General features: G+C 35.1%; 2 protein-coding genes, 1 long non-coding RNA gene and 1 pseudogene across 3 annotated transcripts; 2 read left to right on the forward strand and 2 right to left on the reverse strand.

Moving 5' to 3' along the window:
• Positions 1-7,828: 7,828 nt before the first annotated feature.
• On the reverse strand, positions 7,829-9,022 carry LOC141719827 (F-box/kelch-repeat protein At3g23880-like). The gene has a single exon (XM_074522197.1). It carries the CDS (start codon positions 9,020-9,022, stop codon positions 7,829-7,831), a length of 1,194 nt encoding a protein of 397 aa, XP_074378298.1.
• Positions 9,023-19,012: 9,990 nt separating this feature from the next.
• LOC141719828 (elongation factor 2-like) lies at positions 19,013-19,596 on the reverse strand (annotated as a pseudogene).
• Positions 19,597-29,718: 10,122 nt separating this feature from the next.
• LOC141717216 (uncharacterized) lies at positions 29,719-32,023 on the forward strand. The gene is made up of 4 exons (XR_012573558.1): positions 29,719-29,813; positions 29,949-30,160; positions 30,910-31,041; positions 31,818-32,023. It is a non-coding gene; the product is annotated as an uncharacterized LOC141717216 (long non-coding RNA).
• A 4,938-nt stretch (positions 32,024-36,961) lies between these two features.
• LOC141717217 (uncharacterized) lies at positions 36,962-39,189 on the forward strand. The gene is made up of 4 exons (XM_074519310.1): positions 36,962-37,000; positions 37,136-37,335; positions 38,085-38,216; positions 39,004-39,189. Exons 2-4 carry the CDS (start codon positions 37,186-37,188, stop codon positions 39,028-39,030), a joined length of 309 nt encoding a protein of 102 aa, XP_074375411.1. The 5' UTR covers positions 36,962-37,000; positions 37,136-37,185; the 3' UTR covers positions 39,031-39,189.
• The last annotated feature ends 32,900 nt before the right edge of the window (positions 39,190-72,089 follow it).

Here is a 72,089-nt window from a genome sequence, read left to right on the forward strand (position 1 = left end):
TGCTTCCAGTGCGCACAGGTCAGGCATAATAATCAGCCCACCCCAGTTCCTAATGGTCGAGCCTCGTGGACCCCAAAACTTGAATGTGTGCCACTTTGATGGAGCCATACTTATTGTTGGTCAGGTGGTCAGGTCAATTGGTCCAACCCACTATCTAAATTGACTTTATTTTTGAGTTCATTTTTTCGAGAATCGAATATAAAATCACACCAGAAATTTATTATCGATTTTTGTTTACTCTTATATATATGACACGAAACTAAAATATATGAAATAATTAAATATAAAAATACTTGTATTAAAATTACACAAAATATAATACAAAACGTATACAAACATAAACATACATCTTCTCCTTTCAAGACTTTTAATTCTCATAATTAATCACCATCCATACATGTTTTAATGTATAAATATGTGTATGTTGGATTCGTTTAAGTGATTTCTATAGATCGATACAAACATAAATATACATAAAGTCGTACAATTTTGTTATTCTATGTAAGTAGGGGAAGATGACTTTTAACCTCTGCGGTTTAGAATTCCTTTTGCATAATACCCATATGAGATTAGCGTATTCAAAATGGTAGAATTAGCCTTTGAAACTCAAATCCGTTATTTTGGTAAAAAAATTGTAAAAAAACTGTTATTTTTGGCATTTTTCTCAATTTTCCAAATAATTTACACAAAAGCCGTTCTCATATGAACATGTTATCTTAAAAGAATTGGCGGAAGATGAATGTTTTGTTTAATAATATTCCATCGGATTAATTAAAATTAGAATTCTACCAGTATGATATTTCTTAAATAAAATACAATATTTTTTAAGTAACATTTTCACTTAGATGATTTGCAATTTAAAAATTTTTTGTGATAATGCTTGTAATCTGTTTATTGATTTAAGTTATCTTTTCATAATTAAATAAAAAAATAGTTTTGGAACAGGAAAAAAAAATTAAATTTGATGATGTCCGCGATCTCAAACTTAACGGTGCAAAACATAAGAATCAAATTGGTTAGTGGCGAATCTTTGGTCCAGTGGAGCAGAACACAAGTGTTAAAGGGGAAAAGGACCAGAGGGTTGGTTGTTTGTTAGGGTTGTCTAGCTCATGACCCGGACCACTGACAACAGTAATCTTTAACGCAATCTAGCAATCGCATTCGCCACGTTTGTCATAGAGACTTCGTCAAATTCTTTGCTCCAATGATGTGTCTTTAGTGGGTGGATAAAATTAAAAGATAATTAAATTTGTGTTATAATTAACTAAAATTTTAAATTTATTTTTTATTCTATATTCTTTATATATCAACCTAAATGTACATTAAAGTTTAGTTCTATAAATCATAAAATTCTAGTGTTCATTTAGCAACAAAAAAAAAATCTAGTGTTCGATGAATTTTTTTTAAAAAATTTACGATATTAATTACCATTTTCTTTATTTTTCCCTTAATCCCACTCACCTTTTTACATATTTTTCCCTCATAGTACGCATTTTAAGGTTACTATCAAGTGTAGTTCTATAATTCATTATTATATTTTTCTTTTTCTCTATTTTTATTTAAATATTACTCCCTTCATCCCGTGTAGATGTATACATTTGATTTGGGCATAATTTTAAGAAAAAATGGAATGTTGTGAGAAAAATTAAGAAAAGGGGATAAAGTGTTGGGATCAAATAATATTTAATGTATAAAATTAATGTAATGGAAGAAAGTGGTGGGTGTTGTTAATTTTTATATTATAAAATTTTTATTATATTTGGTTAATTTTGAAATGTATAAAAAGAAATGGGATATTCTAAAAAGAAAAGCATAAAAAAATGAATGGGACAGTCGGACAGAGAAAACGTATTTTTATTTTAAAGAAAAAAAATTAATTTATATATGAATAGATTTATATGCTAATAAGTTTGTGATGTTCTGAAACTTGTTATGTTGCACTGAATTGCGGTGTGGGGGGCTAAATTAAAGTAAAATAATATTTAGTTAAAATTAACGTAGGAAAATAATATGTTAAAGTGAAATTTTAGTGGTGGAGATTTTTATTCATCAAAATTATTTTAAAAATGAGATACATATACATTTGAAATTGAAAAAAGTTCAATATTTCAATTTCTAAAAAAATTAAGTTTAGATTTTTAATATCGGACATAAATTATAAATTTGTTGTGAGTTTATTAAACTAAATGTACATATAAAAATAGAAAATTAAGATAGAAATAAAAAATTACAAAGATTAATATTAAGTGTAAACTATTACTATGAGGCTAATTATTTTTATTTTAGTGGGACTTTGGTTAGTATTATAAATTTTAAAAAAAAAGAGAATGTACTACATAAAATGGTCCGGTCCTAACAATGAGCTAATCAAAGGGTCTAAGATGATTGCGGCTACAGTGACATAGGTCCGGCCTCATTTATCATTTCCCTTTCATTTAGTATCGTGTTAGTCACTTCTTGATTTCCTAATTTCAGACTGTCGGCTGACCAAATATCCAATGCTTGGCAACCAAAAGTAGTTTAATGTGGGAAACACAGAGATTGATATGTCTTTTTACGTCTTCCAGTTTTCAACTCTCACTTCATTCACCTCAAAAACAAACACTCATTTCACTGATTCAGCTGATAACTACTGCTTGGCGTTATTTTCATAAATTAATTATTTCGGTTTGGATCCAACACAAGTCAATTTCCATAGTTACCATGCTCACTACAACTGGTCCCTGTTAATTTAATTTCGTATCAATGGGTGCGTCACGCATGCATATATTTACATGTCTCAATAAAAATTATTTTATTATTTTACGTATTTTAAAATATAAAATAGGTTCAATTTCTATTTTGAAATAGAATCTTCAATTCAGTTTCATTAATATACATTTTCGTTAATGCATAAATTCATATATGTTGGGTTTGGGTTCAAGTAATATATTTCTAGATAAGTAACACAATTGTGATGTATAAGATGATAATTTCGATATTTTCTTGTAAAATTAATATATTTGAGATATGTGTTAATTACAGTTAAATTTTCTTTAAATAATAGGGTCGGTATCAAAAAAAATTACTTTAGCGAGTAATATATTTTATCGGGAGTAAAAATACACCGGATCTATTATTTTGAAATCGAAAAAAAATATTATTTTAAGAAAATTATTACTTTATTAATTATTAGTTCACCGAGATTTAACGGAAGAGAAAAAAAAAGGTTATGCTTGTATGCACACATGATATGGGATACAAATAATGTCAAAATAGTAGCCCTTTAAAGGACTAGAGTACAACTCGAGTCCACCTCCTTCAAGTCTCTTTTATTTTAGTCTTAACGTCTGCCATTTTTCTTTTCTCATTGGATTCGATTTTTTCCATTTTATAAGGAGTTCAGGACCATTACCTTGGAACTTCGAGTTCTGGACCATCTCTAATATGGTTAATTGTTGTTGAGAAAAGCTACTTTCATAATAGTTATTTTTCCGAAGTAAAAATATGGTGGAAAGATAAAATTGTTTCACTGGATCACAAACAGTCCTAGGAAAAAAAATTGATTAACTTAATCAATAATATTGATTGTAACTTTCGGTAAGTAGAGATGACAATCGGATCGATCGCAACGGGTTTAGCAAAAATCGTACCCGATTTTCTTTATCAAACCCGAATTCGAATCCGAGAAAACCCGAATCACTAAACCCGAACCTATTGAATTTAATCGTGTTCGGTTCGAGTTCGGGTTTATAAATCTCTCTACCAAATTGTATTTTGATTTCCACAAATTCTAGCAAAGGGATACTATAATTTGACTCGATGAAGGGAGTCATATGAATTAAGATATTGAAATTATTGGGGGTTGATTACATGTTCAGAGAAGGAAATGGATTAAGAATGGAATTCTGGTGAAACAAGATAACAATTTTTGGCTTGTAGTCTATTTATTTCGAAACCTATTGCTCAAAACATATTTAATGATAATAATTAAGTAATGTAAGACTTTAATATAATAGTTCGTACAAAATATAATCATCTTTAGTACTAATATAAGTAATATATTATGTTATATATTTTACTAATATAAATATTATTTATATATTAATCCAGGTTTCCACTCGGGTTTAGTTCGGAACATAATAAATTTCGGGTTTTCGTGTCGGATTCGAAACAGTATGATTTAAATCCAAACCCGACCCGAAAATAGTTCGGATTTAAAAATCAAACCCAAACCCGAAATATTCGGGTTGGGTAAAACTCGATCGGATCGATACGAATCAAATATCTATCATATATTTTAGAATATTTTAGAAATTTTAGAATAATATTCTAAAATTTCTATAGAATGAAGCATGTGTTTTTAGTTAATTAAGAATCAGGCATTTGATCTTTATGAATTATTACAAGACAATACAATATTTTAGTATTTAGATCCCAATATAATCGATTAATACAATACATTTGAAACTCGATTAATTAATAATCAACAAAATAAAGTCTCATTAAATATTTTTTAGCTCTCAATATAATAATTAAAGATTGTGTGTTTTTATTTTGTGATAAAATAACAAATCCGAGAAAGTAATTTTTATTATTATTTCAAGACTATTACTCTAGAGAAGTTTGACTCTAGTAATAGAGCCATTGATATCACCTTGTTACTAGATATGTCTAGTTTGATATTAACTATTTTTTATAGTTGCGTTTAGATTTTTTAGACTCTTCGGCATCCGATAATTGCATTTAGATTCTTTAAATTCTTCAACATTCAGAACTTCTACGTTTAAAACTCCAAAAATAACTAAGATATTACTATGTCAGTTAGAGAGTGATGCACGGACAATAATTTAGTACGAATCTGAATAATTATATACTCCATAACTCCATCCATAAATTAAACAAGTACTAAGATGTAACTGAGCTAGAGATAGAGATGCACAAAAGACCCAACGGACCGGGTTTTGACCGTGCCTTAAAAAACCTGAGCTTTGACCGAGCTGGTCTTTTCGGGTTTTGACTTTGACAAGGCTGGGCCGGGCCGGGCTTTTCGAAAATGTCAGAGCCCATTTGGACCCTCGAGGCGGGCCTAACAGGGCTTTTTTTCGGGCCGGATCGGATCGGGCCGGACTTTTTTCTAATTTAAATCGGATCGAGTTTTATTAGAGATCTCGAAAACTACATATGTTAGCTACTATATCATCGTAAAAATGTATTAGTTTACATGGAATATATTATGAAAACATTACTTCGTTGAAAATATTTAATTTCGGCAAAAAATAAACATGTTTATAGAATAATATAATTTATCATTGTTATCCAAATATATATAGTGTATTTACCATATTTTCTTTCATTATTTATGCAATGAAGTGTATAAATAATATTATTAATCACAAATATGTAAATATATACGTGTTTAAAGTATTATTTATATTTATAGTATATGTGAATTCATAAATATATAAGAAAATATATTAGGATAATCAGATTTTAACCTTGTTTTTTCGGGCTTATAATCGGGCCAGGCCGTAGCCCGGATTTTTAACCGGGCCGGGCCGGGCCGGGTTTTGCCTAAAAATATAGGACCCGTCGAGACCCGAAGTCCGGATCTGAACCGGGCCGGGTTTTGACCGGATCGGGCTGGACCAGATTTTCGGGCACAGACTTTATTAGACTTTATTGTATCTCTAAATTGAGCAGTCAGTTTTTTGAATTGGCACTTTGGTCTAAAAAAATACTATTACTCCCCCCCTTCTTACAACAAAAAAACTCAAAGATTTAAAGTCAGAAAAAACAAACATAAAAGATGATTTACTCAAAAATTCAAAAAAACTTGTCCAATATATAAGCAACCTGTTTCTTGCGAATCACATCCAGCAGATGTCCTGGTAAATTTGACTTATGTCATGAATGTTGAAAAAGACTTGGTATCTCTTTACATATATCTAAGCATCAGAATAAAGTGAAAGAAACAAAGAAAGGTAAAAAAGGAAAGATACACAAATCCTTTACGCTTTTTATTTTCTAATCATGCAATTGTGGTGCCCGTTTGAAATTTTTTAAAATAAGTAACTTATGACTTAAAATAATTAAGTGGGAAATAAGTGATAAGTTGATAAATACTTATAAGTTCTATAAGTATTTGGATAAATTTATTTACAAGTCAGAAGTTTTTTTACTTAAATGAATTAAAATAAATAATTATTAAATACAATTATCTTAGTTCATGAATTTTAAATTAGAAAATATTTAAAAATTTATATTTTAAAATCAAAACTTTAGAAAAAAGTGAAAAAATGAAAATAAGTTGGAAAAAATACGTCACTGTCAACTTTCCACTTATAAGCTTATAAGTTATAAATTCAACTTATAAGTTAGGTCGAGTTGGGTCGACAAACACTGATCAATAAGTTGTTACGAGCTTATACGTCATAAGTAGCTTATAAGCTGGTAGCCAAACAGACCCCTAATATAAGGCTCTGTACATTTCGAACTTAAGTATCTGCAAATCTACAATCTGTGTACCAAATTCTCCCTTTTTTCTCTCTTCTCCACTTCAACGCCTTCCTCTTTATTTTGCATTCAAGCCTCATACATGATTTAAGGAAATGTTGTTAATAATTAAAAAGGTTACTGATTTTTCAATAATATGCTAGGTATAAAAGGTTGCCATTGATGTTTGATTGTGGAGAAAATTTAGGACCAATGCTAGCTGTTGCAACCACAACTGAGGTCTTTTCTACAAGACAGCTGAATACATATGAAGATATGCATTGGTTATTGAAAGTTTTCGAGGAAGACCTATTTGTAACTTGATTTGTTTAAATTTCTGTAAAGGACCATTTTCACAAGCACATGATACTGATAAGCATGTATAATAACAGAATACTATCACAAAGCAATAAAATTTGAATTAGAACTCTGAATTTAAAGAGTAAGCCGGAAGCTTTAGTAAATTCCTCATTAAATTTACTTCTTAACGACAGTCCAGTTCTATGAGTACTTATTCTAAACGATGTAAACTTGTTAGAAATACAGTCCTAACTCCTATGTCTCTACAATGTGATCCATAAGATAACAGATCAATAACAACAAAACTTACTTCTTATTACACATCAGTGAAAGGGTTGTAGGCTTGTAGCCTCGCAGGGAAGAGAGAGAGCCAGAGGTGAGCTTACGAGGAATGAAGTATGAATTATGTTAAAATATTCATCATACCATAACCAATAAAGTCCTATATTACTTTGGGAACAAGGCTACCTTATAAACTTGGCATTCGTAATAACAAATTTCCAGGGGAAAAGATAATTGCATTATGATAAATTAAAGAGTGGACAACCAGCTTAAATGCATATTGATAAATTAAAGAGTGGACAACAAGCTTACCAATCGGTACAGCATTTTGCCAAAGGCAACTATAAGAATCAGCACTAATTCTGCTATAGGAACAGAAGCGACCCAGTCCACCAAGAAAGAATCAGTAAAATCACGAACCCCCCTTGGATATATAGAGCTGCTCTATTTTTAGGGCCCTTGGGAGAAATCATATTATATTTCTAATAATTTTGATTGTTTGAAGGAGATTCTCATAAAGATATACGTAAATCAAAGAAACGTAGATGATACTAAAAGCAATCTAAAATCTTCCTAACACCATATATCATTACCCAATTGCAAGTTGAAGCTTTTGAATAATAATATATTATGCATTAGATTAAAAATTTATTCGAATAGTTCACTACTAGCAATATTCATATAAACAAAATCCTTGTTAAGGAAACACCAGAATCGGAATAAATTATTCAAAACTTCAAAAATGCTACGTTGCTATGGACTTACCTGGAAATCAGATGAACTGCACCTTCTTCTTCATCTCCGGAAGGAAAACTAAAGTAGGCGTATAATTAAAACAATCTGCTGTGAAAAACCCGCTACAACCAAGAAAGCTAGTAATCACCTTTGTTTCGAGATCATAGCAGAAAAGTTTACCTTGATCATTAAACACTATCTCACCACCACATACATATCCCTTTACCACCTGCACACTTGGAACATCAACTGCATTTATCGGTTCAACATCTATTGGTTCCATGGTGTACATCTTAATCCAAATGCCAGATACCTCGTCCAGAGAATGTACATCCACGGAACTAACTACAGTCTCTGTTTTGTTATACACCATGACAGCAAGACAATCCTTTATATTCACAAAATCAAAATCTTTTCCATCTACCGACTCATGATCAAATACAGGCATCTCCTTAAACTCATTACTTTCAAACTCAAACTTAACCAAAGCATTAGAATTACGGCCCGTTTGTGCAACATTATATGTATATCTCCAGTAAGGGCAATTATTGACAATTGTAGTAGGAGTTAGTACTGTAACCCCATCTTGATATATATTACTACGAAACACAGCATTAGGTATAACCATTCGAGTCCAAGAACCCGAGGAAGACGAGTAAACAGCGCCTCTTTTTTCCCTAGGGGAAATATAGCAAGCTACAATCTTATAATCGTTCCTAACATGATCCCAACCAAATCCTAGAATTCGAGCGTAATTATCATCATCATATACATGTTTATCGTAAAGACTCGATGCAAGATACGTACCCGTAACTTTACCAAGAGCAATATTACATATCAAAAACTTGTTAAATTTCGAAACACAGACTAAACCATTAACGGAGCCAAGAAGATAATACACGGACATAGGAAGAACACGTGTGTTCGTATCTTTGTAAGTTTGATTGGACGGGGAGAGAATTCTGAGTGCATTTGAATGCAAAGCTACGAGATGATCATCAGCGGGGTAGTTAGGGTTTTGCGTCATTTTGCTTTTAGGGTTTTGTGACATGTTGCGGCTAACGTGTGCTTTCAAGAAATCGGGGTCGTATAAATAAGATTCCCATAGTTTACAAACGGATTGAAATCGTACCAGAGATTTCACGGGGAGTCGTGTTAGTATCTCCTCCCTTGTCATTTCTTCCGGGAGAAGCACCACTACTCTTTTTCCTTTATCAATGCTCTTATCCATACTGAACCAATTCTAGGCGTCGAACAAACCCTCTCGTCTATTATTTATAGGCAACGTCATTTTATACTTGGGAAAGTTATTATTATTTCGTATTAGTTTTTCCATTAATTGTAAAAGCATTTCCCTTTCAAAAAAAATAAATTGTAAAAGCATTTTATTTATTATCTGAATAAGCATGAAGTTATTAACTTCTTTTGTCGTTTTAATAAACAAAAGCTCTGTAATCCCTACGATGTGCGAGCATGATCTATTATTAACTATCATAAAATTTATATACATATTCGTGAAATGAAATTTTTTCTTGTTGTGAGAAGTTATTTTCATCTATGTATTGTGACAATTATTTTAAGAATAAGTTTCTTTGATTTATATATTTTATAATCGGTGCGATGCACATATATTATATTATTTGTGAGATGCGCTTTCTTTCAGCTTTGTATTGGACAACTGATGCATGATCTTTGTAAAAGTTATATTTAAAGTTTTCTCGTATTAACAAACAAATTTCTTCCCTAAAAAACAAACAAATTTCTAGTAATTCTCCGGCTTAACTTTACCATTATATTATTTATTATTTAAGTATCACAAGAGGTTAATTTTTTTTGAATTTTACCCACAAAGAGTTTTCTGCATTACATATTGGGTGATAAATTTGGAAAAAATCATGTACAAATTACCTGATAACTCCGGTATGCGGGGCTTCTCCCTCCGTCGCTGCGCCTGAACCTTCGTTGAACCTTCATTGCGGTTGCGGTGTAGCTGATGTGGGGTATCTGCAAAATAACACCAGAGGAGGGTTTGATCCTCGTGGCACCTCCGGTGTGAGAGTAAGAACTCGCTTGGGGCAGATGAAAATAGATAGGATTGGAAGGTGGTTGTGTGTGTATATGAGTATGTAGGAGAGCGTAACTCCTAAACCCTTTTCCGTTGGGTATTTAAAGCCCAAAGGTAGGGTTTAGGGGTTGGTACCTTACATCAAGGACGCTCGTTGTTGGAGGCGGAGGACGCCTACCTCGGATGGATTCCATAAATGTGTCTAGGTAAGGACCACCTTTAGGATGCACCAAATGTGTGATGTCGCGTGTCATGCTTGTCTCAGTTATAGGTTGTTGATAGCTGTCATTGTCACGTGCCCACATGCCCTCTCTTGGTGGGCTGTGGGGTATGCTTGTATTTGGGGGACCCCCTCGAGCCCGGATCTACTGAAAGCTGGGCTGGACTCTAGCTGGGAGGTGATCCTGCTCCTAGGTTGGGATTGGGCCCGACTATCAACCTGAGCCTGGCTCTCTTCATTTGCTTGTTTCGGGTCAGGGGGTCTTGGCCCTCTAACTGAGTTTGTCCTACCCTAGAGCTGGGTTAGGTGCTAGTCGGGTTGCTCATACCCTATCATTTCCCCCACTTCCTTATGCAGATTTTCTGGATGAGGGATTAGAGTTGGGACATAGATTTGTTGTTGCCAAAGAAAATTTTTACTGCTTTCTTTACCCCAAATCCTAGTATGATGTTATAGAGACCAATTCAGATTTAAGTGGAAGAAATTGGTTGTCTCAGAAAAATTTTGCTGCTTTCTTGCCCCCCAATCCGGGTATGGTATTGTATGGACCCATCCTGATTTAAGTGGAAGAAGTTGGTTGCCTTAAAAAAATTTTGCTGCTTTCTTGCCCCCCAATCCGGGTATGGTGTTGTAGAGAACAATCCGTATTCGAGTGAAAGAAATTGGTTGTCTTAGAAAAGTTTTCCTGCTTTCTTGCCCCCAATCCAGGTGTGGTGTTGTAGAGACCAATCTGGATTCGAGTGTAAGAAATTAGTTGCCTTAGAAATATTTTGCTACTTTCTTACCCCCAATCCGGGTATGATGTGTTAGTGTAGGTGCCCTAGAGGCAATACATTATTATTTTATAATCTTTATGTCAGTTGATCATTCAATAAATGTATTTATTATGACCTTAATTACTGCGATATTTTGTTAGCATAATAAATGTCCTTAGAATCATAATACAAATTGTATAGTTTAAGTACATGACTTGAACTTGAGATTATATAATATATCATATTCTTAAAGGTCCCTAGTCGAGTATTATTATATAGGACAATAATAATACATAGATAGACTAGTATGTTGTTTGACAAGATAACCACATCTCATTGGTTATAAGTATGGGAATACTAAAGTCAATACATAGGTACATGTGAGAGTACATGGTACTGGACAGACCCACAATGAGATTCTTCATGTTTAATAAAGTCATAAGAAAGACTCACAGTGATAACGGTGTAACGATCCTTTAACTTGAAATCATTATATTTCTATACAAGGATTAATATACTTTGACTATATTAAAAGTTACTTTTGATCGGGTGATGATAAAAGTGGACATCGGGTATATCATGAGTCGTATGAGAAATATGAATGATAGATAAATGATTTAACCCTCCTGATAATTAGGAGAGATATTATTGGCCTCTTGATTGAGTGAGATTATAAAAGCATGGCCATGCTCAAATAATGATTTGTCTCGATAATCTACTCATGGATCAAGTAAACCCGGATTAAATGTTGAAGAGGATGACTAAATACATGCCTCGAGTTTAATCTATAATATGTATGGTTAAAGGGATTATATTACACAAAAAACATTAATCACGAAAGGTTTTATCTAATCACGATTTAATTATTGTTTAATTGGGTAACAATGATGTATTACTATATACCGCTCATTGTTTATAATTTTATTAGAGAATAAAATTATTGCCAATTAAATAATAGCCTATAGGGTCGCACAAAAAGAGCACTTAATGGAATAGTTAATTTAAATTATGGATTTAAATTAATTGATGATTATTTGAATTTTATTATAATTAAGTAAGACTTAATTGAGATAATATAAATTCGAATTAAAAGGAATGTTTTTGCTCATAATAATTAAGTATGACTTAGTTATTAATTAAATAATAGAAATTCGTTTTTATTATTTAATCCAATACCTACTAGGGTTGGGCTTTGCTGTTATGGGCCTTTTTAATCAGCCATTATAAATACATAATGATAGGTTAAAGAGGCTTGTATGTTTTTGAGAAAACCCTAGCAGCAAAGAGAGGCAGAGGCAATTCAGATCGTCAAGAAGGAGGCTAGTACATCCATTCCGTAGTCAAGTTCGTGAGAAGTTCTTGAAGGTGCTCGTGTGGATACCATAGAGGTGTTTCTCCGAGAGGTAGACACAAAGCGTGATAGCTAGGATCTCCGTTGAGTTCGTGAAAGTTAAGCTCTTGAAAGGTATGATTCGTTATCTCCATAATCTGCCCATAATTATACATGGATCCTGTTTTTGGGTTTCAAAATTTTTGTTTTATTTACGTTTATCCGCTGCGTTTTATGCCTTCGAAACCCATCATGATGTTGTAGGTTTGGACCCGGGTAGGAGGCTTGGGCGAGTAGATGACCTTAGATTCCGAAAACTTGGGGAAGTTGTAACATTTTCTTAGTTTTCTCCCCCCCCTCAATTTGAATCGTGTGCAGTTAATTCTCCTCAAAAGGCGCTCCACAATTGTCTCCATAATTATTTGAAATAATTACTATGCATGTATATATATGTGTATGTATTGTAACTAAATTCTTATCCAATCGATTTATGCCACGTGGCAGGGTCGGTTCTTCTCCTTAATCGCCTATAAAAGGCTGTACCCCTCCACTTTTTTACTCAACTGAACGCCATATATCAAACCCAACAATAAACACTATAAAATAAATACTATGAATTCATAACTTTTCATTTGGTTGTAATAAGATTTTAAAAAAATGTTTAGAACTCCATAAAATAAATTTTAGTTCTCGAGCACATATTTTGAGGTATTTGTTTGATATTTATTATTACTTTAGTGATCCAAATGATACCCCGTTAAGTTTGATGATTAAACTGATATATGACCTTCAGTTGAGTGACCACTTTGATATTTAACCCCTTTTTTTATTTACTCTTACCAAAAAACCCAACAATAAACACTATGTTGTTCTCTCAATTTTTCGGTGAGGTCGAAGGCTGTAGGTTTTCCCGTTTCACTCCTACCGTGATTGTTCTTCGTTTCACCTCTTTATTCGATTTGACTTGTAAGCTTCCTTTCTTTTTTTTTGTTGTCTTTATTGCACATCCAAGTTTTGCATGCTTTTCTTTGTTTTTCATTCATAAATTTGAACTAAAGTATGGTTTATTTTTGTTATTTTTGGCTAAGTATTTGTGCTTTGTGTTTTATTTCAAGTTCTTGTTTAGATATATAAGGAAATGGCTTTGTTTGTTTTGATTTTTGTCTCAATTTTGGTTTGGAATTTTCCGGGTTTGTATGTGTGTTCTTGGTTAAAATATATGTGAGTATGTGTAAAAAGAACATATTTTGGTTGTTTGATTCTTGATGGAACTATTATTGGTTTGGGGTTTTGGTTTATAGCCGTGCAGGGGTTTATACTCGGGTATGGTTATTGTATTGAGTCTGTGTATTTTGTGTTCTTGGGATAGGGTTGTTGTTATACCCGGGTTAGGGTTTATACCTGGGTATGGATGATTGTTTTTGTGGATTTGCTTTTTTATTTTTGATAAGTAGGAATATCATGTTTAGGATAATGCCATCCCGGACTAGTGATGTATGTCCGCGTTGGACTTGCATTGCCGATCCGGATTGGCAGGTTATGGTAAGACTAACATAACGTGCCGGGTCCACACCACTTAGTGAAAAAATAAAACTTGAAAAAATAAAACTGAGATTATTAGCAGATTCCGGTATAAGAAGCTCCCGGATCGATCTATACCCTTCACTCTGGAAGGAACTGGATTGATGTCAAATACCACTTTGTGATGAGGGCCCGGGATATTGAAAATTATGTTTATTATTGTAAGTTCAAGTACGAGAAGCATCCAAATGATCATCTGGGGCTTACAATCAGGTGACATTGGATCATATTTTTGCGGACACGACAATAAGCAAGGAGCACTAAGCCTTGAAGCATTCTTTTGCTGATGCGGACCCGGTTGAGATGGATAAAGCGGTCCATGCCGCATTTCAATTGACCCCGGACATTGAGTGGAGATGGCCTAAACCTCACGAAAGAATCTACCACCGGCTGACTAATAGGTTTGTCCCAGTTTGGATGGAGCATCTCAGGTCTGGGTGGAATCCCCGGTGCTACATATTTATTAAGCAACTTTATAAGCATGTTCATAAGATATTCCCCATGTAGATTACTCCCAATGGGATCAAGTCTATGACCTGGTTCATAGCTTATTGCAATAAGGCCGGATTACAACCTACCCTGAAGTTATTCCATCAACTCTTCTACTTGTCAAAATCAAGTCAGAAACCATTTTATGATATCTGGTTCCGGGCTGCTGAGTGTGGGTATGGTCCGGGTAGGTCAAAGCCGGTTATGCACCAGACTTCATTGAAGTACTGGAATGGCGAGATAATTTTGCTGAACGGAATGGATTTGGCTTACCTCCCATATTTTACTCTAGTTGAAATTCAAATAAAGTTTCACCCGGTTGTTCTTGAGGGTGAAGTTGTTGACCAGATTAGAGCTTTTTGTGATTGTCTCGGGTTTCAACATACGTTCTTGAATTAAAAGACCCTATTTGAGTTTGGGTGTAAGTTTCTTGGTACTTGCTTTAGTTGTTATTTATTTTCTGCATACCAGGCTATAGTTATTATTTTATACCCGGATAATTTATTTCGTGCTTACCCAGATCTTTTGTAATGCTTTATCTGGATCTGCTCTATTGTTTTGACTTGGTTTTCCTTATTTTCTTCCAGGTTTTCCTCACTACAACCCGGATTACGCTGCTATCATGTCTTCTTCTGCATATGTTGCAGCCTTCAATAGCTTGGGACCTTCTTTCAAAATTAAAGGCATTGCAGGTGCTAGGTCTGGGTCTGCTGATACCGAAGGAGGAGCCGAGTCATCTGCTCCTCAGAATGTGGTGGATCCTGGTAGCGAGTCCTTGAACGTTAAACCCCTAGTTCAGGATGTTCCTGATGATGATGAGCCCCCCTTCCCCGCAAAAGGAAGAAGAGGATCCCGACTTCCAAGCCTCCCCGAGGTAAAATTGTTGTTGCTGACTGGGTTTTCTGTGATTCTGAGGGGAAGGGTCCGGATGGGGAGCTCGTGAAGGTCGGGACCAAGACCTCGGTAGACCTTGCTAACTTCATGTCCGATACTCCGGCTGATGATAATTGGGATGATATAAAGGGATCCGGGATGGTTGTAGCCTTCAAGAAGGTTACCAGGTACTGGGGACAGGTACTTTTATATTTTACTTCTTTTTTAATACTCGGGTAGGATTTATTGACTTAGTCGTTTTTCTTAATTTCTTTGAGGTTGAGAGTGCTATTGTTGTTTGATTTAATATAGCCTTCAACGAGGTCCGGGAGGCCAACAAGAAGACCGATTTTGAGAAGGAGAGGGCAGATAAACTTGAAGGATGAGTTGGATGAGGCCCAGGAGGGATTCAAGACTGTTAAATCCGGGATGAACAAACAGCCTGAGGAGGAGAAGGACCGGGATGATGGGTTGGAGAAAGAAGTTGAGAAGCTCAAACCTGAATTGGCGGCCAAGGAAAATCTTGATAAGGATGTTATCATAGCCTAGTACAAGGCCAGTGAAGAGTATGACATGGCTGTTGCTAAGGCCGAGGTGCCCGATGTACGAAGGGCCTGGATTGTCGCTGAAAGACATGTGAAGACAGAGCACGGGGCCACCTGGCAGAGCTTCATTCAGGAATTTCTTGCTGCCAAGACTGCTATTGAAGAGGGGAAGGGAGAGCTGGAGCTTTTTGATGGTCCCAACCCTAGTTTTCTTTAGATCTTTCTCAGCTATGTAAAGCTGTTTGGGCTATGCCCGTGTAATTATCTACTTCCAGTGAATTAAGTCCTCAAGTCTGTAGGTGAACAATGTTACTTAATCCTTTGACATATGTTACTTTGAGAGATCTCTGTGACGATAGAACCACTATTTACTTGTTACATCCTTATTTGAGTTGAGTTAAATCCTCGAATAAACAAATAGGCTATGACATATGCCTTTCAATCTCCCTCTATTTGTTTGTTAGACAATAACAACAAATACCTAGAGGATAACTCAACTAACAAATAAGAAAAAGATATAAACAGTAATGCAAAGTAAATAGCAGAAAAGTTCTGGATTATATTTAACATTTTCCAGATTCCAAAAGAAATTTACAAGTGAATACAAGATAGATGTTCCTCTAGACTGAACATATAACTACTTTAGTTTATCTTGATTCATAAAGCTCTAATCATATTACATTAAGTTTTGAGCTAATTGAATTTAGTTGTCTTCCCTTCCGAATTCACCTTCTTCCAAATCTTGAAGCAATTCCTTGTCAAAGACACGATCCTTTTCAGAAGTGAAGTTGGCTGGTCTGACTGGTTGAACTCCAACTAACTTTAGTTTATTCTTGAACTGATTGTACCTTTTAATATTCTTTTCACAAAAACTTGAATCAGATCAGCTGCTTGAGTTTTTAACATGGATGAATATCCAGCATTTCTTAAGTGATGTTCCATCCAGACAAGATGCTTAGCTGAGTAGTCTTTAAGAGATTGTGAATCGAGCTGGCAGATTTGAAGACAGTCAGACTTAAAGAATCTTACCTGATGAGGATTATTGACCACTTGAGGACTAGCCCTGCTGGCAAACTCTTTGAGCCTTTCTCGAAGAACTTCATTCAATTCTGAGCTTCTTTTGACTTTGTTGAGAAGAACCCAAATCTCTGATAAAGAACGATTCTCAAACAGATGAAGTGATACCTTGAAAGATCCTTTGCTCTGACAATATACAAATATGTTCATTTCATTTAGAGATCTGTCAAAGGCAGTTGTGATCCTTGAGACTTCAGTCTTTATAGCATTCATGTACACGTCATTGTTTGGATTAGAGATCTCCAGCTTGTCCAGAAGATGTAGAAACTGCCTATCATTGTTTGTGCTCAGCTGAGGCATATCAAGTACTCTCCTAGCTTCATCCCATCTTTCACCAATCTTCAGTCTGACATCTCTTCTCCTTTCTTTAGCTTTAATGTCATGAAGACGTTGCTTTTCAAGAGTTTCTGTTCGTTCAATGTTTTTCATCATATCAATGATCTGGGATACCTTTTTGAGTTCAGCTTCTTTTCTTTTCAACTCTGACCGCTGCTGCTGAAACTCTTTCTCAAAAACAGGATCCACTTGAGCTTCCTCTTCCCATTCTCCAAAATCACTTTCCTCCTCAGCTTCAAAGACACCATCTTTATCTTCCAAGACTGGTTCAGTGGGAATGTCAAAAATATGAAAGTCATCCTGTTCTCCACTATAGTAGACATCATCAGCCTTGCCTGTGCCTCCAGCAGAAGATTTTTTTCTTTTCCCTTTCCACTTCTCCCTTTCTTCTCTCCCTTAGTTGAGGAATCCTCTACAGACTTTCCCTTAGATCCTCCATGACCTCCATCACCTCCAGAGCCTGAGCCTCCACCAGACGGCCCTTCAAAGAAAGTCCTTTGTTCTTCATTAGGGCAGTGAGAATTTTTTTATCATGAAGTACAAGTGCTTCATCCCTTCATTGAGATGTTCCATGCCCATCTCTATCTTTAGAAATCTGGAGGAATCCAGTGAATGATTCATTTCAACCAAGTCTTCAAGAGAAGTCATTCTTGTATGGAGAGAGCAGAAGTTTAAAATGTCTTCAGCTGATAAAGTTGGAGATGCCTGGATTGAGTTAAGCTTTGGTACAACAGAGGTCTTCAAATCTGATATTTCAATCCTGATGAGAGCCAGCTGATTATTGACAGAGGTGGAAGAAGAAGACCGTTCAAGCACTTGTGCTTTGAATGATTGAGCCTCAGCCTGACTTTTTGCAAGTTATTCTTTCAGTTCAGCAATTTGAGCTAACAGATTTTCAGTGTTTGTGTCTGTGTGTACGCTCACCTGAATATCTCTCCTGTTTGATTCACTCAACTCACGTGCTTGTGTATCTCTCAATATTATTGCTGGTGAGGAGTCTTCCTGATGCTGATCTTCTGTACCTGCATTTGAAATCACCCTAGCCTCTTCAAGAGAGGTCAGTGGTGGTGCAATGGGAATTTGCGAGTCCCGATCCTCAGTCAAACCTATCTTTTCATGTGAAATAGATGTCTGAATTGCTTCAGGGATAGATTGACCGAGTTACCCTCCACTTTCTCCAGATAAATCTGCGAGTGGAGAATCCCGTGAGGGAGCCAAAGGTGTTGGATCTGGGAGGGGAGAAAATGACTCTATTAAAGGTGGCTGGGAGTCAGATTTTCCTTCAGAAGCATGTGACTGCTCTTCTGCCGTAACTATGGCAGTCACTGTAACCGACTCAATATGCACTCCTCGCTCCGTGTCCTGAGTATCATCTATTGGTCTGTATGCTTCCATTATGAGTAATGGAAGTGTGCTTGACTCAGTACAGGATGCCATGACCCTATGGCGAATTTCAATAGATTCATCCTGTTGATAGAATGTCTCTAGTAACTGTTCACTGGCCATATCAAAGTCCATTTCCTGTTGGGAGGACAAGGATGGGCTTTCAGATGCCTTTGTAAATGTTCTTCTTTTCTTGGGAGGAGGCAGAGCTTTCAGATGTTTAACGAGGTATACAGATGGCTTCCGGAGCCTGTTGCCCAAACCTGAATCCAGACCCAAATGGGACCTTCTCTCATTGAACACGTACAAGTTCAAGTGCTTTCATTAATTTCATTAAGGTATTGTACTCCCTTACGCATATCAACCACCATATTGGGCCCAGTAGTCTCAGGACCAAAACACCAGATTTTCTTTGCAAAATATTTTTCCCAGCCAATATCTTCAGACAAAATTTTGGATCTGATCTTAGGGTCATCCCTCGGACCAACACGACCGTCATCAATAGCCTCAACAAGTCCTTCTTTTAATGGTCGAGCTTCCATTGCGAATATCAGTTACAAGAGTTGATTACAAGAGTTGATCAAAGACACTTTGTGGGAAGGCTTGGCCTGAAGTAGCGGCTCGTAGTTGGGCTGAGAATCCAAAGGACTCAACAACAGGAAGGTATGCCTTAATGTTGTACAGAGGGGTACCAGGCCTCTGCATTTCTTCAAACACATGCCCACGCTTCTGATTAAGAACACTGTAAATACCACCAAGTGCACCTTCTGGCGCTTGGATTACTGTGAAGCATAGATAACCTGGCCACCACCTCTGTGAATAGCATCAGCATGGAGAACAACATCACAGACCTCAAAACAGATTCCTCGCATGTTTTCCTCACATAAAGCACCTTCCTTTGACGTCCACTGGAAACCAGCAATAACAGAATCCTTAATTTCATTAAGGTATTGTACTCCCTTACACATATCAACCACCATATTGGGCCCAGTAGTCTCAGGACCAAAACACTAGATTTTCTTTGCAAGATATTTGTCCCAGCCAATCTCTTCAGAAAAATTTTTGGATCGGATCTTAGGGTCATCCCTCGGACCAACACGACCGTCATCAATAGCCTCAGCAAGTCCTTCTTTTAATGGTCGAGCTTCCATTGCGAATATCAGTTACAAGAGTTGATTACAAGAGTTGATCAAAGACACTTTGTGGGAAGGTTTGGCCTGAAGTAGCAGCTCGTAGTTGGGCTGAGAATCCAAAGGACTCAACAACAGGAAGGTATGCATTAATGTTGTACAGAGGGGTACCAGGCCTCTGCATTTCTTCAAACACATGCCCACACTTCTGATTAAGAACACTGTAAATACCACCAAGTGCACCTTCTGGCACTTGGATTACTGTGAAACATAGATAACCTGGCCACCACCTCTGTGAATAGCATCAGCATGGAGAACAACATCACAGACCTCAAAACAGATTCCTCGCATGTTTTCCTCACATAAAGCACCTTCCTTTGACGTCCACTGAAAACCAGCAACAACAGAATCCTTAATTTCATTAAGGTATTGTACTCCCTTACACATATCAACCACCATATTGGGCCCAGTAGTCTCAGGACCAAAACACCAGATTTTCTTTGCAAGATCTTTGTCCTAGCCAATCTCTTCAGATAAAATTTTGGATCGGATCTTAGGGTCATCCCTCGGACCAACACGACCGTCATCAATAGCCTCAACAAGTCCTTCTTCTAATGGTCGATAATAGCTGGTAACATAAGTTCCATAATAACAATCAACATAAGGACCATAATAACTCGAAGCATAAGTACCATACTTAGCATGGAGAACAATATCACAAACCTCAAAACAGATTCCTCACATATCAACTTGTTGAACATCCTAAATTTAACAAGAAGTCCAACTTGTTATTATTTTTTTTAGAAATTTGTATAATGCTCTTATATTTTGGAGGGCACTCTTTTTTCCTATTTTGAGTTTTTTCCCAATGGATTTTGCTCTTGAGGGGTTTTTTACGAGTCTCTTATTTTGTGGGGTTTCTCTTCAGACATAGAATCATATACAAGTATCTTTGCTAGTTTCACCCCGCAAATTAGTCAAGGTCAGCACTTCATTTCTACTAAAACATAGCCAGATAAATTACTAGTCTAAAATTTCAATATTTTCTGATAAGAAGTGAACCTAGATCTAATTTTAAACTCTACATTTAACAATAATTAGTTTTTTTAAGAACAAAAATGAAATTTGGCTCAGAATTAACACAAAAATGGACTTAAACATAAGTACATAACAGATCACATCAACACTGGCTTAATCACATTTTATACTAGATATTACAACTTTGATTTTTTAAAATGTATACGAGATTTTACATTAGAATCAATATGTTAAATTTTATCGTGCCTAAATTTTTTTATATTAAAAGAAAACAAGAATGGAAATATAGCATGGATAAACAGATGAAGGATGAGTATTGAGTACCAAAGATAGTGTTGACAGGATTCAGGGCAGCTTGTTTTCTGGCAGCTTCACCAAGGAGGCGCCCATCATCAGTGAAAGCAACATACGATGGGGTAGTTCTGTTAGACAAATCATTTGCGATAATCTCGACTCGATCGTTTTGATATATCCCAACACATGAGAATGTAGTGCCTAGATCGATCCCAACAGCTACTTCTTCCTCAGTTTGGCCCATTTTTGCATGCAAACTCGTACTACAAAATATCAGAAGTTGGAAGACAAAGTTAATGTTCTGCAGGTAGGTTGTGAAAGTGTGCCCAGGAAGATGCTTTACATGAAATGCATTTTGACTTGTAGCTTCTAGAGAAGTGCAACAGGGCTTCTTAAATATTGCCTTGATGTACTACTCTATAGCTTTGCGGTCTTTGAGCAAAGTTGCATTGGAAATGATAAAAATAGGAGGATAAATTTGAAATTTTATTCATAAATTTACACCTGACCTCGACCGCCTTAAACCAATTCTTTCCTAACTGAAAGCACAAACAAATCAAGGAGAACATTAAGTACAGAAGTGAAATTAGATGTAAAGTATAGATTTTAAATTTGTGTGTGTGTGTGTGAGAGAGAGAGAGAGAGAAGGAAAAAAATGTACCAATTCTATTTCTTGAATCTTGAATCTTTTTAGATCTTGTTTAAGAAACAGTTTCATAAAATACATAACAAACAGACCACAATCGTAAGCGTTCGTTTGTTGAGGAACCTGATGGGGGAATCATTGAACATAATATAGCAGTTAAAATATAGAGAAAATAATAGTTTTAGCTATCAAACAAGAAAGAAAACATCAAATCTAAGACAAAAGAGATTACCTCAACTGCTTTTGTGTCAAAATTTGGAAAATTTGAACTTTGTCCTTTTACATTTTTCCAATTTTGTTTCAACAACCTACAAACAGATTTACTTATTTCTATGTTAGAAATTAAATTTTGTTAAGAAAGAAAATTAGTGAAAATTACAATTAGTTGGCGAGGGGAATCACTTTTCTTACCATTTAATTTTTTCAGAAATATCTGTAGTCACGTGCATTGCCATCGAATCCAAATGAAGCAATGTTGGACTCGCGTCTTCTCCCTCGGCAGGAAAGCAGATAATAACCAAGCTCCAATGCTTTCTGTATAATATAAAAACAAAAAAATTGAAAAAATTTAACACTTCCTTTTCTTGGGTATGGAGAAAACAATAGAACTTCTAGTTAAGATTAAAATTTTCTTAAGTTGCATAAATATATTGAAAATTAGCTTTAAAAACTTACCGCTCGAAGATTGGAATGAGTATGTATGATGAGTTCTCAAACAAGTTTCTCTCCCACAATCTCTTAAACGACTTGGCTAATGTTTTCTCAGACCCCTGCTACAAATCAAATAAGCCAAGTTATTCTTTAAATATAATATAATATAGGTAAAAGGTATCTAAAGGTAACTTTGGGTAATTTCCTAAAGTAATTTTTATAAAACTACGTAGTTTGGTTTAGTATTAGGTGTAGAGGAAATTTGATGATAACTTGGATTATTCTGAAGTCTTGACAAACAATTTCAGATTGAAACAATTTGGTGGTTATCCAAATTTTCCAACCGGATAAAATCAGAATGTTTGATGTAATTGAGAATCATAATTTGTGTGAATTCTACAACCATAAATAATATGACCAATAGACATGTCTAAAGGCATGTCCAATAGACATGTCTAAAGACATTTCCAATAGACATAACTAAAGATATGTCCAAAAGACATGTCCAAAGTCCAAAGAGCACACTCTCCCAAAAACAAAACAGAGGAAACTTTCACTATACTAACAGAATTCCAACATTTAAACATTAGAGAGAGAGAGAGAGACCACTTTCATTCCACCATCCAACTTAATTTTGTTCATTTCTCGAACCAGCTTTGTGTAGAAAAATGAGTCCAGAAGAAGAATATTTTTTGAAGATATTTTCCTATTCAAATATTTATCAAATAAGAAACCGGGAATTAGTGAAAATAAATGGCAATCTCACAGTATCCCAAAGCTGAAAGCATGCCCTGGACACCACATAAACTATCTGAACATAACTTGAATTTACCTTGTGTATAGATAGATCACATCATCAACAATTATTAGAGAACTTCATCAAGAAGTGTAATTTACATACTCAAAGAGTTGCGCCTAACATATCTCAATACATACCAACATCAGGTCAAATATCACACACAGAATATCACAACCCTTGAATACAAAACCATTAATTAATAGTTAAAAAGTAATAAATACCAAACAATAAAACAATAAGTACCAAAACAAACATATAGAATCAAATCTACAACACCATTTTAAACAGACTCACAAAAATTACCCAAAAATAAAATTCAAACATACCGACGCTGCAGAAGCCGATGCACAAGAAGATGCACAAGAAGATGAAACTTGAGCGATCTCTAATTTTAGGCCGTTCATTTGCTCTTTAATTTCGGTTAAAATTGAAGACCACGTCCCGCTGGAAACAGCCGTGTTTTCAACAGTTTTTTCCAGATCTTTCATTTTTGTTTTTAACTCCTCAACCTCGCTCTCGTTCTTCTGAACTCTTCCGACTAAAAGAGACACAACATTGTTGAGATTTGTAATTTGCTTTTGAAGTTCAGGAGTAGCCATTAGCTTTAGAGATAATAAAGAGGATAATAAAGAAAGTGATAAGTGATAGTAATAAAGAGGAGGAGAACGATTACCAAGGAACCGAAAAGTAGACCGGCCGCAGAAATTGTCGCCTCTCCTCTCCTCTCCTCTCCGACTTGACTACCCACTGACTTTTTTGACCTAGACGGTACTTTTGCAAATCTTTGTAAATCTTTGACCCTGTGTTTACCTGTGTTTATAAGTTTAATGATTTTTTATTTGGTAAACAATTAATGATGTAGTGGTTAATACTAGTGCTGTCCAAAAAATTCAAAAAATTCGATATCCGTCCGAAATATCTGTATTTGTATTCGAAAAAAACGGATATTATCCGTATCCGAAATAAAACGGATATTATCCGTATCTGAATCCGGAATATCCGAATCCGAAATAAAATATATATAATTTTTAAATTATATATATATATATAGTTAAGTTCTATGGAGACCACCTTTTTTGTGGAGACCACATTTGTTCTGCAATCTAAATTTGGCAAAATAAATCATATTTTGTAATCAAAAATTTGCAAAACGTACTGTTTTGCTACATTAAAATAATGTTATTTTATAAATAAATGTTACCGTTGCATATTTACATTAAAATAAATTTGTTAAGTTACTGATAATTGTTATTTGTTGGATATTGATAATGATAAATAACAAAATCTTTAAAACTAATTATCTTTTCTTAATAGGACCAAAAAAACTTATAATAATCGGAAAATTTTTTAAGTCTAGCATTCTCGCGGATTGTAAGTACTCTATTTTGTTCAGGATGAATAATAATCTATTCATGTATAGCGGACCCGACATTGACCATTTTTCCTTTTGGTGCTCCCGTGATCGAGTATATCGGGAAGTTGAGGAGGACATCAGATGTTGATATCGATCTCTAGAACAATTACATATTTGATATAGACTGCCTACAAACAATGAAATGTTTAGATGACTGAGAGATACGGATGAGAAAAATTATAATATATTATAAATATATGATAATATATTTATAATATATTATCATATTTTGAAAAAAATTGAAAAACTTGAAATATATATATATATATATATATATATTTCAAGTTTTTCAAATTTTTTCAAAATATGATAATATATTATAAATATATATATCAGGTTCAAAAGGAACTCTAAGTATAAGTTCAAGGATGATGAGTATGCCAGATAAACAAGCATATTTTATGTGTTTTTTTTAATATGTTATGTAATTTGAACTTCATTTTTTTTGGATTATCTTGATTTTGAAAACTACCCGGTGTTCCTTGGTAAGAGTATTGAACGAAGCAATGACACCGTTGTAATACCTACAAATAGAACATGTTAGACAATTTAAAAATGTACAAAAAATCGATCTTTTAAACTAAACACTTACTTCTTATCAATTTTCCACCAAACTTTGATCCTGGAACCAACAAGATTATCTTTATAACCTGTTCTAGATAGATTATAAAGATTATAATGTACATCTTTCCTGCTCCTGAACTGGTCACCCGCTGTTTTTAAATTGCTTCGGAGCTTCATAGACATATTCGTCAAAGGATCCGGCTCCCTACGGCGTTTTCTTTTATTCTTCCCAGGAACATTTTTTTCCCCCGGACAATGTTAATACCTATATCAATGGACTACTAGCAGCATAAGTAGAAAGACTAGGAAGCAGAGTATTATTAAGGTATTACAAAACTTGGAGAAATTTCTATTCTTAAATTCTGGTCAGTATACTTGACCTCTGCCGTGTTCTTCTTTGCAACATGAATTAATCTGGGAAACATACTGATCAAGGGCTGTTCTTCCTCTTCCTCATGTGACGGTGACTCATTTTCATCCTCCTTGCTTCTTTTAGCTTTCTTACTAGCACATCTCTTTTCATTCTCTCCCTCGCATTCGGCACCTGAAACTCATAATAGAATTTATCAAAATTTTCATAAATAAATGCATAATGGACCTCTGGCGTGTTCTTCTTCTTTACAACATGAGTTAATCTGGGAAACATACTGATCAAGGGCAAGGGTTGTTCTTCCTCTTCCTCATGTGACAGTGACTCACTTTCATCCTCCTTGCTCCTTATCTCTCCCTCGCATTCTGCACCTGAAACTCATAATAGAATTTATCAAAATTTTCATAAATAAATGCATAATGGACATCTTAAAATAATAAAAAATATTCACATTAATTCTTACTTGGAGAGTTTGGAGACGAGGATATTTGGGGTGTAGTTTTCGTTTCCGTCGCCACATTGTCTACATCTTTTGTGGACATTGGAGTCGGATCTTCATTCATTAGAGATGTGGATATCAGATCTTCATTCAATGTAAGGTTTGGAGACGAGGAATTTTGGCTTGTTCCATCTGATAGGAATGATATATATATATATATATATATAAATAAGTCTTTGACATCCACATAATATAAAGGAATAATTGACAATAAAATATTTTTTAAAAAGGCAAGTGTCTTCTCTTCACAACTTCTATATCTCTCCATCTCTTTATTAATTACATCTCGAATTCCAGACCTCGAGGCAGATGCCTCTTCCTCCTTAAACCAATTCTTTCCTAACTGAAAGCACAAACAAATCAAGGAGAACATTAAGTACAGAAGTGAAATCAGATGTAAAGTATAGATTTTAAATTTGTGTGTGTGTGTGTGTGAGAGAGAGAGAGAGAAGGAAAAAAATGTACCAATTCTATTTCTTGAATCTTGAATCTTTTTAGATCTTGTTCAAGAAACAGTTTCATAAAATACATAACAAACAGACCACAATCGTAAGCGTTCGTTTGTTGAGGAACCTGATGGGGGAATCATTGAACATAATATAACAGTTAAAATATAGAGAAAATAATAGTTTTAGCTATCAAACAAGAAAGAAAAGATCAAATCTAAGACAAAAGAGATCACCTCAACTGCTTTTGTGTCAAAATTTGGAAAATTTGAACTTTGTCCTTTTATATTTTTCCAATTTTGTTTCAACAACCTACAAACAGATTTACTTATTTCTATGTTAGAAATTAAATTTTGTTAAGAAAGAAAATTAGTGAAAATTACAATTAGTTGGCGAGGGGAATCACTTTTCTTACCATTTAATTTTTTCAGAAATATCTGTAGTCACGTGCATTGCCATCGAATCCAAATGAAGCAATGTTGGACTCGCGCCTTCTCCCTCGGCAGGAAAGCAGATAATAACCAAGCTCCAATGCTTTCTGTATAATATAAAAACAAAAAAAATGGAAAAATGTAACACTTCCTTTTCTTGGGTATGGAGAAAAACAATAGAGCTTCTAGTTAAGATTAAAATTTTCTTAAGTTGCATAAATATATTGAAAATTAGCTTTAAAAACTTACCGCTCGAAGATTGGAATGAGTATGTATGATGAGTTCTCAAACAAGTTTCTCTCCCACAATCTCTTAAACGACTTGGCTAATGTTTTCTCAGACCCCTGCTACAAATCAAATAAGCCAAGTTATTCTTTAAATATAATATAATATGGGTAAAAGGTATCTAAAGGTAACTTTGGGTAATTTCCTAAAGTAATTTTTATAAAAACTACGTAGTTTGGTTTAGTATTAGGTGTAGAGGAAATTTGATGATAACTTGGATTATTCTGAAGTCTTGACAAACAATTTCAGATTGAAACAATTTGGTGGTTATCTAAATTTTCCAACCGAATAAAATCAGAATGTTTGATGTAATTGAGAATCATAATTTGTGTGAATTCTACAACCATAAATAATGAAGCCCATCAAGTTCAACTTGAATTCATGTACCGAAAGGACCACCTGCATAGAATAAATGAGCACATTCAAACCATATGATTGATCATTCAATGGGAAGATGATGCCTTATGGGAGACAATCTATATATATTATAATGGCAGGAGACTGAAAACGCACCAGGAACGTTTAAAATATTTTTCTTGAATTTTTACTTTTTTACTTTTATTATTAAATTTTATTTCTTGCATTAAATAGCATCTTAATGACATCTTAATTAGTCATTAATTACACTTATTAAATATGTATTTAATTTACTTCATATTATTTATATAAAAAATTAAAAAAACTTTATTTAAGCATTGTAATTATTATTTCAATTTAAAATATTAATTATATGTATACAATTAAGATTATTTTTATATAAATTGATTACTTAAAATTGTTTTTATTACATCAATTTTCATTGTATATTCAAGATCGTTGCAATTTCTTTTCGGACGATTTTAGGACAAACGATCTTAACTTCTTAAGCAATTTTTTTATCAGTAAATACAGAAATCGTTATAAGTTATGAAATTATATAGATCTTTCGGTTAAAATTTAGAATTTGTATACAAACAATACTAACATATTTTTTACTTTTGCACATAATAAACTCAACCATTTTATCGGCCAATTAAATCGATAAAAAAGTTATGCATATTATGTTGAAATAAATTAATATTCTAATTATATAAATTCTTATACTATTACTGAGCATTTATGTTATGAGAGGGGTATCGGCTTTAAAAAACCTTATTTAGTTATATTTAATATTTATAATTTTTCGTCGTAAAAATTACGTTCGTATTGTAATTGCTATTTTTCATGTTTACGATATTTTTAAAATAATCAAAATTCTTACTATACAATGAGAGCATTATTCCAACTAATAATTCATGCAAATTATTTCAAATCATATTTTTTAGAAAATTCTTAAAATACCTATTAATTTTTATAAATAACAAAAATTATTTAATTTATTTTGAGTATCTAAAAATAAAAATTTATTAACCGCGCTAAGCGCGACTAAGTTGCCTAGTTATGTCTAATGTGAAGCTGCCGGTAAGGTTATAGTTTCTTAACCTCTAATTTCTCGCAAATGATTGTTAAGAGAATTACTCCCTTCGTTTCTTAATCTTAACCTCTAATTTATGAATTTTTATTTCCAATATTAAACAAACGCCTCCGTTCTGACCTGAACGCGTCCGTTCTGATTTGTATTTCTAATATTAAACAAACGGCTCCGTTCTGACCTGAACGGCTCCGTTCTGACCTGAACGGCTCCGTTCTTATATGAACGGCTCCGTAATCATACTTATCACTATGTACAAGCCCGTCCAGCCACAACATGCATTGTGGCAACTTACCTGCGCCATGTTTAGTTTGCAGAACTTGAAAAAATGATATAAATACCACTTTTTTTAGACTAGGTGACAAGAATACCATTTTTTAATTTTTTTGGCCAAAAATACCATTTTATTACGCATTTTAAAATTGGGTAACACTATTACGCATTTGAGAAATTGGTTCGAAAACATGTGTTACCCATTTCTCAAATGCGTAATAGTGTTACCCATTTTATAAATGCATAATAGATCGATATTTTTGGCCAACATGACGCATTTTGGAAATGCGTAACACCTTGATTAAACAGCTGTTACGCATTTCCAAAATGCGTAACACTTTTTTCAAATTTTTTTTTTGCAAATTTTTTCGAAAAAACATGTGTTACCCATTTCTCAAATGCGTAATAGTGTTACCTATTTTATAAATGCGTAATAGATCGATATTTTTGGCCAACATGTACGAAAATGGTTATTCTTGTCACCAGTTTTAAAAAAAATGGTAATTTTGGCCATAACCCGCAGAATTTACATGTTTTTCAATGAAAAAATGATTTTCATAGAATATACTTTGCAAAACAGTACGTTTTGCAAATTTTTGATTACAAAATATGATTTATTTTGCCAAATTTAGATTACAGAACAAATGTGGTCTCCAGGTCTCCACAAAAAAGGTGGTCTCCATAGAACTTAACTCTCCCTGTCTCTATATATAATTTAAATATTATATATATTTTATTTCGGATTCGGATATTCCGGATTCAAATACTGATAATATCCGTTTTAATTCGGATACGGATAATATCCGTTTTTTTCGAATACAAATACAGATATTTCGGACGGATATCGAATTTTTCGAATTTTTTGGACAGCACTAGTATTAACCACTACATCATAATTGTTTACCAAATAAAAAATCATTAAACTTATAAACACAGGTAAACACAGGGTCAAAGATTTACAAAGATTTGCAAAAGTACCGTCTAGGTCAAAAAAGTCAGTGGGTAGTCAAGTCGGAGAGGAGAGGAGAGGAGAGGAGAGGCGACAATTTCTGCGGCCGGTCTACTTTTCGGTTCCTTGGTAATCGTTCTCCTCCTTTTTATTACTATCACTTATCACTTTCTTTATTATCCTCTTTATTATCTCTAAAGCTAATGGCTACTCCTGAACTTCAAAAGCAAATTACAAATCTCAACAACGTTGTGTCTCTTTTAGTCGGAAGAGTTCAGAAGAACGAGAGCGAGGTTGAGGAGTTAAAAACAAAAATGAAAGATCTGGAAAAAACTGTTGAAAACACGGATGTTTCCAGCGGGACGTGGTCTTTAATTTTAACCGAAATTAAAGAGCAAATGAACGGCCTAAAATCAGAGATCGCTCAAGTTTCATCTTCTTGTGCATTTTCTTGTGCATCGGCTTCTGCAGCGTCGGTATGTTTGAATTTTGTTTTTGGGTAATTTTTGTGAGTCTGCTTAAAATGGTGTTGTAGATTTGATTCTATATGTTTGTTTTGGTACTTATTGTTTTATTGTTTGGTATTTATTACTTTTTAACTATTAATTAATGGTTTTGTATTCAAGGGTTGTGATATTCTGTGTGTGATATTTGACCTGATATTGGTATGTATTGAGATATGTTAGGCGCAACTCTTTGAGTATGTAAATTACACTTCTTGATGAAGTTCTCTAATAATTGTTACCGCTATCTCATTGTTACTTCTTTTTTTGGTTTTATTAATAGTGTTCAAAGATAATTTGTTGTATTATATGCTCCTATCTTTATGTTTGTTAACTTCTCTTCGTATAGATATTGTGCAGCAACACTTAGTCAAGTGGATATCTTTACTCTGGGTAACAAGTGCTCTAGGAAAAAAATTGAGTGCAACAATTTCAATAATATGTGGTGATTGATAGTTTACGGTGTGTAACTTGTGTATAGAAACCTTATTTATATAGAGAGAGTAACAAAATTCCATTTTAGTAGATATCAGTTTTCTTATTGACTGATTGACTCACGGGTTTTATAAATTCTTATCTATCTGCTATAATTGAAGCTCATGTCTACTTGATGAGAAAAATATTGAGAAATTTAATAGTATGTATGTGTTAATCACTTGCGTGGTCTCCTTGTCTTTTGCTTCTCTTGAATCTTCTTGATCCCAACTTGCTCCTGTATATAGGCCGATCTGCTCCTCAAAAAAATCAACCTCATGTTTGATGAGGTTTTCAAGCGGCTTCCAGCGGGTTCGCAAAGCAATGTAGGGGATACACAAGGGCATCCGACCCAAAGCAGATCGCACCATAACTATTAGGTATATTATCTTATTTAGGCACACCAAAACTTCATTGCTATATCTCTATTTTCAGATTGATTAATCCTGCACTCGGAATTTTAACTATTGTTTTCAGATTGCTATATACAAAAATAGTGTTTTGTTAATTTTACGGATTAACTGATGCTCTTTGTTGTCTGTGTATATGTATATGTGTGTGAAATTGTGTTTGTAGTATCTTTGAATTTCCAACTTCTTTTGAACTTTTAAAAAAAAAAGGGTTCAGTCCTTGACATTCCTTTATGTTTATGATTCAACAGCTCTGCACCCTGAGTAGTCCTATCTGAGTCTAAACTAGGTGAAATAAAAGCGAAACCAAAATTTTGAACACCCCCTTCCCCCCACCTCACCAAATGTATGTGCTATGTACTAAGATGCCTTTTTTCCTGCTTGTTGGACGATGTCTTAAAAAATTGTTGTTATCATGTATGAACCACACATACTGGCAGTGTATGGAGGCTGTGTCGAGTCTGACCTAGAACTGCTTTTAGTGTCACAATACTCTTTGTATGCACCACGACACACACAAACCCTTAACTTTCTCGTTTCTCAAAGAGCTTGATTAATGCCCAAGCACATATTACATATAACTGTTTTGTTTTCTGTGTAGGCTCTTTTACACAAAGGTGTTTGTTTGATTAGTCATTTGATCCTTGAGAAGTTGGATAAGATCAATGGTTAAGTTATTTATTAGAAAATTTGTTGCATTGAACTATGATAATTGAACTATGATGATTTACGGTTTTTTACCTCAGAAACTAGGGGAGATCGAGGGAGATTGATAACTGAACTCCGAAGCACAGCAGCAGCAATTTAATTTGTGTTCGGAATTTGAACTATGAAAATTTGTTTTATTGTAATGCCTGAATTTGTTGTATTTTTTTTCTGGTTGTGATACATTCGTGGTTGTGTGCCGTGAGTAGTGTTGTTATTTGTCCTAAATCGGCAGCATCGTGGCTGTGTGCCGTGAGTACTTGGTACTTGAACTTTTAATCTTACTGTTGTTACTAAGGTATTTGTTATGTGTGGCTGTAGTGTTGTATTTGTTGTTACTGGGTGGCTACTGGGTACATTTTACTGTTTGTTGCCACATGGGCACGTTTAGCTAACAGCCCATATACGTTGGAGTTGCTCTAAATATCATAAATAATCCGGTAGTTGTGCTATTTGGGGCCTTTATTAATAATGATAATATCCGGAAAAATATATTATACTCCTCTGACTTCTCTAAATATTATCTATTATATATGTGATAATATCATTATTACAAAGTAAAATATTTTACTAAAAATATAAACATTATAGCAGAAAGTAGATGCACTTCCACGAAGAAAATGTACAAATGTACATTCTTACTCCTTACATGATATTAGGGTACTTACATTAAAAAAATATAAATGGAAATAATAGAGATAAAAATTCTAATCCGGGTTTCGAATCGTGTCCAAAACACGATAAATATGTAGCAGTTTTAAATGATAAGAACACATTAAAAAAAACTCTAAAATTTATTCGGGTCTAAAAATAAATCCCAAATCCAGATCCAGATCCAAAATTTCGGGTTCGATTAGACTCAACCGGAACGGATCGGGTATGACGTTTGGAAACTACAAAGTTAAGCGTTGGAGCAATACTACAATGAGTGACCCCCGGGAAGTCCCATTTTTCGATTCAATCCGAATTTTTTTTACAATTTTTGCTCATAATTATGAACTAATTATTTTCTAGAAAAGGCAAAAGGAGGAAAAATTATCTTTCTAAAATTTTAAATTAGTTTTTTGGTGCCAAATATGATTTTATCATTTTTTTCAAATTTTAAACTAAATATTCGGGGAAAAAAATTAGTCCATGGTGATGAACTAATTGTCACTACCACGCATTTGGGTCTAAGACTGATTGGCGTGTGAGAGCAATTTCTGCGACAAATCTTTATCTTCGAGTGAATCATATATACGTTAATTCAGATGACATAAAGGTATCAAAGGCCATTGACAATTATCCGCCCTTGATCAACCACCGCTGCACCAACAATTTTTTTACGTCATCGGTAGGCATTGCCCGAAAATAGCTCCTTTTATTACTATCGTCACAGAGCAAAATGACGGCATCTACAAGGTATGTGTTGCTCAAATTGAGTTTCGACAACTCTTCAGTCAATTGTTTGGCTTCTCGATATTTGAGTTCTTGATCTGCTTGCTCTAGCATAGACACGCTTCTCTTGCCAACGGACGAAATACTACGACTTGACGAAATAATACGACTTGAGTATTATTTATAAATCTGGGTTTCGGATCGTGTCCAAAACACAAGCAAGTAACTGGGCTTTGCTCAAGGCTTTGGTTTCCCCGTCTTTGGATAGACACAATATTGTGCAAGAGTAGGAGGATGAGGATAATTATATTATGTCTCCTCCTCGAGGATCAGACTCGGAGATGAATCTGGTTTTAGTAAAAAAAAACAATTAAAGCTTGAATTTGTTATATCAGAAATTGTTCATAGCTTTCTCTGAAGTGAGTTTTAAGTGCAAATGTCTTATATTACTATATAACCATACTTGTACAAATTGCAAACTTGATAGAACAAGACTTAATAATGTTGGTCCTGCTCTTTATTCTTTTGATCCCTAAATTTGTTAAGATTAGTCCTCAGTTGTCCGACACTTGATCACAAACGTAGTAATATTTTAGGTTGGATTCTGACATGTACATTGCTTGGCTATTCATTTGTAGGTTACTGTGGAGTTAATTCGGAAGCGACTGGCTGAAGTTGATGAAGAACATTTTGACAGGGGATGCAAACAGACACCGAAGTTTAGCGTGGAATCAAGTCCATCTGTCTTGTACATAGAATGTTCTAGCTGTGATACATTTGAGGATTTAAGTCTCCCGGGGGGAAATGTTATGACTAGTGTTAATTTTTTTCTATATATATGTTCTGTATTTGTGGCCTTGCTGAATATCTCAATCAAATCAATGATATTGCATCTGCATGTGGTGACATTTCAAATACATAATTATGATATTAAATAAATTATATTTAGCTCACTAGCTTCTCGCAAGAACTCCGACCGTAACTTTGTCAAATAGGGCTATTAAGAATGCATTTAATTACATTGGAAAGGACATGTGATCTGACTGAATAATTTCAGCACCACCCATGAAGTCGTCCTGCAAATCCTTAATTAAAATGTTGACAAGATATTAGTATTTAAATGCAGTGGCTTATATTTAATTACATATTAATGCAAAACTGCACGGCTCTTTTTGAATTTTAGTGTAGCCAATAAGTTTTTCATTTAAAATGGACAAGAACTTATTTCCAACACATCCTATATTTCCACAAATATTGCCAATTGGCCCACTTCTTGCAGACCACCAACTCAAAACATCACTGGCCTAGTTCCAAGAATTGGCTCTTGGGCTTGAGGTCACCAAAAGGCCATTCTTGTGGGTTGTCCAGATGAGAAGTCTGACATGTTGAAATTAGTAATGGGTCGAATAGGCAAGCCTGGGAGAATGGATGGACTCATCAATCGGCCGTGTTAAATCATCCTTCAATAGGCTGTTTCATTAGTCATTGCGGTTGGAATTCTACAAAGGTATAAGCAATGGTGTGCTGGCCTTTGCTGATCAGTTTCTTAACGAAACCTACATTTGTGATGTTTGGAAGGTTGGGCTGGGCCTTGATAAAGATGACACTAGGATCATCACTGGAGGAGAAATCAGGAGTAAGATGACCAATTGGCATTCAAAGAGAGAGCCTTAATCCATCAAGAAATGGTTAAAAGTGGTTCAAATCCTTAAAATCGACATGCAAAAGGGGAAAAGTCTTCTACAAAGCATAATCAACCCCAGTTCACTTCATAGCATTAACAAAATGCTAGTATAATTATAAAAAAAAATGTTGAACTGTTTAACGGAGTGGTTTTACCCTTTAACGGGGTGGTTATACGGTTTTCCATATATCTTTAATATTAGTTTCATTTAGATTTTAAAGATGAAATTTCGAAGTACTCTTTACTCAATTTTGACCAATTAACAGAAAAAATTAAATTTTTATAGTAAAATTTTGTACGATTTTTGATCAAAATTTTTTAGTAAAATATGCAAAAATCGTACAAAATTTTATAGTAAAATATGTCGCGGGCTTTCCTAATTTATTTTAATTATTAAATTTTAAAATAATCACAACATAAAATGTTAACTATTATATTTTGGCAAAGAACGAGGTTGGTCCTTCTAGGAACGACTCTGTTAGTAACACACGTGTCCATTCTGTAAGCAGCACACAAACCTGGTTCGTTAGAAACGCACGTTTTGAACGTATATGATTCCTACAACCTCCGTGTTGGCGTTCCATATCATTTTCCTTCAAAAAATACATATTGTATCATGTCTTAATTCTATTACAAGTCTTATAACGAATTCAAACTTTTTAATTTAATATTTAATTTAACAGGATACAGTATGCATTTTTTATATTCAAATTATTAATTTATAATTTAACATAATCAACAAGTAAGAATCGTAATTAATTGAAAAATCTAGTTGTTGAGCTTCAGTAATTGTGAGGAGACATTGCGTCTGATCAAAACCCTCTTCGTGAGCCGAAGGGAGGGTTTAGTTGATCATCTCGCTTTCTTATTTCGTCCTCCCCCAACTCTGTACTGGAATAATATCGTAGTTCCAGGTTTTTTGTCATATGAATTGAATGCCTTTCCAAAGAGCTGATAAGCCTTCTTCCCTAGCAATAGTAGCAATTGTACCAAAAACTCCCTTGTACTTGGGCGGACCGGTTCCTTCCCCTAAAACTGTTCGTTTTTGAAGCTGAAGCCTAACTTTAGCAGTGTCTAGGGGAATGGTACACACCTACACAAAACAAGACATAATAACTCAATATCATCACTAAAATATTGTTCTCTTCCAATTTGATACCAAAAAACTGAAGTTCCTTGGATTGTGATTAACATTGAACGGGTATAAGGCTTACAGCTTAATTTGAACAATTTGAAAACTCCAGTAGGCATGTGAAAATTGATTTGTTAAACAAGGACAAACAATTGCCTAAGTTTACATTTTCTAAAACACGGTCAATATACAACCATCATTATAATATGTTAAAAGATCAATCCTGGTATTCATCTACACTACTAATGCAAAGCCACGAAACGATTTAAATTACGTAATGAGCTCATACATAACGAGATATTGTTATCTCTCAACAATGTAAAAAAATGCATTCGTTAATTACAAATCACGAAGCTCTAAGTCTTGAGCACTAGTAAATACTAACTAAAACCGTTCTCGTTTTCAATCTATTGCTAAAATTACCCTATCCAAACCACAAAAAACTAGTTCTTGAAATTCATAGAAACTCAATCCTCTCTCTCTCTATATCATACACACACATAATTCATGTTTTTAAACAGAGAAATGTAAAAATGAAGATGATCACAGAATAAAGATGCGATAAATAAGGCACATTGAAGTAGAGAGAGATTACTTCAGCGAAACAATTTCCGTTGAATTGTGGGTCTCCATATAACTTAACTCTCTATATATATATATATATAATTTAAATATTATATATATTTTATTTCGGATTCGGATATTCCGGATTCAGATACAGATAATATCCGTTTTATTTCGGATACAGATAATATCCGTTTTTTTCGAATACAAATACAGATATTTCGGACGGATATCGAATTTTTCGAAATTTTTGGACAGCACTAGTATTAACCACTACATCATTAATTGTTCACCAAATAAAAAACCATTAAACTTATAAACACAAGTAAACACAGGGTCAAAGATTTACAAAGATTTGTAAAAATACCGTCTAGGTCAAAAAAGTCAGTGGGTAGTCAAGTCGGAGAGGAGAGGAGAGGAGAGGAGAGGCGACAATTTCTGTGGCCGGTCTACTTTTCAGTTCCTTGGTAATCATTCTCCTCCTCTTTATTACTATCACTTATCACTTTCTTTATTATCCTCTTTATTATCTCTAAAGCTAATGGCTACTCCTGAACTTCAAAAGCAAATTACAAAGCTCAACAATGTTGTGTCTCTTTTAGTCGGAAGAGTTCAGAAGAACGAGAGCGAGGTTGAGGAGTTAAAAACAAAAATGAAAGATCTGGAAAAAACTGTTGAAAACACGGCTGTTTTCAGCAGGACGTGGTCTTTAATTTTAACCGAAATTAAAGAGCAAATGAACGGCCTAAAATCAGAGATCGCTCAAGTTTCATCTTCTTGTGCATCGGCTTCTACAGCGTCGGTATGTTTGAATTTTGTTTTTGGGTAATTTTTGTGAGTCTTCTTAAAATGGTGTTGTAGATTTGATTCTATATGTTTGTTTTGGTACTTATTGTTTTATTGTTTGGTATTTATTACTTTTTAACTATTAATTAGTGGTTTTGTATTCAAGGGTTGTGATATTCTCTGTGTGATATTTGACCTGATGTTGGTATGTATTGAGATATGTTAGGCGCAACTCTTTGAGTATGTAAATTACACTTCTTGATGAAGTTCTCTAATAATTGTTACCGCTATCTCATTGTTACTTCTTTTTTTGGTTTTATTAATAGTGTTCAAAGATAATTTGTTGTATTATATGCTCCTATCTTTATGTTTGTTAACTTCTCTTCGTATAGATATTGTGCAGCAACACTTAGTCAAGTGGATATCTTTACTCTGGGTAACAAGTGCTCTAGGAAAAAAATTGAGTGCAACAATTTCAATAATATGTGGTGATTGATAGTTTACGGTGTGTAACTTGTGTATAGAAACCTTATTTATATAGAGAGAGTAACAAAATTCCATTTTAGTAGATATCAGTTTTCTTATTGACTGATTGACTCACGGGTTTTATATATTCTTATCTATCTGCTATAATTGAAGCTCATGTCTACTTGAAGAGAAAAACATTGAGAAATTTAACAGTATGTATGTGTTAATCACTTGCGTGGCCTCCTTGTCTTTTGCTTCTCTTGAATCTTCTTGATCCCAACTTGCTCCTGTATATAGGCCGATCTGCTCCTCAAAAAAATCAACCTCATGTTTGATGAGGTTTTCAAGCGGCTTTCAGCGGGTTCGCAAAGCAATGTAGGGGATACACAAGGGCATCCGACCCAAAGCAGATCGCACCATAACTATTCGGTATATTATCTTATTTAGGCACACCAAAACTTCATTGCTATATCTCTGTTTTCAGATTGATTAATCCTGCACTCGGAATTTTAACTATTGATTTTAACTATTGTTTTCAGATTGCTATATACAAAAATAGTGTTTTGTTAATTTTACGGATTGACTGGTGCTCTTTGTTGTCCGTGTATATGTATATGTGTGTAAAATTGTGTTTGTAGTATCTTTGAATTTCCAACTTATTTTGAACTTTAAAAAAAAAGGGTTCAGTCCTTGACATTCCTTTGTGTTTATGATTCAACAGCTCTGCACCCTGAGTAGTCCTATCTGAGTCTAAACTAGGTGAAATAAAAGTGAAACCAAAATTTTGAACACCCCCTTCCCCCCACCCCACCAAATGTATGTGCTATGTACTAAGATGCCTTTTTTCCTGCTTGTTGGACGATGTCTTAAAAAATTGTTGTTATCATGTATGAACCACACATACTGGCAGTGTATGGAGGCTGTGTCGAGTCTGACCTAGAACTGCTTTTAGGGTCACAATACTCTTTGTATGCACCACGACACACACAAACCCTTAACTTTCTCGTTTCTCAAAGAGCTTGATTAATGCCCAAGCACATATTACATATAACTGTTTTGTTTTCTGTGTAGGCTCTTTTACACAAAGGTGTTTGTTTGATTTGTCATTTGATCCTTGAGAAGTTGGATAGGATCAGTGGTTAAGTTATTTATTAGAAAATTTGTTGCATTGAACTATGATAATTGAACTATGATGATTTACGGTTTTTTACCTCAGGAACTAGAGGAGATCGAGGGAGATTGATAACTGAACTCCGAAGCACAGCAGCAGCAATTTAATTTGTGTTCGGAATTTGGACTCTGAAAATTTGTTTTATTGTAACGCCTGAATTTGTTGTATTTTTTTTCTGGTTGTGATACATTCGTGGTTGTGTGCCGTGAGTAGTGTTGTTATTTGTCCTAAAGCGGCAGCATCGTGGTTGTGTGCCGTGAGTACTTGGTACTTGAAATTTTAATCTTACTGTTGTTACTAAGGTATTTGTTGTGTGTGGCTGTAGTGTTGTATTTGTTGTTACTGAGTGGCTACTGGGTACATTTTACTGTTTGTTGCCACATGGGCACGTTTAGCTAACAACCCATATACGTTGGAGTTGCTCTAAATATCATAAATAATCCGGTAGTTGTGCTATTTGGGGCCTTTATTAATAATGATAATATTCGGAAAAATATATTATACACCTCTGACTTCTCTAAATATTATCTATTATATATGTGATAATATCATTATTACAAAATAAAATATTTTACTAAAAATATAAACATTATAGCAGAAAGTAGATGCACTTCCACGAAGAAAATGTACAAATGTACATTCTTACTCCTTACATGATATTAGAGTACTTACATTAAAAAAATATAAATGGAAATAATAGAGCTAAAAATTCTAATCCGGGTTTCGAATCGTGTCCAAAACACGATAAATATGTAGCAGTTTTAAAAGATAAGAACACATTAAAAAAAATCTCTAAAATTTATTCGGGTCTAAAAATAAATCCCAAACCCAGATCCAGATCCAAAATTTCGGGTTCGATTAGACTCAACCGGAACGGATCGGGTATGACGTTTGGAAACTACAAAGTTAAGCGTTGGAGCAATACTACAATGGGTGACCCCTGGGAAGTCCCATTTTTCGATTCAATCCGATTTTTTTTTACAATTTTTGCTCATAATTATGAACTAATTATTTTCTAGAAAAGGCAAAAGGAGGAAAAATTATCTTTCTAAAATTTTAAATTAGTTTTTTGGTGCCAAATATGATTTCATCATTTTTTCAAATTTTAAACTAAATATTCGGGGAAAAAAATTAGTCCATGGTGATGAACTTATTGTCACTACCACAAGCCCTTACGAAGAAGCTGCATTTGGGTCTAAGACTGGGGGTCTTTCAACAGAAGGAGGAATAGTTTGAGTTTGAGGAATTATTACCTGTAGAGGAAGAGCATCTGATGTTTGAGCCTGGGTGGTTTGAACCACTGGAGGTTGAGCTTGCTGTTCATGACCGGGAAGATTGAAGATAGGTAAAGGAATGTAAGTGGCGATGAAAGCAGATACAAGTACTGGAACTTGCATGAATTTGAAGGTTGTGTCTTGGCGTATGTAAATCTTTTTGCTTACTGGAGGGGGTTCAGTTACTGAAGAGTTAGCAAAAAGAGCTTTATGCTCAGGTGAGAGAAGATGTTCTGCTATGAGCATGAGAAAATGAGCGTAGTAGCACGAAACCCTACAATTTGTAGAATGATCACGTAAAGCAGTAGTGAGACGTTTCAGAAGAATGGGTAAAAGTAGTTTGCCAAAATTGATCCTTTGATTGAAAACAATCGCAAGACCAATATATTGCAGAGTGGAAGTGATGTTGTGAAAGTTGGATTTAGTGCAGTTGGCAAACACTTTGGAAAGTGTATCGAAGAAAATATCCCATTCAGAAACCAAATTGGATTTAGACAACTTGGTTAAATTAATCACCCCCTGATAGCGAATAGCAAGGAAAAAGTTTGAAATATCATATTCAGAGGGTAAATTACAGAAATTGTCCATTGGAAAATTTAACGCTCGATTGACGACTGTTTCATCAACTACATACTGTGTGTTTGCCACGGTGAATGAAAAAGATTTAAAATCATCGGCCACAGTAGAGGTTGTGCAAATCAGTCTGAGCAGATCGACATTTAAAATCACATTTGATTTAATAGCAGAGCTAACAATCGAATGGTCATTTAAAAATCTAATCCACGGCTTAAATTTTTCCACATCACATTTTTCTGGATTAAAATAACCAACAAGATTATGCGAGACAATTTGGAAATTGAGGGCCATTAAAAAATATAATAAAACACACACTTTCAGAATTTTAAGAGTAATATTAAGAAAATTCGAATTAATTAAAGTAATTTAATAATTCGAATTAAATCAATTATATCCGAAAAATTTAGAAAGTAATGTATCTCGTTAATGTTCTTAACTCACAATAACAGATCTGAAAAACGCACAAGACACAAAACAAAAAAATAACTAAAAATACCCAAAAACAAACAAACACTGATTTTGAAGGGAACAAAAATGAAGTGAAATTTAAAAATAAAAATTGGGCAGCACTTCTGTATGTATATACGTGTATGTATATATAACAGGAGTGAAATTTTGTTTGCTGAGTAAAAACTCGAGCAAGAAGTATCAATGGAGGTTTGAGATCGAATTGAGAGAGAGAGAAACAAAAGAGAGAGAAAGAACTGTTGGAATTTTGAAAACTGAACTGAATGATTTTACAAAACAAAACAAGAAATCGTTAAGTAGAACAACTGGTATGACAATCGAGGAAAGTCATACCGATTGTCTTCCCGATTGTCATACCAGGCAATTGAGAAAACAAAAATACTAATAATATAACTGGTACGACAATCTGATAGTCATACCGATTGTCATACCAGTACAAAATAAAAACAAATATTATCTGATATAAATTTTATTACTGGCATGACAATCAATAGTCATACCGATTGTCTTGCCAGTTATAAAATTAAACTGAATTATTATTAAACACATATATATGTTCTGGAATGACTTTCAGCAAGACAATTTCAATTGTCTTGCCGATTGTCATTCTAGTATAAAATAAACTTATACACAGAATTAATACTGGAATGACTTTCAGCAAGACAATTGATTGTCTTGCCGATTTTCATTGCAGATATATATATATATATATATATATATAAAACATACAAACACAGAAATATATATTAACCAGTTATAGAAAACTGAAATAAAGACTGATATAAAATAATAAAAATAAATAATAATAAATAATAAAATATTTTAGAGAATATTTACAAAATTAAAATATTTCAGAGATAATTATATTTTCAGTCCAAAAATAGATTTCTTTTGAATTTTAGCAAATAAAATTCATAAAAAAATATTTTTAGAGAAAATAAAATATTATGAGACATTAAAATTAACAAGTTGAATAAATAAATAAGATAAGATAATAATAAAAATTACAAAGAAATAAGCAAGTATTATGGAAAATATGATAAAATAAATTTGCAAATGAATTTTTCATTTATGAAAAATTCATTTGTAAATTCATTCAAGAACAGATTTCAGATATTAACAAGTTTAATCACTAAAGCTATTCAACATACCCAATTTACCAACTAATCTGGTAAATGTGGATTCATCAAGAGGTTTAGTGAAAATATCTGCTATTTGTTCTTCTGTTGGAACAAAAAATAATTCAGCAGTACCATTCATGACGTGCTCTCTAATAAAATGATACCTGATGTCAATGTGCTTGGTCCTTGTATGCTGCACAGGGTTGTTGGTGATGGCTATTGCACTTGTATTGTCACATAGAATATGTATTTTGTTCAATACAGAGCCATAGTCCCGTAGCTGATTCCTAATCCACAAGATCTGAGCACAGCAGCTTCCAGCAGCAATATATTCAGCCTCGGCCGTTGAATTGGAAACTGTTTGTTGTTTCTTGTTGTACCATGAGACTAGTTTGCTACCTAGGAATTGACAACTCCCTGAGGTGCTTTTCCTATCAACAACACTTCCTGCGTAATCTGAATCTGTATATCCAACAAGGTTAAAACCAGATTCTTTAGGGTACCAAATACCTAGATTTGGTGTTCCCTTAAGATATCTCAAGATTCGTTTAACAGCAACGAGATGAATATCTCTAGGATCCGCTTGGAACCTTGCACATAAGCATGTAGCATACATAATATCTGGTCTACTTGCAGTAAGATAGAGTAACGATCCAATCATACCTCTGTAGCTTGTGACATCTACCTTAATGGAGTTTTCACATGGTCCAAGCTTGACAGCTGTAGTTGACTGAGTCCTTGCTGATGCAGAATCCTCTAGATTATACTTTTTTAGGAGTTCCTTGAGATACTTGGATTGACAAATAAAAGTTCCATCTAACCTTTGATTTACTTGTAATCCAAGAAAGAACTTCAGCTCTCCGATCATGCTCATTTCAAATTTACTGTGCATTAACTTAGCAAATCTCTTACAGAGATTATCATTAGTAGACCCAAATATTATATCATCCATATAGACTTGGACTAATATAGTTCATTCTTATGCTTTTTAGAAAAGAGAGTTTTGTCTATGACACCTCTAATAAAGCTATTTTCAATAAGAAATTCAGAGAGAGTGTCATACCATTTTCTCGGAGACTAGTTGAGTCCATAGATAGCCTTGAAAAGAAAGTAGACAAAATCCAAATGATCTGGATCTTCAAAACCAGGAGGTTGCTCTACATATACCTCTTCATCCAGCTTTCCATTCAGAAAGGCACTCTTGACATCCATTTGATAAACTTTAAAGTTAGAGAATGCTGCAAATGCCAGAAATATCCTGATGGCCTCTAGTCTAGCCACTGAAGCATAGGTTTCATCATAATCAATGCCTTCAGCTTGAGAATACCCTTTAGCTACCAGTCTTGCTTTGTTTCTTGTAACCACACCATCTTCATCTAGTTTATTCCTGAATACCCACCGAGTACCAACAACTTTCTTGTGTGTAGGTCTAGGTACCAGTTTCCAGACTTGTTGATGTTCAAACTGATTGAGTTCATCTTGCATAGCAATCACCCAATCTGGATCAGTCAGTGCTTCCTCAATCTTCTTAGGTTCCATCTCAGAAAGAAATCCTGAGAACAGACACTCATTTTGAGTAGCACGTCTAGTTCTGACTCCAACATCTGGATCACCAATAATCAACTCAAAAGGATGAGCTTTATTCCAGACAGTCTGTCTTGGAATATTTGTTCTTGATGATTCGCCTTGATATTCATTGGGATGTTGTGTCCTACTAGTTAATCCTTCAGCATCTCCCCCTGAGTTGTTGCCATGTTGACTTGAAGATTCTCCGTCAGTAACAGTGGTATCTCCATTGTTGCCAAAGTTTCCATCACCATTACCTTGAGTATCATCATGATTAACAGGTTCTTCACCAGCAACAACCTCAGGTTCTTGATCATGTTCTGATTCTGAATCTGACATATCATCAAACTTCAGTTTCTCAGAAGGATCTTCAGTTTGGATACTAGGGAGTTTAGTGTCATCAAATGTAACATTGACACTTTCAGTTACTTTGTGTTGATCAATGATATACACCCTGTATGATCTTCTTCCATATCCAACAAAAATACCCTCATATGCCTTTGCCTCGAATTTACCACGACGATCATCTCCATCCTTGAGCACGAAGCATCTGGCACCAAATACATGAAAGTATTTGATAGAAGGTTTCTGTTCATTCATAATCTCATAAGGAGTTTTCATGAAGTCTTTGTTGATTAGAGTTCGATTCTGAGTATAACATGCAGTATTGACAGCTTCAGCCCAAAAGTACATTGGAAGACCTGATTCACTTAACATCGTTCTTGCAGCTTCAATCAATGTACGATTCTTCCTTTCTACCACTCCATTTTGCTGAGGGGTTCCAGGAGCTGAAAATTGTCAGGTAATCCCTTTGTCTGTACAGAATCCATTGAGAAGTGAATTCTTGAATTCTGTTCCATTATCTGACCTTATTGCTCTAACAAATACATTAGAATCTAACTCGATCAACTTGATATGATCAATCACAACTTGTGGTGTTTCATCCTTAGAGTGAAGGAATAAAACCCACGTATGCTTGGAATAGTCATCAACTATCACAAGACTAACACTTCTTTGACATCGAAAGAACATTAACTTGTCCAAATAAATCCATGTACAATAATTACAGAACACCAGTTATGGAGGATGTGTCAGTGCCTCTGTGACTTGCTTTCTTTGACTTTCCTTTCTGGCAAGCCTCACACAGTCCTTCTGGGGAGAATTCCAGCTGAGGCAGACCTCTGACCAATTCTCTTTTGACAAGAGAATTGAGATGAGAAAGTCTCTTATGCCATAGCCAACTCTTATCTGACGATGCCTTTGCATAGAAACAATTGACTTCAGGATTGCTTCCAGAGTTCATGTCAGCTACGAACAGATTTCCTTTCCGGATTCCCATCAAGGAAGGTTTTTCATTTTTCTTGTGCAGAATCTGACACTTCAGCTTGTCGAATAAAACATTGTAGCCGTTGTCACAGAACTGACTAATGCTAAGCAGATTGTGTTCAAGTCCTTGCACAACATACACATTTTCAATGATAATGTTAGATATATTTGATAATGTCATGGCTAATATAATTTATGTTTAGATTTCAGATCTTACTTAACAGGACAAATCAGTACTTAACTATTGATCAGTACTTATACTGGAAGTCAGGACTTAAGGATATCAGTACTTATATTATCAGGAGATAATCATCAGAAGTTAGATATCATAACTTAAGTGCTGAAGGATGATCAGAGAAGGACACTAGCTGATTAAAGGAAAGAAGATCGAGATAAACATAAGAAGAGATATGCATGAAGAAGGAATTCCGTGAAGAATGGAATACTTGGAAGAAAAGATATCTGATTGATATATTTTAGGAAGCAGAATTATATTCCATATCAATTAGCGATTATCTTGTAACTGTGTAGTATATAAACACAAACATAGGGTTTACACTATAAGTGTTATCATATATTCGAGAAGATTATTCATTGTAACCCTAGCAGCTCTCGTGATATTTGTTCATCACTAAGAGGTAACAGTTCCATACTGTAACAGAGTTTATTATTTCAATAAAGTTTATTTTCTGTTACTTAATATATTAAAGTTCGATTTGATTGTATTATACACTGTATTCACCCCATCTACAGTGTGTGTGACCTAACAAGTGGTATCAGAGCCAATCTGTTAACACACATACAGCTAAAGATCCAAACACAATCATGTCTGACACAGAAACTCCAACTAAGCCTACCAAAACTGAAGAACCTCCAAAGCCACAAATTCAAAGTCGGTATGAGACTATCAGGGTTCCCTTACTGAGACCATCTGAATATCCCATATGGAAGGTAAGGATGACCATGTTCCTGGAAGCAACAGATCCAGAATACCTTGATAGAATCAAGGAAGGGCCTCACAAACCAACCAAGCTCGCTGTTGCAGTTGCAGGTGAAGCAGCAAAGACCGTACCAAAGGAGAAGAGTGATTATACTGCTGAAGATATAGCATCAATTGCTAAGGATGCCAAGGTACGACACTTACTGCATAGTGCCATTGATAATGTAATGTCAAACAGGGTAATCAACTGCAAGACTGCTAAGGAGATATGGGATGCTCTGGAAACAAGGTGTCAGGGAACTGACACAATTAAGAAGAACAGGAAGACAATACTCACTCAAGAGTATGAACACTTTGACTCAAAGACTAATGAGTCATTGAATGATTTATATGATAGATTTGTCAAACTTTTGAATGATTTGTCACTGGTTGATAAAGAGTATGATCTTGAAGATTCAAACCTTAAGTTCCTGTTAGCTCTTCCTGAATGCTGGGATTTGAAGGCAACGACAATAAGAGACAACTACAATCTTGATGAAACAACTCTTGACGAAATCTATGGAATGCTCAAGACTCATGCGCTTGAGATGGAACAAAGAAGTAAGAGGAAAGGAGGAAAGTCAAGGACAATTGCTCTTAAGGCTGAAGAAGAATTCCCCAAAGCAGCTTCCTCAAGGAAAGACAAGGGTAAAGCTCTTGTCATAAAGTCTGAAACTGAGTCATCAAGTTCTGAAAGTGATGATGGCTCAGATTCTGAAAGCTTGCCTGAGACTGATGCTGATGAGGAGATGATGAAGCTGTGTGCTCTTATGGTGAAAGGAATCACAAAGATTGCATATAGGAAGTTCAGGAAGGGAAAGAAGTTTTCCAGGAAAGGCATAAGTTCTGATAAGAAGAATTTCAGAAGATCTGAAGGCAGAGGAGGAAAGTCTGACAGAGGAGATTATACCAATGTTAAATGCTATAACTGTGGTGAGAAAGGCCACATATCTCCTGATTGCAAGAAGGTAAAGGGTGACAAAGGCAAGGCTCTTGTCACAAAGCAAAAAAGCTGGACAGAGACCTCAGACTCTGAAAGTGAGGAAAATATGCATTGATGGCAAATGCTGATAAAGAAAGTGCTGAGAGCAGTTCTGAAGCTGCTGAAACAAAGGTACCTCAGACTACTTATGCTTTTCATACTGATGATATTAATGAGTTGAGAAGATATCTTAAAACCATGTTTGTTAGTTATAGAGATCAAACTTTAACATGTGAAAGATTAACTTCTGAAAATCTTGCATTTAAGAAAAGAAATGATTTCTTAGAAAAAGAGTTAGTCATGTTCCATCAAACTCAGAAGGATAGAGATGATGCTTTTTATGTTAGGGATGAAGTGCTAAAAATGAATGAATCTCTAAAAACTGAGTTAGAAAAGGAAAGAGAGATTATCAGGACTTGGACTAACTCTAGCAAAACAACTCAAAATTTGCTAAGTAGTGGAAATTGTAAAGAGGGCTTAGGTTATGGAGAAGATAAGAATGATAAAGGAACTGAAGAAATTAAGCCTGTTGATAAGCAAAAGCCAAAGTTAAAACCTGTTAAATTTGTAACTGTAAAGTCTGAAAATGAGAAATCAGAAGTTACAAAGGAATTAACTTCTGACAAACTAAAACAGGAAAAGACAGCTGAAGTGAACATAGGCTTAATGACAAAGAAGCAGCTTAAGCATAAGCTGAAAGATGTTAAGAATGCAAACAAGATAAAATCACCTAGGAAAAATAGGAATGGAAAGGAAGGTGTGAATAAAAGCAATAATTATAAACCTGTTCCTGATGCTCCTAGGAAAACATGTCATAACTGTGGAAGTTCTAACCATCTGGCTTCTTTTTGCAGGAAGAATAAGAATATTAACTCCTTACCTTCAAAATCAGGAGTTAAGAGTCAGTCTGTTAGATACAAACCACAAAATCCTTGTTTTCATTGTGGTAGTTTATGGCATTCCATTTATACTTGTAAGGAATATCATAGTTTGTACTATGATTATTATCAAATAAAACCTTCTTTGAAGAAAGTTTCAATTGTTCCTTCTAGTGTAAATTCTGATTCAAAGTCTGATAGTGTAAGTTCTGATAAGAAAAATGTTAACATAAACTCTGATGCTAAATCCGCTGCAAATGTTAACAAACTTAATAAGGCCAAAGGATCCAAGCAAGTCTAGGTCCTTAAAACTAATAATTAGTGATCTTTGTGATTGCAGGGCAACAGGAAAAATATTCTAGTTCTGGACAGTGGATGTTCAGGACATACGACTGGAAATAAGGCCCTGCTATCAGACTTTGTGGAGAAAGCTGGCCCAAGTGTTTCTTATGGAGATGGAAACATTGAAAAAACATTGGGATATGGCAATATCAATCTTGGAAATGTCATAATTAAAGAAGTAGCTCTGGTCTCAGGACTTAAACACAATCTACTGAGTATAAGTCAAATTTGTGACAGAGGTTATCATGTTGATTTCTTTGGAGAACACTGTGAAATTGTGAGTAAATCGAAAGGCAAAGTTGTTCTGAAAGGATACAAGCGTGGTAACATTTATGAAGCTAAGCTTTCAACAAGTACTGATGGTTCTGCAATCTGTCTAATAAGTAGAGCATCAATTGAAGAAAGCTGGAATTGGCATAAGAAACTCTCTCATTTAGATTTCAACAATATAAATGAACTGGTCAAGAAAAATCTTGTGAGAGGACTGCCAAAGTCAGTATTTGCTCCTGATGGTCTTTGTGATTCCTATCAGAAAGCCAAACAAAGAAAATCTTCATTCAAGAGCAAGACTGAATCATCAATTCTTGAGCCTTATCATCTACTACATGTTGATCTATTTGGTCCATTAAATGTCATGTCTATTGCAAAGAAGAAGTATGCGTTGGTCATAGTGGATGAGTTCACCAGATACACATGGGTGTATTTCTTGCACACAAAAAGTGAAACTGCATCTATCTTGATTGATCATGTCAAACATATGGATAAAATGGTCAAGGATTCTGTGAAAATTTGAAGGAGTGATAATGGCACTGAGTTCAAGAATTTGATAATGGAAGAGTTCTGCAAAAACCATGGAATAAAGCAGGAATTTTCTGCTCCTGGAACTCCACAACAAAATGGAGTTGTTGAAAGGAAGAATAGAACTCTCATTAAAGCTGCACGTACAATGCTTGAAGAAGCAAAGCTTCCAACCTATTTCTGGGTTGAAGCTGTGCAGACTGCTTGTTTTACTCAAAATGCAACACTCATTAACAAGCATGGAAAAACACCATATAAGATGGTGAAGAAAAAGAAGCCAAATCTGAAATACTTTCATGTATTTGGATGCAAGTGTTTTGTTCTCAAGACTCATCCTGAACAGCTATCAAAGTTTGATCTAAAAGCTGTTAAAGGAATCTTTGTTGGATATCCACTTTCCACAAAAGCCTTCAGAGTCTATAATTTGAGAACAAAAGTGGTCATGGAATCTATCAATGTCTCTTTTGATGACAAGAAGATTACTGGTCTTGAAGATTTCATTGACCATGATCAGCTGAGATTTGAAAATGAAGACTCAAATTCTGATACTGAAAATCCTGACAGTCTAAGTCCTGATACTGTAAACTCTGATGAATTAAACTCTGATGTTATTGAAACTGTGGTGACTACGTCAAAGGAAGATGCACCTATGCAGGGGGAGCATACTCAAGATCCTACCACATCTCAAGAAACATCAGAACTTGCATCTGGCTCTTCAAGTTTTGATTCGTCAAGTTCTGATAAGCCAAGTTCTGATAGTGCTGAAAATCTAAATACTGAAGAATCCAACTCAGAGAGCATAGTTTCAGGGGGAGCATCAGAAAATGAAAATGAAGATAGCATGGATCATGGGGGAACATCCAGTTCTAGAGAAAACCTTCCATCTGCAAGGAAGTGGACAAAATCACATACACCTGATTTGATAATTGGAAATCCTGATGCAGGTGTCAGAACTAGAACAGGTACTTCAAATGAATGTCTCTACAATTCTTTTCTCTCTCAGACTGAGCCAAAGAAAGTGGAAGAAGCTCTTCAAGATGCTGATTGGGTGCAAGCAATGCAGGAAGAGTTAAATGAATTTGAAAGAAACAAAGTCTGGACCCTAGTGCCAAGACCAAAGAATAGATCTGTTGTTGGTACAAAGTGGGTATTCAGAAACAAAACTGACAGTGATGGCATAATTACAAGGAATAAGGCAAGGCTGGTTGCAAAAGGATATTCTCAACAGGAGGGAATTGATTATGATGAAACATTTGCACCAGTTGCTAGGTTAGAAGCCATAAGGATATTTTTGGCTTATGCTGCTCACAAAAAGTTTACTGTCTTTCAAATGGATGTGAAAAGTGATTTTCTCAATGGAGAATTGGAGGAGGAGGTATATATTGAACAACCTCTAGGCTTTGTAGATACCAAACATCCAGATTATGTCTACAGGCTTGATAAAGTACTTTATGGACTTAAGCAAGCTCCTAGAGCATGGTATGAGACTTTAGCTCAGTTTCTTCTGGAAAGTGGATTCAACAGAGGAACAATAGACAAAACACTGTTCTATCTCAACCATGGAAAGGACTTACTTCTGGTTCAGATTTATGTTGATGATATCATTTTTGGGTCTACAAATGACAAACTTTGCAAGAAGTTTGCCAAACTAATGCAGTCAAGATATCAGATGAGTATGATGGGGGAACTTAGCTATTTTATGGGCCTTCAAGTCAAACAGAATGAAGAAGGCACTTTTATTTGTCAAACCAAGTACACCAGAAACTTGCTGAAGAAATTTGGAATGCAAGATTGTTCATGTGCATCCACTCCAATGGCCACTGCAACAAAACTGGATAAGGATACCGGTAAATCAGTAGATATTACTGACTACAGAGGTATGATTGGCTCTTTACTCTATCTAACTGCTAGTAGACCTGATATCATGTATGCTACCTGTCTTTGTGTAAGATTTCAAGCAGATCCAAGAGAACCTCACTTAACAGCTGTGAAAAGAATCTTTAAGTATCTTAAAGGAACAGCTGCTCTGGGATTATGGTATCCTAGAGAATCAGATTTTAAACTAATAGGTTACTCAGATGCAGATTTTGCAGGTTGCAAAATTGACAGGAAAAGCACAAGTGGAAGCTGCCAATTTCTTGGAGGCAGATTGGTTTCTTGGTACAGCAAGAAACAAAAGTCAATTTCCACATCAACTGCAGAAGCAGAGTATATTGTTGCAGGAAGCTGTTGTGCACAGATTCTTTGGATGAAGAATCAGTTACTGGATTATGGGTTAACATATTTCAAAATCCCTATTTACTGTGATAATCAAAGTGCTATTTCTAAGACAGGTAATCCAGTTCAACACTCTATGACAAAGCACATCAGCATCAGGCACCACTTCATAAGGGAACATGTGGATGAAGGTACAGTGGAATTGCACTTTGTTCCAACTGATCAACAACTAGCAGATATCTTCACAAAACCACTATGTGAAGCCACTTTTACAAGATTGGTAAATGAACTTGGAATGGTTTCAGGTTCTTTTTCTAAATCTGTCTAGTTTTGTTCTGATGCATCAGACTTTATGATCAGTATTTACAGAATGTAATCTCTTTGTTTATTCTGTGCTTAATTGAAATACACGTTTAAGTACTGATTGTTGTCTGATATATGTTTCTAAACTCTGATAAGTGATATGTCTGTTCAAGTAACTATTCAATCCTATGAGGATAACTGTGCTAGATACTGACCTAGTAGTCTTCAATAAACAAATGATTCCATGTAAGAAGTAATTATTTCAGTGGAAATCTTATGACACTAGCAAATTCTGATAATTGAGCTTAGTTGAGTTTACTTTGTTTATCTTATTACTAAGTCATAAATTAGAATAATGCTACTCATCTGTTAAGTTCTGATACTAGTAAAACTGCTGAATGTACTAAGTGCTGATAAACCTCACTTATCAAAAGAAAAAGCAAAAAGATCAAAAAATAAAATCGGGTACTCCTTTGAGATCTAGAGTAAAAATGTGGAAGGGACGATCCAAGTGCATTGTTCGTATTAAGTAAATATGCATTAGAAAAGCAAAATATTTTCTTGGTGACTTTTCACACTCTATGAGTACTGGAGAAATACTCTGATAATAGCATAAATTCTGATAAGCAGTCGTGACTCACTTACACTGAGAAGCCACTGTAAAATAGAATTTCAAAAGATGCATAAAATTAGCACAAAACAGTTGAGGTGGACTCAAGCATGAACTCATTCATCAGTAGGTTTCAGGACAATGACAGCTCTTTAGCAAAATTTTAGTTATGCCTTATTTCTAAGATGTACTGAAGTGAATCAGACTTTACTCTTTGTCTATTATTTAGCTTAATGCACACACTAATCACTCCATCTGAATGATGAAAATTTCTGTGGAGGTCTATGTTATTTTAGATAAACAGTCATTGTGTCATTTTGCACAAACTCTGAGGACAAGTTCTGGTTGCATATTCTGATGATTAAGTTCCGAAGAGTATAACTCAGAACTTGTATGAGGACTTACTAAGATAGGCATTCCTTTTTCGAGTTAAGAAATTATGTTCTGATGAATGTTAAGTTCTAATATTACAGTCTAATGTTTTACTTGACTTATCTGTGAATAAAATTTGATAACAGTCTCAGTTAATATTTGAATATGTTGAAGTGGAAGATTAATAGTCACTATGGTTAGGGTTAATGGTATTTGTACTTGAACAGTCCACTCTTACTTGTTTCTTGTGCGCATTAAACCATGGTTCCTCTTTCCAATGAATGTTATTCTTTTTCAAAGTCTAGGGAGACGAGGTAAAATTAATTCTACCTGTCAGCATTAAATACTTTTACGTCTCCTGGCATTCTCTTGCCTATATAGCAGCCACTTCACATCAGCCTTCCCATCAAATTCTTCTCACACACTTATCTTCATACTTTTTCTTTCAAAAATACAATGGTAAGATACAACATGTTTTTGAACTACCAAAACTTTAATATGGAGCTAAGCTGTGCCGACTGGCAGCAGGAATGGCACGTCACGGCCATTCCTGAGGAGATATGGGACTTTGTCCCACATGAGGTACTGACCCACCTTCTGTTCTTCTATATGGATTACCATTGCCATCTGGAGCGATTGGAGGAGGAAAGACTGGCAGCTCTCCGCCAGCAAGAGCGAATCATCAGACTCGCCATTCTGTTTGTCGAGAGTAGGAAGAAGAAGAAATGATTTAATCTTGTCTTCTTCCTATTTTTCTTCATCATCAGCTTTGTCAGGCTTCTTAGCTAGGACTAAAGCTGTTGATGTTAGGTTTAGTAGCTTAGGGAAATCTTGTATAAGTACTGATGTAATTTCCATTTCATAAATGTATTCTCTTGATATATTAATGAAATTTGTTTTTGCTTCAAGATTTTGTCTCTAAGATATTTGGTAATGCATTGATAAATCCTGATTGATATTCTGATGACCATATAAATTCTGTTTTAATTTAAGTTCTGATTTTTTTTATCAGCACTTACTCATCTAATTTATCTTGGTCATTTTTACGTGATTTACTTTCAGAATATTAATGATGCAGTGAAAAATAATTAACTCAGTGGGAACGGTTTTAATTTTGAATTAAAACTGTTTCACCTTGATTAATGGAATATCTGGGTAAATGGAACGGTTTTTCCTTGCAAACAGGCAAGTGGGTAAGTAATGATTCCTGTTTTCTCGAGCCCAGTAACTATCCGTTATTACTGCATGTCTGACAGGTGTCCAACGGTAACATTTTTGTTCAGAGTATAAGTACAACAGAGAGAGGATTTCTTTAATCTTTTATTTCCTTCATACTTTTTCTCTCTACTTGCTTTTACTCTCTCTTTCTCTCACGTTGGTTTTTCATACAGACATTTTATCAAACACCTAACAGGCACTTTTAAATCTTAATTTTTCACATGGCACCTAAGGATTTAATCATTGATGGAGCTAAGTTTGTTCCAAACAACTATGCTGCAATTCTTGATCATGCTGAAGCTCCATCTGAATTGCATTTTGTGCAAGATCTTCTTGCGCACAGTGAGATTGGGTATGCATTAACTCAGCCTGAAGTCTTTTCGAGTCAACAAGTTCTGACATTTTGGCGGACTGGGCACTTTGATGATGGTGGTAAACATGGCACTCCCAGTATTGTTTTTGAAGTGGGTGATTCATCTTATGCAGTCACTCCTGGTACAATACGCAAAGCTCTACATCTCCCAGAAAATTGTAATTTTTCAACTCCAGAGGAATCAGCACTTCAGGAGTTAATGGCTGATTTGGGATATGAAAAGAGTTTGGCAAAGCTTGGGCAGTTAAAAAGGGCTAATATCAGAAGAGAATGGAGTTTCTTCTTTGACTGCATCACCAAAGCTTTTGGGAACAAATGTTCGAATTTTGATGCTATCCCAATTCTGAGTCAGCACATAGGGTATGCTATTATCCATCAAACTCATTTTGATTTTGCAACTGGAATAATTGGTTTTATTGGGGATAGGATGACAGAGGATAGAAATATTGTCTATTTTGCTAGATTCTGTCAACTTATATATACTTTTTGTACTGATGAACCTCAATTAGTCAGTTCCTCAACCCCACCTTTTAGAGTTGCAAAACGATATTTTAATGATCTGGTAAATGCTAAATGCTAATACTAAGAAAAAAGTGGTTAGACCATTACAGATTCCTCAGTCTGTAAAACAGATCCTCAGGAAGCTGTTTCTGAAAAGGCTAACACACCTTCTGTGTCTTTTGTTGATCCAGGCACAAGTGCTGATATTGATGTTCAAAACTTGGTTGTGCCTGCAGTAATTCTCTTAGAAGCTCCAACAACAAATAATCCTTCCACAACACCTGTTACTGATGCTGTTTAAATTCCAGATTTATCAACAACACCTTCTCTGCATCAAGATGCTGATGATCAGAATTTAGGTGAGCATCAGGATATGGCTGTTGATCAGAACTTAGAACAAGATCAGCCATTAGAGGATGCTGAAGCCTCTATTGCTACTCACACTGTTGTCTTATCAGAAGATACTGATTCTTTAAGTTCTGATGCTGCAAATGCTGGAGATACTGGTGATGCTGCTCCAACTGTAGATGATGATGAAGCAGGTCCTTCAGGACATACTCCTCAACAGACTCTTCCTAAGTCTGAACTGGTTGAGAAGTTTGTTACCGGAGAAGCACCAGTACCTTGGAGTGAAACTCCTGCAGGTCAGGAGTGGACTAAGGAATGGAACTCAGTTTCATGTGTTCTAACTGACAAGCATCTTGCTGAGCACTTGACTAAAGCTGATGAAATGTTAAATTCTGATGATTTCAAAACTCAGCTTAGAGTCACTGCATTGAGTACTAAACATTTACAAGGCCTTCATTCAACTACTCATGCAGAGCTACACAAGATTAAGGAGAACTTTATCAAACAAGAACAAGTTTGTAAAATTAATAAGAAAAAGTTCTTCCAACCTACCATTGACAGGATTGCTTATATTGAGAAGACTTAAGATCATCAACAAGCACAGATTGATGAAATTCTGAAAAATCAAGCTTCTCAGCAATCACAACTAACTGAAATCCAATCCTCAGTGGAATTGCTTATCTCTCTTCTACTACCTGCTGATGCCAAAAAGGGGGAGAAAGTGATTAAGTCCAAATGCAAGACTGACAAGACACTGACAGGAAAGGATAATGAAAAAGATGATCAAGGAAGCTCTGGAATGGAGGTAGAGGATTCACATCAAGACAAGCTAGTCACAGGACAAGTTCTGATACTGGGAAGAGAATAAGTTCTGCTACTGGTAAAATGATAAGTTCTGATGAACTTTTAGATCTTGATGAGGAAATGTCAAGACAGTTATTTCTTCAGGAAAATCCAGGAATGGACTTGGAAAGTCTAAAGGAAGAAGAAGCAAGGCTTAAATCAGAGAAAGTCACATCTAAATCTGAAGCTTCTGGTAAAAAACCACTTGCAAAACTCAAAGGCATTGTGATCAAAGAAAGGACACATACTGAAGCAACATTGGCTAGATCACAACCACAGATAGATCCAAGATTCAAGGGTAAAGAAAAGGTTGGTGAACCTATCAAGGTTTATGTACCTCCTGAGGATGAAGAAATTACTGATGAAAAGGATGATCTTGCTCTAACTTCAAGAAAAGTTCTTAAAACAACCTCTGACATGGCTCAAGTTGTTCAGAGTCAAGAAATTGTAAGTTCTGATATTCAGAAGAAGCAAGTAACCTCTGACATAGCTCAAGTTAACTTGATATCAGAAGATAGATCAAAGACACTCCTACCAGGATTCACTAAAGCAAAACAGACTCAACCTTTGAAGACTACTGCAAGTGAACCAGGTATTGGAGCAACACCTGAGAGATTGAATCAACCGGAATCTGTACAGATGGTTTACCATACCTACTTGAAAGAATACATCATGTTGTATTTCATGACAGATGGTAGGGTTTATCATATAAGACAAAATGCCATTCCATTGAAGTATTTTGAAGAATTGGAGCATGTACTTTTCTTACTTCAAGTGGATGACAGAATAACAGGGACTGCTGCAAACTACTTAAAAGAACAGATTCAGAGACAGAAAAGGCTTTATTCTGTTAAGTCTGACAGCACATATGTTCCAAAGTACAGAGATCACAATGGTGATATTGTTGATATGAAGCCTAATACTGCACAGATCAGAACATATCTTGGTATTAAGGGACTTGAATTCAATTTGGAGTCTGACAAAGCATATGTCATAAGACTAGATCAGGAGTTGAGAAAAGCAAAGATCAATGATCTCAGAGCTGCAATCTTTCAAACTGGTAAAGATACTGCAGAGCTTAAAGATGCCAAAAGGAGAATGATTGATGAACTCAGATATGCTGAGAAATGTTTGTTGAAGAACTATCTCAGAACAACTCCTGACATCAGAGAGATCAGATGATGAAGCCAAGTTGAAGATCTACAACTGCTTAAATTCTGATATTTGTATAGACTGAAGTTGTTATCAGAAGTTGAATATTGGTAAACTTTAAGGACTGTAAGTTGTAGTTATCTAGTCTAATTCTCATGCATTTGTACTTAATGTTTTTGACATCATCAAATATCTGTTAAACTTGTATATTATGCTAATTTACAAGTTGGGGGAGATTGTTAGATATATTTGATAATGTCATGGCTAATATAATTTATGTTTAAATTTCAGATCTTACTTAACAGGACAAATTAGTACTTAACTGTTGATCAGTACTTATACTAGAAGTCAGGACTTAAGGATATCAGTACTTATATTATCAGGAGATAATTATCAGAAGTTAGATATCAGAACTTAAGTGCTGAAGGATGATCAGAGAAGGATTGTAGCTGATTAAAGGAAAGAAGATCGAGATAAACATAAGAAGAGATATGCATGAAGAAGGAATTCTGTGAAGAATGGAATACTTGGAAGAAAAGATATCTGATTGATATATTTTAGGAAGCAGAATTATATTCCATATCAATTAGCGATTATCTTGTAACTGTGTAGTATATAAACACAGACATAGGGTTTACACTATAAGTATTATCATATATTCGAGAAGATTATTCATTGTAACCCTAGCAGCTCTCGTGATATTTGTTCATCACTGAGAGGTAACAGTTCCATACTGTAACAGAGTTTATTGTTTCAATAAAGTTTGTTTTCTGTTACTTAATATATTAAAGTTCGATTTGATTGTATTATACACTGTATTCACCCCCTCTACAGTGTGTGTGACCTAACAGATAACATTTCCAGCTAGCAAACAGCCATATCCCTCAGTTAAACCTTTGCTGTTATCTCCAAAGGTAACCACTGGGCCAGCTTTCTCAACCACATTTGATAGCAGGGCTCTATCTCCGGTCATATGTCTTGACGTTCCGCTGTCAAGAATCCACATTACCGGTTGTACCTGTTTAATGCCCTGTAATACAAATGGATTAGACCTTCTTCGGAACCCAAGCTTGGTTGGGTCCGGCATATTTGTAAAACTGGCCTTTATCAGGAAAAACAACATTCTTAACTTTAATGTTCTCAACTTTCTCAATGACTGGACATTTGACCTTATGAACAGCCTTGACAAATTTCTGTTTAGGCTTAGGCACAAATGTCTCCTTTCTAGCTTTAGGAGGACTAGCAGTCTTAGACCTATCATGCTTCCTATTATTCACATGCTGACGAGGAGTAGTCTTATCATTAGAAACATGCTTACCATTAAAATAAGCATACATCAAATTAAAAGCACAAGACATACAATCAGGAACACTACATGCTTTATGAGAGGGATTAACAATAGGCAATTTATGCATGGTAGACATGGCATTTGTGTTATCCAACTCATGTGTGTCTGAGTTAGTCTCAGTTGCTTTCACAACTTTGACTGGAACCTTTGACACACTTGACTTGGAAACAGCTTTCTCATTAGCAAGATCTTCAATACAGATTTCTTCTTGAATAATAAATGAGGTCTCATCAAATGGTTCAGCAATTGATTCTTTATAGAGGGGTTCATCAACACCCTTAAGCACATGTGGTACTTCCCTACCTTTAGCACAGACATGAGGAGGGGAGTTTATGCCTAATTTTCCAATAGCAACATTGTAATCATAACCTATTCCAGATGTTTGATTAACAGCTTGCTTATTGTAAAACTCTTTGGACTTCGAACAAGAATTAAAGTAAGCTTTAACCTTAGCCTCAAGACCGGTGATCTTGTCTTTGAGAATAGTTTCGAGTTGTCTATAACAGTCAACTCTATTCTCTAGAAAAGATACTTGTTCTTTTAATTTATCTTGATTAATGTGCACAAGTCTTAATTCATTGACCTCTTTCTAAAGGTCTTTGATTTCTTGATTTAACATTTCATTATCACGACGAGCACAATCTAAGGAACCTCCTAGATGATAAACTAATTCAGCATCAGTAAATTTTACCTCTTTTCTTGACGATGAGGTATTTGCATCACTAGCCATGAGAGCAAGATTCCCAACTTCTTCATCTTCACTGTCAGTATCATCCCAGCTTCTTCCCTTTGCCAGGTAAGCCCTTTCAGATTTACTCTTCTGATTAGAATCATAAGAATTCTTCCTAACTTGTTTTGGCTTCATGCATTCTGTGGCAAAGTGTCCCAACTCATTGTAGTTGAAGCATCGAATGGTGCTTCGATCAACCATCCCTGTTTTGTACCCACCACTGCTGGTGTTAGAGGATGAAGATCCACCTTTCTGGAATCTGTTGTAGTTGGACTTGTACTTGAACTTGGGATTCCTCTTGAATCTGACATTGGAGAATCTCTTGACAATCAGGGCCATTGACTCATCTTCCAATTGCTCCAGTTCTTCCAAGGAATAAAAATCATCTCCTGATTGATTTGTAGTAGGAGGATCAATGTAACACCCCCAGATCCGGGGTCGGGGATCCGGGTCGTCACGGTCTTTCTTTCCACAATATCACTTCACTTAATTAATAATAAATAACCTTATGCTGTGACCCCACACTAACACACACCACAACCCGTTATAGTCTCAGAGATGAAATTTAAATAAGTACAAGTCTTTGAATCCACAATTTAAAAGTTATTACAACCCAAAATGATTACTTGATAAATTTACAGTTAATTGCCATTATCTGCCACAAGTTATAATTATACATAATTGATTCTCAAAAGTAGATGGTCTGATCTACAATAGATCTACCTCTGCAGCTATAGCAGCTACAACATCAACGGGAAGACGCGGGACGCTTCCCACGCGCTTGCGCTGGGTCTGCTGGAGTCTGGCCATCTTTCCTAACTGTTGTTGTGTGATGAAAGAAGAAAGCAAGGGTGAGCAGCAAGCCCACCAAAATAATATGTATAATGATTTACAATATATGAGCCTACTCATAATACTCATGAAAGTCTTGGTCAAAAGAAATGAACCAAGTTTGATATCTTAATGCGATGAAGTCGCAAAATATTCAGTATATATACATATATACTTTTCAAAATATTGGAAGTCCTCTTCCATGCATAATATACACAAAGTCCCAGTGTATAACTGTATATAAAAAAATATCGTTGCAAGGTGATCTCCTATATCTAACCTTGTCTCAACGTTTTTCTGAAAATCTTTGTCATTCATAAGACAATTATTAATTAGATATAAGTTTAAAAGATGAAGTTACAAGATACCCCAATATACTTATATCTTTCCCAAATACTACTTGAACTACCACCGTTCAAGTTATAATTAGTTTCAAAAGTTCATCCCACTGATGAGACCACAAGATAAGACTTGAAAAGATTCAATCTTTGAAATATTATTAAAGGAAATGAAGTTAGGATATACTTCATTAAGTTCTGATATATATATATATATCCACATATACATCTTCTTTATACATTTCCTGAAAACCTCTGTCATGTAAAGTATGAACAGAGTTGCAATATCCAATAAATTTGGAAGGAAAAGAATTTTGGCATAAACCAGATATCTTGCTGATCAGGCAAAGATACCAATAAGTAACCTTTTCTACTAGTAGATGGATGAATCCCCCACCGGTCATCACCCTGGCCTCATAAGGACCTTGTGCTGGACCGCCACCCGGCCTCTTACGCGTTGATGGACTGCCACCCAGCCACTTACACAATTCATAGACCGTACCCCGGCCTGTCGCTTATGCCGACTCAATTAGATGGGCTTACTTCCCGAACATTGGGCAAGTAATCAATTCATTTACCAAAACTGCAACCTCGTTGCGAATATAAAATACACCACAGAGCCGGATTCCCCAGGTTTTGAGCGAGTATTTAAATCCCCTTAAAAAGGAAGATCTTAAATATAAAAATGAGTTTTGGGATCCGCTCTGACTTTAAAAATCATTTTGAAGACTCGAAAACACTTTATAGAGTGTTTGGAGTAAAGCTGATTTAATGAAGTAAATCAGTCCCCAGAATATTTAGAAAATGACTGAATATTATTATTTAAATAATATTCCCATAAAGAATAATCTTTATAAAAATAATTGAAGTAGAAGTATTAAAACTTATACTTGAAACGAGTATTAAATAACCAAAGATATACTTATATGAAAGTATTATCTTTATTTGAATAATCGAAAATAAGTTTGCTTATTGACACCTTATTCTTTAATAAAATAAAGAATATACCTCAGCAAATAATCGGAGTCATAGATCCTCAAATGAATATTCAAATAATATTCATTAAATAATATAAACTGAGTCATAAGCCTTCGAATGAATATTCAAATAATATTCAATAAATAATATAAAAGAGTCATAAGCCCTCGAATGAATATTCAAATAATATTCAAATAAATAAATAAAAGGAGTCATACGCCTTCGAATAATATTCGAAATAATATTCAATAATAAAATAAAGTTAAAGTTATCGAATAAACCTTATTCGATTAATAGTTTGGAAAACTATAACCATATATATATATAAATATAAATATATATATATATATATATCCATATCCATATATACAAAAATCTACTCGGGATCCTCGACTCCCGGTTTTAGAAAATATTTTCACCTTTGGGTCCCTATACTAAGGGTATATGCAAGATACCGCTATCCTCTAGCATAGGTATTATCAACTGAACCAACAGATATATATTTCAAGAATATGAAACAGGCATGCATATATACCATATCACATGCTACAATATATCGCAAGAATTTGCTAAATAACCAACATGCATCTATCGCAAGATAATGCATATACAAGTGTATACATCACAACAACAGTATAACGGATAGAATACTTGCCTGAGCGACTGGGGGTTACGAATGGCTCGGGACGAGTCTGGTAACCTATAAACAACAAGTAAGTTGGAATTAAACTAAAATCACTTGTAAATCTATACTTTAACTAACTTAGACTCTAACGCTTGTTTTGCGCTCACTGATTTGCTTAAGTCACTCGGGTACCCTCAGCTCCACCATTTTTAATAATTTACCCATTACGAGTTTTAAGGCGATTCTTTCACGAGTGTCTTATCAACTGCCTAACACACTCTACATAAATGTTTCATGCTCCAATTAGTCATTTAGGGGCCTTAACCAAGGTTTCAAAGTAAGGCGAGGGGTAAAGGTTCGTTCGCGAAACGCCGTTACTTGAAACGGTCGTTTCTCCTAAACCGTGCATCGGAATCGAACGAACTACATATCAAAACGAAGCTCGTAACATGAGCTATCTAAACATGGCAGTGGTCATAATCTAGCAGGGGGTTATCGGGTCCTAATGCTATGCACAAAAACAGTCCAAAGAAAATCGGACGTTACGACGGCTATGTTTACGCGATTTCCCAATTTTTAACCATTCAAAACCAACCACAAACCAACCTCAAATCAATCATACAACCAATATCCCTCCAAACCACATCATAACAGCCCCAACAAATCCACATTAACCATTTATACTTATTCCTCACATGAACTAAAAGCTTTACTTAGGTTCTTTAACTAATTACCAAGATTTACAACTCCAACAATGCAACAAAACCAACTAATCTCTACAAACTCATCCAAACTTCAACCAATCAAGCATCATGCTTCACATATGCTATATCAAACACATTCAATCCTAATTACTCAAAACTAAAGCTAGGGTTTGAAGTTTATACCTTCCTTGGAGAGTGGAGAATCAAGAGAATGGCTTGGAATCACCTTTAAAGCCCTTATCCAAGCTTAATCTAAACAAAACTTCAAGAACACAAATTTTAGTTCTTGAAAACACTATTCATAGTCTTCTTCTTTGATTAAATGAAGAAGATTGATAAGGAATTGATGGCTTAAACTCATGGTATAGCCCTAACTAAGCATGAAGATGATTAGGGAATTTACTCACCAATTTAGGAAGCTTGGATCTTGAATTTTTGAAAATTCTTGCCTAATGAATAGTAAAAAGCCGAGAGCTTCAAGAACAAAGCCTTGGTTGCTTTTTGATTTTTGATGAAAATGATTTTTGCTTGGCTTGGTTGCTTGGTTTTTGTGCTTGCTTTAGTCAATTACCTTCTTGCCCTTGAATTTGTGTGGTTACAAAGCCACCACACCTCCTTCCTTCCCATGTCATGCTTATGTCATCCTCATGATGTCATCCTCCCTTCTTTGTCCTCTTTCTATTGGTTGGATGACATCATTCCCACTAATCCCTTTGATTAACTTCCTAATCGTTTGCCTAATGACCGCTGATCTGTTATACGGTTCGCTTAACTTTCGTTCTCGTTTATCGTTTGAAGGATCATACCCGGGATCTTATTACTTAGGTTCCCTTAACCTTTCTCAATACATTATATTCCTTTTTATGATCCTCTATTATAATCCTTTAATTTAAATCCTTTTTATCCTGTTACCTTATACTCAATTCTCTCCGTATCTTGTGGATTTCCGGGAAAAACCAAAGTGCTCGGATTTGGATTCTGACGATCTTTACATACACTTATATCCCATATAAAGTACTAATAAAATCTCAGAACATCCATATCAGAACCCCTACATAGTGTGGCATGAAAAGTTTTCTCATTCAGCAAAAACACTATTCATAAGGGTTTCAAAAATTTCCCAAAAATTGGGGTTATTACAGTCTCCCCTCCTTAAAAGGATTCCGTCCCGGAATCAGATAGAAAGTGAATAGGGATACTCTCTTAGCATTGCACTTTCTAACTCTCGAGTAAATTTTCCCACATTGTGGTTCTACCATCAAACTCTTACTAGTTTGATAACCCTTCTCCTAAGCACTCGTTCCTTTTTACTCTATACCCTTCCTGGTTGCTCCATATAGGTTACGTCTGGTTGCATGTCTATGCGCTCCTATGCCCCTATTTATCTGGCATCCGAATTACACTTTCTTAACATTGATACGTGAAACACGTTATGACTTGCTACATGATCGGGGGTAGGGCTAGCTCATATGCTAACTTCCCAAACGTCTTAATATATCCAAGGGTCCAACAAATTGTAGACTTAGCTTTCCTTTCTTTCCGAACCTCATCAATCCTTTCCAAGGGATACCTATAACATTACTAGGTCCCCTATTTCATACTCTTTATCCTTTCGTGTCAAATCAACAAACTTATCATGTCCATCTTGGGCTACTATCAGCCGTCCTCTGATTAGATCTATCATATCCTTGGTCCTTTGGACTACTGCGGGTCCGAGCATCTTGCGCTCTACAACTTCATCCTAACATAAGGGAGATCGACATTGTCTTCCCTCAATGATCTCATAAGGCGACATCTCGATAATGACATATGATCTATTGTCGTAAGATAACTCAATCCGAATTAAGTGATCATTCCAAATTCTTTCAAGTCTATTGCACAGACTCTCATTATTGCTTTTAACATTAGAGCTTCTGCTTCTCAATACCCATTCTTTTCCAGTTCGTAATCGCTACTACCTTCCGTTCCTAATATTATACTGGTTATACTTTTGCTTGTTAGCGTTCTATAACCTTTTAATAACCACGTCAACCTTAGTATCACGAATGTGTTCCCATTCTGCATACTACCACCACTTTATTACTCCTTTTTCAGTTGTTTCTATTTTCCAAAATTTGATCAATCAAATAGAAGTAAAGGAATTTGTTGAGAGATCACTATGATCATGAAATCTTGTTATATCGCATAGTTAGTACAGAAGGTGGCCAGCCTTTAGTACTTGACAAGCAATTAAATAATAGCCGGTATCCTACTCGGCTTCTATCACACAGATAGATAGTCATTCGGCAATACCTCCCCTTCTGGAAGGGTTGTTCTTCTCAGCTTACATGAAATGAAAAGAAGAGAAAAGAACGAACTGAAGAGAATTGTATATTCATAAAAAAATTTTATTGCCATAAAATATCTGGCTTGGAATCTACCTCTGAACTATAGAGGTTTGTCATAGAAGAACAAAACATATATGTATTTATATCAACATCAAGTATTATAGCATCGCATTTCACGTGCCTAAATATTCTCGCTATCCCGTCCATCATTCTATGGACCCATGCTCTTCCTCGAGCTTATACACAATCACCTTTGAAACTCCCTCGACATCGAAAATCGAATTTGGGATCTCATTCTATATATCACCGTTACTAGGATTTTATGCTCGCACCGCAACCTTCCTCATATAATAATACGACTCTCTATTGATAAGAAAGAATAATTATTCACTAGGTAGATACTCTACTTAATTAGTCTATCAATGATAACTTATACACTACCACGACCCGATTAGTGGTACTCAATCTCAACACCCATTCCAATACAACTCTCACGGTTGTAATCAGCTCATTACTCGCAGAATCATTGCTACCTTACTATGGTCCACCACTGACCTACTGTAGTCATTCATTTTCCATGAAGTCTTAATAGCTAACCATACGGAGTCCATACATCTCGTATCAAATCCTTCTAAGGAGGTAACATAACCACCAATCACAATTCATGAAGAACACTCCAAACTCTGACGTACTTTCATGACATGAAGCAGATAAAATTGCAGAAGAGTTTCAATCAAAGCAACGATAGCAGGTTAATACCATTCTTAATCATATGCCTTAAATAGAAGACTTACTCAAAGGTTCGTTTAGTCCTTTTGAAACATGGTCCTGGCTTATCCCAAGATAGGACCTTCTAAGATAGATAGCCCGTTCATGGCGATTACATGAATTAAACCTTTACCAACTACTATTACGGTTGGGTATTGCACAGTCATCAGAAGGAATGTCAATCTTCCAAACCATAATACAACCTTCACAGCTTTAACCATCATCACTGTATTTCTCTCGCACGAGCGCCTATAATTATCCTCTTACCTTTAAAGTGTCGGCCACCTCTTTGGCCTTTCCTGATAGTAAAATTTCCTTACAGTCAATGTCACATTAACCACCTCCAATAAATTTCTACCTTATTTCAATCACAGCTTATGTGAAAATGCTTTCCTTAAAATCTGATGAGTAAAAAAAAATCACCATTTTTCCATAAGTTATTGCCTCAGTCTTTAGAGGTTAATCACTGTCATGACTGACTCTCAATCATAATTAGAACATCTTTTTTTTTCTTAAGTCCTAATTGCCCTGAACAATTTCGACCTTTACTGGTTCGATCCATACTTTCTCGTGGTTTAACACGTGCCCCACTTGGCATCATTATAATTACGTCATATTTCCTTTATCAACATTTTTATTCTTGAGAATTTTGAATATTTCCTTTCTCCTTGTAAAACCTCTAAGGTTATCGTTCAATCGTTCCTCCTGTATGGGCATATCAAAATACCATTTACTAATACTAGAACCATTGTCTATATACTTCTGAAAAATTTCTCCACTGATCCTTAAAGGTTGTTATTACCTTAATCCTTTCCAATTCATCCTGTCAAAACTCATACTGTCCCTATTAAGGGTGAAATGCCAACCTTTATGCATTCCCCTAGAATTCATTTTAAGTTACCGATGTTCTATTCTTAATTCCACCTTTAAAAAGGTACATGCATCCTTCCATGGATAAATCAAGTCATACATCCCTGATAGGGGTGTCTTATTCAATCATTCCCACCTCGATAGTATATGCCTAATTTTCACAATAACATTTGTATTCAAAATGAGGTCAATCAATATGGCCTCCAAAAGATAACAACGGTTATCCGCTTTTCTTGCCTAATTTGGTAACGACAACAAGGATGTTCTGGAAGATATTGGTCGTGTTCAACGTGAACCTCTTCTTAATAATTCCTTATTTACTTTTGTTGTTTATCTCAACAGTCATCTCAATGTTGGGATATCTCTCATACCTGGCGTCTCCCTTTCTGGGTATCAAGCCACCGGTCTTACACTTCACATTCTTGAAGGTCACTTCCTTCATCCAATTTTCCTAATTTCTTACTTCCTTGTCTCCTCAGTCTATCCGCGTCTCAATATTTATCCTTCGAACTATCTCAAGGTTTCCTCAAATCCTCCCAACTTATAGGGGATAAAATATATTTATCTCTTATGCCTTCAACCATCAATTTAACTCATGGTGAATCACCCTCATCCTGACGATCATATACTTTTCTATTTCTATTAATATGAGTCTTTAGGGTTTCCTCATACCCAACTCCCTTATCATTCCTCAAACTCTCTTGCCTTTATATTCCTTTCTCTTATCGTTATTTCATGAACTAACACAACATAAGCATTGATTTCAAACATCCCGTCATTCTGGATTCGTGTCTTCAGAACGAATCTTGATAACTTTTACAACTTAGATTCATAATTCATCATACTCGTCTGCCTTTGTTCTGGCTCTAAAGCTTTTACACTATTCCATAACCTTGGGAATTACTTTCCCGAAAACAATTGGCTGAACTTTAATCAGTTTATTATAATCTCTTGCTCCGTGCCTTCCTTGGCCTTTCACCAGCAGGTGGTCTCTTTCTTAGGAGGGTGAGTGATAAAAACAGTCTTTTGTGATTCGTCAATCATTTAGAATCTCAAATGATTCCTATATTTCCTTTAGCCAGGCTCTTGCCTCGACTAGGTCAACCTGTTCCTTGGAACTCTGAGAGCTTAACGATTTAAAGGTCATGAAAGAATTTCCTGCCGCATTGTCCCCTCAGGGTGGTGGTTGGGGATAATAGTCTAAGTTCTCTTTAGACAGGTCCATGAATTGCCGTATAGGAGTACCGTCTCGGGTCTCCTTTCCTTACTCGACTTTCCGTTTCCTTAGTATGAAATGTTTCATCCTACTCCCCATAATTGGGGTCATCTTTTAATTTAAAATCCTCATTTTCCACTCCATTATGTCATGGGTTCCTTCTATCTTGATGGCGACCTCCCTGACTATCACGTTCAGGGTTTGCTCTAAATCTTATTCCTCAAACTATGGCTCTCATCTAAGTTCTCATCCTTACGCTCTTGAACTTTCGGAACCCAAATTCTATAGGAATACCTCATTATTCCCTTATCATCTTTCTCGATATTAATCTTTTATCTAATTGTTGGCTCTCTGCCTTCATTCATCACTTTTTCTGGCACAATATGTTCTTTTCCAATAATTCGGACTGTACTGCAATCTCAAACATCTTTTCGGTACCGGCTCCGGTTACCTTCACTTCTATTTCCATTTTCTCGAAATCTCTTATAACTCTCCCAAGGACATTATCATCTTGAGTCTCTCCTTTCTACTAAGGGCATCAGCCATCACATCGGCTTTCCCCGAATGATAAAGAATCTCTCAATCATAATTCTTGATTAGCTCTAACCGCCTCCTCTGGCGTATGTTGAGCTCTCTCTACGGGAAAATGTACTGGAGCACTCATGGCTTAGGTAAATCTCGCACTTCTCTCCATACAAGTAGTGCCTCCAATATTTAGGGCAAAACTATTGCCACGAGCCCAAGCTCATGGGTGGGGATATCGAATTTCATATTACCTTAATTGTCTTGACGTGTACGCGATTACCTTACCGTGCTGCATAAGCACACACCCTAAGCCCTTGTGCGAAGCGTCACTACACTACACTAAATCTCCTTTTCCATCCGGTAACGCCAGCATAGGGGCCGTCACCAACCTTTTCTTCAGTTCTTGAAAGCTGTTCTCGCATTTCTCTGTCCATTCGAACTTCTCAGTCTTACGAGTAAGCCACGTTAAAGGGGGCTACTATCTTTACAAACTTGAACGAACCTCCGGTAGTGATCGACCAATCCTACCTCTGGTAGTCGACCAAACCATGGTCATCAATTCATCAGTGGTCCTTTATCCAATCCTGTCAGGATCCTCCATGGGATCCTCCTCAACAACTATCCCTTCTAGGACAACATCCTCAACCGCTAAATCCTCAATATCAACATCATCCAGTCCTGCATTAGGACACTCTATCGGATCCACAATCCAATCTCCAATTAGTAATAAAATATCATCGCGATGTTGCTCCTCAACCTCAGGGTTCGGAGTCCCGCTACCATATACGATAACGAACTACGCTCCTATCACGATATTTATAAGGGTTCCCATAAGGGTTTTTAACTGTCAGTGCTACGTTAGGTAGCCCGACTATGAACTTGGCAAGAGTTCTTATTATCTTAGTTAACTTATTATCTTAACGTCCCATCATCTCTGAGGTTTATAACGCTTAGCTCTGATACCATTTCTGTAACACCCCCAGATCCGGGGTCGGGGATCCGGGTCGTCACGGTCTTTCTTTCCACAATATCACTTCACTTAATTAATAATAAATAACCTTATGCTGTGACCCCACACTAACACACACCACAACCCGTTATAGTCTCAGAGATGAAATTTAAATAAGTACAAGTCTTTGAATCCACAATTTAAAAGTTATTACAACCCAAAATGATTACTTGATAAATTTACAGTTAATTGCCATTATCTGCCACAAGTTATAATTATACATAATTGATTCTCAAAAGTAGATGGTCTGATCTATAATAGATCTACCTCTGTAGCTATAGCAGCTACAACATCAACGGGAAGACGCGGGACGCTTCCCACGCGCTTGCGCTGGGTCTGCTGGAGTCTGGCCATCTTTCCTAACTGTTGTTGTGTGATGAAAGAAGAAAGCAAGGGTGAGCAGCAAGCCCACCAAAATAATATGTATAATGATTTACAATATATGAGCCTACTCATAATACTCATGAAAGTCTTGGTCATAAGAAATGAACCAAGTTTGATATCTTAATGCGATGAAGTCGCAAAATATTCAGTATATATACATATATACTTTTCAAAATATTGGAAGTCCTCTTCCATGCATAATATACACAAAGTCCCAGTGTATAACTGTATATAAAAAAATATCGTTGCAAGGTGATCTCATATATCTAACCTTGTCTCAACGTTTTTCTGAAAATCTTTGTCATTCATAAGACAATTATTAATTAGATATAAGTTTAAAAGATGAAGTTACAAGATACCCCAATATACTTATATCTTTCCCAAATACTACTTGAACTACCACCGTTCAAGTTATAATTAGTTTCAAAATTTCATCCCACTGATGAGACCACAAGATAAGACTTGAAAAGATTCAATCTTTGAAATATTATTAAAGGAAATGAAGTTAGGATATACTTCATTAAGTTCTGATATATATATATATATATCCACATATACATCTTCTTTATACATTTCCTGAAAACCTCTGTCATGTAAAGTATGAACAGAGTTGCAATATCCAATAAATTTGGAAGGAAAAGAATTTTGGCATAAACCAGATATCTTGCTGATCAGGCAAAGATACCAATAAGTAACCTTTTCTACTAGTAGATGGATGAATCCCCCACCGGTCATCACCCTGGCCTCATAAGGACCTTGTGCTGGACCGCCACCCGGCCTCTTACGCGTTGATGGACTGCCACCCAGCCACTTACACAATTCATAGACCGTACCCCGGCCTGTCGCTTATGCCGACTCAATTAGATGGACTTACTTCCCGAACATTGGGCAAGTAATCAATTCATTTACCAAAACTGCAACCTCGTTGCGAATATAAAATACACCACAGAGCCGGATTCCCCAGGTTTTGAGCGAGTATTTAAATCCCCTTAAAAAGGAAGATCTTAAATATAAAAATGAGTTTTGGGATCCGCTCTGACTTTAAAAATCATTTTGAAGACTCGAAAACACTTTATAGAGTGTTTGGAGTAAAGCTGATTTAATGAAGTAAATCAGTCCCCAGAATATTTAGAAAATGACTGAATATTATTATTTAAATAATATTCCCATAAAGAATAATCTTTATAAAAATAATTGAAGTAGAAGTATTAAAACTTATACTTGAAACGAGTATTAAATAACCAAAGATATACTTATATGAAAGTATTATCTTTATTTGAATAATCGAAAATAAGTTTGCTTATTGACACCTTATTCTTTAATAAAATAAAGAATATACCTCAGCAAATAATCGGAGTCATAGATCCTCAAATGAATATTCAAATAATATTCATTAAATAATATAAACTGAGTCATAAGCCTTCGAATGAATATTCAAATAATATTCAATAAATAATATAAAAGAGTCATAAGCCCTCGAATGAATATTCAAATAATATTCAAATAAATAAATAAAAGGAGTCATACGCCTTCGAATAATATTCGAAATAATATTCAATAATAAAATAAAGTTAAAGTTATCGAATAAACCTTATTCGATTAATAGTTTGGAAAACTATAACCATATATATATATAAATATAAATATATATATATATATATCCATATCCATATATACAAAAATCTACTCGGGATCCTCGACTCCCGGTTTTAGAAAATATTTTCACCTTTGGGTCCCTATACTAAGGGTATATGCAAGATACCGCTATCCTCTAGCATAGGTATTATCAACTGAACCAACAGATATATATTTCAAGAATATGAAACAGGCATGCATATATACCATATCACATGCTACAATATATCGCAAGAATTTGCTAAATAACCAACATGCATCTATCGCAAGATAATGCATATACAAGTGTATACATCACAACAACAGTATAACGGATAGAATACTTGCCTGAGCGACTGGGGGTTACGAATGGCTCGGGACGAGTCTGGTAACCTATAAACAACAAGTAAGTTGGAATTAAACCAAAATCACTTGTAAATCTATACTTTAACTAACTTAGACTCTAACGCTTGTTTTGCGCTCACTGATTTGCTTAAGTCACTCGGGTACCCTCAGCTCCACCATTTTTAATAATTTACCCATTACGAGTTTTAAGGCGATTCTTTCACGAGTGTCTTATCAACTGCCTAACACACTCTACATAAATGTTTCATGCT

Source organism: Apium graveolens, chromosome 4 (genome assembly GCF_009905375.1).
Source record: "Apium graveolens cultivar Ventura chromosome 4, ASM990537v1, whole genome shotgun sequence".
NCBI lineage: Eukaryota > Viridiplantae > Streptophyta > Magnoliopsida > Apiales > Apiaceae > Apium > Apium graveolens.

Bases quoted from the DNA above. Each gene is read 5' to 3' on its own strand.
- LOC141719827 (XM_074522197.1), bottom strand. From the start codon at position 9,022: ATGGATAAGAGCATTGATAAAGGAAAAAGAGTAGTGGTGCTTCTCCCG.
- LOC141717217 (XM_074519310.1), top strand. From the start codon at position 37,186: ATGAAAGATCTGGAAAAAACTGTTGAAAACACGGCTGTTTTCAGCAGG. The intron at 37,336-38,084 runs GTATGTTTGAAT...TCCTGTATATAG, and splicing joins CATCGGCTTCTACAGCGTCG to GCCGATCTGCTCCTCAAAAA. The intron at 38,217-39,003 runs GTATATTATCTT...TTTTTACCTCAG, and splicing joins GATCGCACCATAACTATTCG to GAACTAGAGGAGATCGAGGG.